Source organism: Haemaphysalis longicornis, unplaced genomic scaffold, assembly GCF_048455015.1.
Source record: "Haemaphysalis longicornis isolate Haplotype H1 unplaced genomic scaffold, Haemaphysalis longicornis Haplotype H1 scaffold_13, whole genome shotgun sequence".
In the NCBI taxonomy this organism is placed as follows: Eukaryota; Metazoa; Arthropoda; class Arachnida; order Ixodida; family Ixodidae; genus Haemaphysalis; species Haemaphysalis longicornis.
In genome coordinates this window covers 88,621,730-88,693,818 of record NW_027526233.1, presented here as the reverse complement: position 1 = coordinate 88,693,818, position 72,089 = coordinate 88,621,730, and the positions used below count along the sequence as shown (strand labels likewise).

General features: G+C 47.2%; 1 long non-coding RNA gene across 2 annotated transcripts; it reads left to right on the top strand.

The window, feature by feature from the left end:
• Positions 1-20,663: 20,663 nt before the first annotated feature.
• Positions 20,664-44,301, top strand: LOC144164134 (uncharacterized). 2 transcript variants are annotated; one of them, XR_013321071.1, is made up of 2 exons: positions 20,664-20,763; positions 43,899-44,301. It is a non-coding gene; the product is annotated as an uncharacterized LOC144164134 (long non-coding RNA). The 2 variants fall into 2 exon arrangements; XR_013321070.1 differs by lacking the exon at positions 20,664-20,763 and adding an exon at positions 43,585-43,658.
• Positions 44,302-72,089: the final 27,788 nt, after the last annotated feature.

Here is a 72,089-nt window from a genome sequence, read left to right as displayed (position 1 = left end):
CGATGATTTCTCTGATTGTGCGCATCCTACTGTCGCTTCGTCACAAAGTTCGCGCACAATGCACTGCCAATCCCAACCTTGACGAGAGATGTCCTCCCCTTTCAGCTGCGAAAACGCCCAAGAGGAAGCATTCTGCGAGCTGCAACAACACCTGCAAAGCCCACCTATGCTCGCTAATTTGGACAAAGCGCCGTAACAGAAATGCATTCGGACGCCAGAGCTGTAAGCTTATGTGCCGTCCTCGTCCAAAAGCAAAGTGGTTACGGAAAGGTAATAGCCTGTGCGAGCCGTGGTCTGCCGTAGGAGGATATAACCTACTCTGCGCCCGAGAAAGAGTGCCTCGCTATTAAAAGGGCCATTTCAAAATTCAGCCTATACATGTATGGTAGACCGGTCAAGGTTGTGACAGACCACCACGGGCTGTGTTGGCTGGACAAATTTAAAGAACCCTCTGGCCATCTTGGGAGATAGGGCTTGTGCCTACAAGAATTCGACGTCACAGTCGTCTATAAAACCGGCAGGAAACACTTCGACGCCAACTGTCTCTCCCGCGCCCCCGTCGACCCACCACCTCAACATTACGATGAAAACAGCGCGTTCCTTGGAGTCGGGACGGAAACCGTCGTAGCACAAAGGACGTAACTTCGCCGTGCCCTTGGCCTTCAAACGCATCTTACGAGCATTCAGTCTAAAAAACTCCGTGCTCGTGAAGAAAAATTTCAACCCCGGAAAGTGAAAGAATTATCTTTTAGTAAGACCTGCCGGCCTTCGTCAAGAAATTTTCTAAGGCTGCCCCAACGACCTATCATCCCGTCATCTAGGCACTCCACGCACAATGGAAAAAAATCAAAGCTATATACTACTGGCCCCGCCTTACAACCGAGATGTCCCACTTCGCCGGGAGCTGCTGTGACAGCCAGCGACGAAAAACGCCGGCGACGAGACCCACCGGACTTGTGCAGCCGATTGCTTCTCCCATTGAGGAGCTTTCAACCATTTGGAATGGACCTTTTCTACCTGTTCTCTGCGCCACGATTCGAGAACAAGTGGATTGTGGTACCGACAGACTACATGACGCGCTATGCAAAGACCACCGCTCTTTCGAGGGGGACTCCAAATAAAGTCGCGAATTCCCTCCCTTAAGGCGAGACACACCAATCTGTCCGTGGAATTGGTAATAGAACCGGTTGTCTCTTTCCAATTTTGACTTGTCTTCGTCCATCTCACAGCAAAAGTCTGCCGCGGCAAGTTGCCTTGCTTTGTGGTCACTTAGTGTATGTGGATACTTCATCTCCAGGACGCCTTAGAAACATTCTACGGGATCGAACACGATATGGTAGGGTGAAGGCCCCAGCCAGGGAAACGACGGGTTCGCAAGGAGCCCGCAGCTGCTCACAACTACGCCGTGGTTGAGGTTGTTCAGCACCTTCTCGTAGCGCTGGGCAGCAAGAGGCTCATGCCATGTCTGAAACAAACACAACCACACAATATGTAAAGCAATGTCACCCGAATAACTGCAATTACAAATCAGCTTAGAGGGACAACGGGCTTACTGTGCTAGTATTGCACAGTGATGCTGAGGAGAAACACAGCCTGGATAAAGCTATGGAAGGTTTTTCTTAGGCTGAATGTCAGTATAAGTGATATTGCTACAAGTACTGCATCTTAAGATGTTTGAATTGTTACTCATAAATGTATGAGGAAAAATTCAATCGTATTTACTTGATTGAGGGAACCCTTGAGAGATCCCTCGGTGTTGTCAGGATGTGCAGCCCTTTCGTCGACCCGACCTTCCGAGTCAGCACAGTGCCAGGCTTCGATGACGCCAAACGCAGGCGTCTCTCGTTCTGCCACGTGGTACTTGTCGACTACTTCCGTGTGCCCCTTTCAATATCTTGTGCTGTTTCATGTCACACTTGTATGGTCTGGGCAAAGAAAAGACAGAACGGCATGTCCCCAAACGTAGGAGGAGCACTGAGCAGACGTAAGGACACTATATTTGCTAAGCAAAAACTAAGTCGAAGATACAGTGAAACAAAATATCACAAGACAGAACTGGCAAAGCAGAACTTTCAGAAATAGCTGCGCAATGCCACAAACTTTGAATACTGAAAACACTAGCATGGTTAAAGTTAGTAGGCCTTCTAAAAATAAATTGAAACGTACAAGTGAATTTTTTACCTGCAAAATGTCATCTCTAAAAAGATAGGGTGGCGGAACCCATGGTCAGCTTGACGCGAAGAAAGGTAGTGTTGGTAAGCTTTGTGCTGGTCTTTGACTACGCAATGATATTCCAGATAATTTGACGTTAAATCTATGATGCAAGTGTTACTGCTGATAGCTCAATGGTGCTAAAATAGATGCAGGGCCATATTGTGTCTCCCGGTGCTGCTGTGACTGTATCGAGAGCAGTGCCGTTGCGAAGACATTCTTTGGGTCCAGCGCAAGCAATCCTCTTGGCAGTTGGTGTTTGGCATGTTGCTGCTGCTGTATGCTTCGTTGAAAAGCAGGGAGCTCTTTGGGGCGGGCCAGCTTCGTTGGTGCCGAGCCGCCGTCTCTCATTCGTCTCCACTTGGGCGATTGAATTGAGCGGCTCTTGATTTGGTTGCCGCGGGGTACTCGCCACTGCGGGGGAAGATCTGTGCAAGACAGCTTGTCAGGGGTTCTGAAACGCCATTTGATTGCAGGTGCATGACGGTTATGATGATAGCCATGACATGGTTGCACGCGACTTTTCCTGCAGGACAATCGCAGATGCCGTCGGCGATATTTTATCTGTCTGAGGCAAACACTACCAAATAAGGTTGCACACTCTTCTTTTTGCTCCGAAAGCAAGCTAGTTTCACGTACAGAAGACCATTCCTGCAAGGACGTGAAAATGGCAGTCAGATGCTATTCATGGCACACTGCACTAATTCGTGTACACAGTAAAATAATCCATGGCCAGGAATACGTCATAGCCAAACTGACCAATCAAATTTTAACATTAAGCATCATTACAAATTCATCATGTGACCTTGTTTTTTATATCAATGAGTCGGTTACGATCAAATTCGATTCCTGGCCTTCAGATTGCCGTAAAACGTCCAACGGAAGCCTGTTTACAATCAGGCGCACGAATCGCAGTTGATGTCAGCCTAATGTATGATTGTTGTATATAACACATTTCACCAAGGGTAGGCACCCGCGAAGAAGTAACACGTCGTAGAATATTTACCGCTCCGTCAAACGACGACGATGGTTTCACCCCAAGCTTTCCCGCGACAGATTCTTTGGTTGCCGTCTGAGCTTGGACTGAGTTTCGCATAACGCGAGTGACCAAGTTTCGATACCGGCCGCGGGAAGCGTCTTTTTTTTTCACTCCACCTTTTTAGCCTTACAAATTCCGTCAGTGAAAAGTCTTAAGCTTGGCTTTAAAAACAAACGGAAGCCAGTGGCCATTGCCAACGATTATGCAACTTTTACGTAGGCAGCCGCGCTGATAAACCAATGTAAACATACCAGCGCACTAACAATATGAGGAGGACGACCAAGTCTAGGCACGCAGTAATTAACCCATAGGCATGTAGTACAAAACAAACTGCGCCTTACCTTAGCTGCTTGCTGTTCGTCTGCAGCGACGCTGTCGGAACATACGGCTCATCGTGAAAGTTGCTCCTCTTCAAGCTGTGTGCGGTGCCAGTCATTCACGCATAAAAGTCTTTCCCGCACTTCCCTTTCAGCGTCGGCATTGCGGACAGGTTGGATTCCCAGCCCACGAGAGGGAAAATAATTCTATCAGGAGCGTCTGACATATTATTGGCAGAGCACATACCTTTATCTTAAAAGCCATGGTTCTGCTGCCACATGCGTTACAACGTGAAGCCGCGGCGACGTTATAATCAAACATGGCGGTGGGCGCACAGTGTTTCCAACGTGGTCGCTCACCCTCGGGAATTTTGAAGATTGTCTATACGTGTATATCATCAGACAAAACCTGGACCAAACTATGGAAACGTTTTGAAAGGAAAGTTATAGTGAAATATTATGCAGAAGACAGATTGACGCTATTTTTATAGAAGGTTCATTGAAGGTAGTTTTGTCATTTTATCTCAAGGGGAAAAGAAAATTAAGAAAATCGTCGCCGCTTTCAACAAAGCTCCCAAGAACATTTTGTTCTACCATTCATGTTCCACATTTACCATTAACTATCTCTATGTTTCCTTAAGCATATCGAAAAACAACAGTTTGCCCACACTGTAGACCAAGCCAATCGACTGACATCAATACTTGAGTTTTTAAGGTAGCTGCGTAAAATAGTGTACACTCGGCATACCATACAGTCAATCTCTGCGTTTTAAAAGCATATTCCCCAACCCGGCTTATTTTCCTTCTGTCAACCGCCAAGTAATGACCTCATGCGACAACCATATCCACCGTATGTCATCAACGATGCTATTAAGAAGTCCAGAAAACACTGCTACCGCGACCTGATAACATGCAGGCAAAATTCTTGAACACAACTCGAATCTTTTCTAACCTATTTCGTCCCGTCTATTACGTAAACGGCACCATAAATTACGCCTCAACCATTTTATTCAAAGTGGCAGATTTGGAAGTGTTTTCCTAAATATCCCCGCGTGGGTTACCGACGTGCGAGGAGCATTAAAAATATTGTAACCTCGACTAAGGTCAACATCCCCAGGGTCACAAGCGGCAGACACTTCAATAAGCCTAGGTGCAAACTGTGCCCTCTGATGACTAGGGCCTCTGTCACCAGCAACACTCCGTCTTCGTTCCCTTTCCAGATACAAGGAAACTTTGACTGGGACAGCGAAAACATTGCCCCCCTTCCTGAACGCAGCATATGCCTCGGACAGTGCGTTGGTCAAATTGATAATCCATTTATTCTGTGAATTAACAGCAGCCCAGCACATAAAGAACCTACTTCACCTTCCTCTCTCTAAACATTTAAATAATCTAGGCCACCACTTCCACGATTTCAAACCCATTATACTTGAGTCTATCTTGAAAACATGACCTCCGTGAAGCGCGTGAATCGTGCCTCACCTATAAGTCTTAAGAAGCAAAAATACACCACAGGCCGATTGTCTTCTTTGTCCAGTCATCATGCATATGAAAATGTTGATGCAGCGAGCAACTGAGTGTCTTTGTTCTAAAGAAAAAAATGTTATTGTTTTTTTTTTGTATAGTTGCTGAACCCTGCACCTATAAATTCAAATGAGATTCGCACTTCGAGCTTGTAAGGCCGAACAAAATTGTCTCAAAAGTAAAGTGCACTTTAGGTGTGTAGTTCTCGTGTTCTACCGGTAGAAATGTAAATAAAATTTACCAATGTACCCATTTTGGTCATGTTGGATTGGACAATTGCGAGCTTGTAGTTTTACACCATTACTTCTCCCCGTGTCGCGTTTTTTACATTCCCCCTTCCTTTTACTCTCTATTTTGTCTTTTATTTTTTTAAAGACGATAGCCTTTCTTGGTCTACTTAAACCTAAAAATTTTGGTCGGTCCGTCTCTCTGTCTGTGACTCGATTCAGGCACCCGACCAAAGCAAAACAATGCCTGCGCAATAGTGTTTAATAGCCACAGCTAAATCTGCCCGTCTATATCCGGCGTAATGTTCATACTTGTCAACATTGTTGAAGAAGAACAAGACAATACGCAAATATGAGACAACAAATCAATACAGAAGTGATATTTGCCATGTTCCTTTATAAAAAAATCAAACATGCTTGACTTTTGCGAAATTAAATACTTCATCAACTGCAGAAAAAGAATTCACTCTGCCGTCGCCTGCTGTCGCCCGCGCCACTAACGCTTATGGCGCCATTTTAAGAAATCTACCGGCAAAATTTAGGCCAGGTTCCACTAGATAGGATCACGTTCTGCTTGCAACGCAAGTGGAATAGGGAAACACGGTTCTATAAACGTTGAAGTAGGGCGCCTCAATAACCGCGCGTCTTCGCCGTACGGCAGCGTTCGCATCGAGACACCCGGTATGGAGCAGTGAAACGCGGGAAACTTAAAATGATTTAAGCAAACCTTTGGCGTCTTTACCTTGGGAGGACCGCGACGCAAGAGGAACAACATGAGAGGTGAGCGGGAAAGCGAAGAGAGGCATTGACTTGACAAAAGCCCATAAAGACCATCGTCTTTTGACGGCGTTTGCAACGAAAGGAGCAGACACGCGGCCAATTTTTTTTAATTCTTGATGTATGAAAACGCATATGATCTTCCGTGAATGCTCTTCGAGAGCGTCATATGGCACTTTTCATCTTGTTTTTTGTATATCTGTCTAAGCTATATAACCATTGATTTCTTTCTATTTATGAACCCGGCCTAAATTACCGTTACATTGCATCGCATTTCCCTTCTACATCCGCCTCATGGGCACCTGTTGCTTGAACACACAAAATTGTCTTCACTGTGTAACTTAATGCAAAACGATGGGCTATTTGAGACCCTACTCGAACATGTTTCATCCCTGGAAATTCCGGCGGCGTTTCCTGCACTTTTCGTGCTCCACACCCCCCCCCCCCCCGTCGTAGCCCTTCTTTCCCTCTAATAATTTTCCCCCTGCCATTTTACCCTTGGTGTGCGTGATTTACGGTAAACCCAACCCTCCCCCATTGATTTCTCATATCCGCTCAGTTTACATCTCACACTTAGTAAATTTCCGTATTGAAACTTTGGTGCCTCGCCAATTGAGAGTGGCCGCAATGTTTTCCAAAAAATAGTATCTGGTGATCGTACCAGGCGGTCCCCACCGGAAGCACGCCCGCGTAAAAAATAATCACCTCCTCATGGGCACACGTTTCTGCTTTCACCTGGTGACACCAGTGGCAGGGACCACATTCCTGTTATTTAAAACCGCGCCTCTCTTGCGTACGCCTTCTTTACCCTTGGTTTCTTGGCACGACTGCCACCTCCCTCTACTTCCTTTCTCCCAACCTCCTCGTTTTTTTGCGCTCAACTGCGATGCCAGATATGTTAAGCGCCCAAGTTTTGATTTCGGTGAAGCCGTTTAGTCGGTGCCCTTCCGGCGTTCCTTTTCGCCATGGCCGATTCCTTTTCAACGACTGTTGTAGAAAACCAGGGAGAAGAAGCAAGGAAGAAGTGAAGAAGAGAAAGATACCACCACCTGCACGTTCCAGTTGTATTCATCATCAGGCTTTTCTAGAATAAATATCTATTCGTCGCCACGTCACAGCTTACGTCGAGACATATGAGTTTGCCACTTTTGTGAGTAATTAGGCGAGACATCAGAAGCCTATGGAGAGCGTAAAGAATAAAGAATTTCCACCAGCAAGTTCGTTTCAGGCAAACAGATTCTAGATGTACAATGTCTTCCAGTACATCAGCTTGGAATCGTTCCTTCACGAGCACCGCAACCCCACCACCCGTTGACTGTGCTTCTTTAGGGAAGATCTTATATCATCGTGGAAATACAAAGACGTCCGTAATATCCTTGTGCAGCCATATTTCCGTCAGAATTGTGATATGTGGGTATGCACGCGTGTAATTTAGAGCTGCTAGGTTTGATTAACCCTGCTTGTGCGTTATATTTAAAATTCTAAGCCGTTTCGTTTTTCTGCGAGGCAGAGTTCGAAGTCCTAAGCTATTTGTGAGGCCTGAAAGTTCTTAATTTAGGAAAACGCTTACGACGGTGTCAAATGCGCGTGCATACTCGTCGTGGCCGGCCTTCAGTTGCCGAGTCGCTTGGTTCGTTTTTTTAAAGAACTCTTTTGCTCCGTCATTCGTCCAAAACGCAAGCGTTTTTGAAAATGTACAACGTGGTGAAGGAACGGGAGGCCTTTCCCTTTCTTCCATCATAAAGTTTCGCTCTGTCGAAGAGCTTTTTTCTGATAAAGCGTACACTTTGGCGAAAATCTTGTCCGATAGGTATGGTGGTGTCTCCAGGTTTGTGAGCATTCTTCCTTATACCGGCATTTATCGCAGATCAACAAGCTTGAGGAATATTGGTCTAGTTTTATTTGGTGATGGCCTCCCGAGACGATGAATGTTTTCAATAGCAACGTCGGCAATTCGAGAAGGTCTTAAAAATTGTCCTTGTTAGCAGCTGGTTTAAGAAATTGTGTAGTCTCCTCGTTGCCTTCCTGCACGCCATAAACAATTAAAATGGGCATTCCGCTATGGTTTTCGAAAGCGTCAACTTTCTTTGAAGGTATGGATTGTCTGGGTCACGGATGCGAGGTGATCCTGGTAACACGCAATCTTGCTTTATAGTGATGACAAGGTATCTCGTTTATTTTCAATGTCAGTAAGTCGTTTCTCTTTTGAATCTTGCATATTGAGTGCGATCACGCTTTGTTGTTTCTCAATCTTCGGGAAGCCAGGGCTAGATTTCGCTTCGATGTCGCCACTTAGCAACAACCATTCTCTTAACAATGCAAGCACTTGGAACACCAAAGAAGGTAGCGGTGGGCGGCGAAGCGCATGCAAAACAGGTCACTGGAGCTTACTCACCTCTTGTTTGCTCACCTACGAAAAAAGCAAGAATGTGCTTTCCGACCGCATAGTTGCGGCAGACTAGCACATTCCACGATGGGTAGTATGTACTTGAATCCCCTGGTGGTGTTTAAACGCTTTCATTTGCACTGTCAGCGCCGTATACAGTCGCCGGATATGAGTCCCTATTCGAAGGCCCATTCAGCAGCAGCGGAGCGTAAGGGCTCGTCTATTTCCGGCACCATTGGCGTGGTCAGGGAATTTGGCTGATGTGATGGTGATCGGCAGAAGCAAAGCTGGCATATCTGCGGAAAACGGAAGAATGTACTACGTGACCTCATCGTTGCGGTGCCGCCGCGACCTGTCTAAACAAGATCTAAACAAGATTCGGAATTCTAAAGAAGATTTAAAGATCTGATAGTCTGGATTCGAAGAGCTCTTACAGCGCGTCAAAAGTGCGTCTTTTTCTTCATAGCTTGCGGAATTTCAATTGTTCTCCTAGGGGTGTGCATACTTCATTTCTTTACTAGCACGAAATTTGTTGCCTTTTATTAAGTCCTTCAAGTATTTCTAAGTACTTTTATCACACGTATTGAAAGGTAGCCCTCTGCAGAAAATTAGCACTTTTCCACTCCGTGGAGAAAGATCATCTGCGAAGCTGTATGCAGTTCCCCGAGTGTATGAAACAAAGTACGTTTGCATGTAATTGGCTTTTGCGCATACTTGCACGCCACCTAGCTGAGTGCACGCTGAAAGTACCAGCTTTTCTCTAGAGGACAAACATAGAGCTGTCTGGTTCCTTACCGCGTCTTAGGCATCTTAAGTTTGTGTAACACACCAGCCCAATCAGCTCAACCACACAGGAATTGTACAGGTGGAATTGGACCGTTTGACGTTCTCGTTTGAACCTCCCGCCAGCATAACGGACATGTGATCAGTAAGGGAATGAAAACTATAGCTGTATATGCCCTCTCCCTCCCTTCTCTTTCGACTTGAAACCCGTGCAAACTCCTGACTTGGCCACTTTGGTGGTGCAAGTCGGCTTGTGTATGAGTGGTGCTTGATATGCACCTCCACGGCACGGACGTCCGAGATATGGCGAGAGAGGTACTGCAGGGTTCCTTGCACGTCGATGGGAACGTTCGGTACCTGGCCTCGAATGCCGTACTGACGACCGCTGTGAGACAGGCGCCGTATTCACATAAAGGGCAAACGAGGCGGGCTGAGGCGCTCCTCTACCGCGTTCCCGGGAGGGAGATGAGACGGGCGCAGCAGGTATACGTTGCTGACGCTGGTCGCGTACTTGGGCACGGCACTATCTATTAGGGGCTTCTTGCACGTTCCACACACCATGAAGTCGTCAACATTGGAAGCACTTTGCGGGACATTTGCGGCCAGAACCCGCAGCGCGGTCTTCGGTCCGTCCAAATCTTGGACGTTTCCGATTTTGCGGACGTCGTTTTCGAACCTGAGTCTATCGCACACTCCGCAACGGACACCAAAATCGCGATCGGAAAAATTTTGTTAGAAGTTTAAGTGGACACCTTTGAAGGCGTTGTCTTGCCTGGCGGCGTGGTAACGGCGCATTCTCGCGGTGTCGTCGGTGTTGTATCGTTGAGCGTCGCCTTAACAGTTCAAACTTCGGCGCTTTGCCTCAGCTTCCGGTTCTTGGTCAGCTCGTAATTCTCTGCAGCGATGGTGATCGTCCATTCGCCGTTCGCGGGCTTGTTTATAGAATGCTCTCTTATCTCTCTTACTTCAGGGAGCGGACGACTCGCGCCCATCCCAAGCTCTCAGGTTCCGCAGACCATAAACTATTCTACGATGGAGGCATTTCGCGGCAGCTGTTTGAACCGAACCTGAAGCGCCGCCTCCATTCTGTCCGAATCATTAGCATTTCCGACTTTATCTAAATCATTATGGAACCAGAGTGTGTCGCACACTTCGAAACTGACGCCGAAATGGCGTTCGACGAAAGAGCGTTTAAAAGCAATTCAATCAGGATTTGTGTTGTTCTTGTGCTAATTCGCAGAACTGCGCGTGCCGATGCTCCTGAAATCGCCACAAATATTCCTGCGAGCGGACGACATACATCGGTCCCAAAGCGAGTAAAAAGTGCGTTGTCGAAAACAATGCTCGCTCAATTATGAGCCGATTGGGAAAATTTGGGAACACTCATCGGTGGTGGAGAGGGGTATAACAGTTGTGAAATACGGGTTGGCGGTGTCGAGGGGGAACAGTGCAGAGGCGTGGACTAAATCGACTTCACAGCAATAAAAACTAGGACATTTAATTTCCACTGCTTCGCACTAAATACCTTGTTGACAATAGTCAGGGGCCATTTATCATATTGAACTATAAGATTTGAATCGAAATGGCCACATAAAGATGCGGCCTGTTGGCCTCTGGAAGGAAAACACAAGTGCAAAACACGTTTTGCTTGATAACCGGCAGTGTCATCAGATATGGGGCCTATTTACTGTTCACATGGTCAAGACATGACGATACAAATTTGCCACCAAGGTACTCTTACCTTGCGAATGCAGAAATGGTAGGTTGAATGGCTCATTCGTGGAAAATAAAATATTCGCCCACAATCAGTCTCGAGAATGAAAAAGTGCCAAGATTCACATCGCTGACAAAACAAAGAATGAAATTCACAGGAACGGATTGCATAAAGCTCTCACGTTATAGTAAAATCATTCACATTTTGTGCCGGAGGTGTGTACACTGCTAAACGCGTAATTTCAAGCAAAGCCAAATCACTGTTTGAGCTAATGCAATCCGCTGCACTACACGCGAGCTGCAAAATGACCACAAGACTTTCTTTGCATGAAAAACGAATAAACCACCACCCGTAGCTTCTAGACGTGTAAATAAACATGAAGAATAATTGTTTACTTCAAGGAGCGAAAGAATTAGTTGTAAGACTGGATTATCACCCACTCCATTCATTAGCCCGTTAGCCAGGAGGAAAACACGACGCGCACATAGCCATAGTTTATCCCCATTCTTTGCCCGAACAAATACCTTTAGGTTTTCATATTTTCCACGCACGGTAGATGACTGGAATAAAATGCCAGAAAGAATTTTTAGTGGAAATTTCACGAAAGCCTACACGATCATTTTAGCAACTTTTAATTATTGACCTTAGGGTTTTTAGCGACGCTTCTCAGAGTTGTCGTGATTACCTCATTTCCTAGTTTTATTTAGATTGCAAACCCTGTTTTGTTTGTTTTCACCATGTCCTGTTTATTTCGTAGTCTCCAAGTGAATTTTGAGTTGATGTTACCCCATTGTTTGTATTGCATTGTATGTGCGTGTACATTCTTTTAAATGCACAGCATTTCAGTAACTCACGATGTCACCCGCGTTGACGTCCGTCGTAGTCCGCACCATCGTTGTCCGCAGCCCTCCCACTACACTATATAAAAAATACTATCCGGCGCCTGGTTTCGATCCCTCGACCCTGCGGGCAGAACGCAATGTACATGGTGCTCTACCCACTGCGCCACAGAGCCGACACAGAATGGGAGGCTACGAACACGCCTTATATCCTTGACTCATTCAAACTACGTCAAGAAGCTGCTGATACAACGCATTCACTACCACCAACTCCCCAAACACAAAACGTTAACGCAATACACCCACCCCTATTCGACGCATTTACTCGAGTCCCCCTCGCGGAGAGATGGGACCACCAAAAACAATGCGTTGTGGACTGCGCAGTAAGGTGCAGGCACGTGCGAGAACCGCTCGCGCTGTTTGTTCCAGGCAGGGGTGCGCGAGCACTGCGAAGTGGGGAAATTTCAACTGCTTTGGACAAACCTCCGTTCAATTCATCAAGAGAGAAGTGAGACAGGGAGGTGAAGAGTGTGATGGGTAGTAGCAGTAAGCGGATAACGGTGCCACAGGCCGTTATGGCGAACCCCTGCTCTGCATTTACGACAGCTTTCAGGTTGAGTGGAACGGCTTTAATTTTTATTCTGCCCATCCTGCTTGGACCATTTACGTGGTCTGCAGTATTGTGTTTATTAATAAATAAATAAATAAAGTCTGAGTGTATACTTATTTCTGTTAGCACTATTACATCTAGGACACAACAGGTGTTTTCCACAGTCCTTACAAGCAACACGGAAAGTCGGTGTACACTCGTTTGAGCTGATAAGCTACAAATTCCTCAGTGTTAGTGCACTGGAAGAAAGAGCAATTCATATTTAAGTAGGGCTGTCCAGTTCGAGGCTACTGTGGATGTGAAGAGGGCAAGCGGTTTCGCATTTCGTCCCGAATGTTTTTCCGTGCCTCACCTAGAGATATTAGTCGTTTTTACTGTGAAGCAGGATACGTGTGAGCCCCGCTTATGTAGTTTTGATTCCGATGGAGCAGGTTTATTCGGAGCTTGTCCACTGCTCCTTTTCGCCGCGGCCAATCCGCATTTCCCAACCGTTATTACCCTCTCAACCACTGATGCATCTTTCCCAAGTTACCAAATCGGTATATAATTGCGCTCGCGCAGTTATCAGCCACAGCCCCTTTAGCTTGCATAAGTGAAGTGGTGCTTCGCTCACTGCGCTGCTCTCCGTGCTATTTTCGTAGTTTCAACAGCGATTGCATTAGCCCGGCAAGAAAGTTCTCGCCGCCGGATATGCTGCCCGCGGGCGCCCCGGGGCTGACAGGTCCGCCACCTGCGCCGCTTGTCAGCGGGCCACACGGGACCGAACCTGGTGGCTTAGGCCTACCCGCCATACCTGCGGCCCCAGCAGGATACTGCTTGCCTCCACCAGCAGGCTTGTCACCACCTCTTCTGCCTGTGTCGCCTCACGTCATGCCTCCTGTAACCACTCCTGGTCCTCTACCGGCCGTACCAGCGGGCCCAGTTGGATACTCCCTCATGCCTCCTGTAACTACTACTGGCGCTCTACCGGCCGTACCCGTGGCCCCAGCTGGATACTCCCTGCAGCCGCCAGCAGGCTTGTCACCCCCTGTGCTGCCTGTGTCGGCTCACGTCATGCCTGCTGTAACTACCCCTGGCTCAGTGAGCGTTTTGCCCACGGCTGATCTCCCAACGGGATACTCCCCCCAGTGACCGGTAGGCGCACCGACTTTAGCTAACGTGTTGCAGACACCGCCCAAGGATGTTCGAGATGCCATTACCCAAGAAGATCCTATGATTGACTCTGAGTCACTGTGCTCCGACACTTCTGGAACCATTATTTATTCATACGCTGAAGGCGAAGCAATGGAAGCTGACGGGGATGGTAAATTTCAGCTCGTGAAAGGCAAGCGACGTCGACGAGCGTCGAAAGGTTCTTTGTCAACCGCGGACGACAACACCCGAGTGAACGTGCCGAGACACGGCCTTACTGTGATTCTAAAACCCAAGGATCCCGCCAAGATCATCACACGCTTCAATCCACTATCGCTAAAGGCTTCCTTTGAACTCGTAGCCCCTGATGGCGTGTTGCAGCTGCGGCCGAACTATAGGCTGAACCTCCTGGCGGTCGACACCAGAAACGTTGATGCTACAGCACGCCTGTTGAAAATCACCACTAATATGGGCATCCCTGTTGAGGCCTATGAGCCGCGTCCGGACAACTGCGCCGCTGGTGTCATCAGAGGGGTACCAGTGGAGATTTCCGACGCTGAAATAAGAGAGAACCTACTTCAGAGAACGCCCGTGAAAACAGCACGTCGTCTGGGAAAGACATCGCAAGCCATCCTCATCGTCTTCAACACTGACACAAAGCCTCAGCATGTGATCCTTGGCTATACCCGGTACACCGTGTACGACTACACTGAAAAACCAAAACAATGTTCTCGATGCCAGAGGTTCGGGCACATCGCTGGAACATGCAACCGGAAAGTCCGCTGCGCTCGCTGCGGAGGTGATCACGATCGCGCTGATTGCAAGGCTGAAGAACTTCGCTGCCCCAACTGTCGACAGACGCATGAGGCTGCTTACGCCTGTTGTCCGACTCTCCGTCAAGAGAAGAACATATATAGGTACAAAAACCTAAACAAAGTTGATTACAAGGCAGCAAAGGCGGCTGTCGTTCCTAGCAAAAGTTCCACGCACCATGGCACCAAGAAGGTCCTGGAGAAGAAACAGAATCAAACACCTAAGGTGGCTACAGTTGGTGACTTTTCCGATTTCCCATCGCTTCCATCTCAGCTACCGGACACCAGTGGAGCCGCAATCACATCATCTGCCTCTAGTTCAGATCCTGCTTCGCCGGCCTCAACACCACCAAGAATGGCGTGGAGAGGTCCTCGCCGAGCCCAAGCGAGCCAGCAGCAACAGCTGCCCACTCATACCTCAAGCTCTTCATGGCAAGTGCTACTAGACGCTGTGCGGTCGTTCCTGGCTCCTTTCACGTCTCCCGTGGTCCGTGCGATCATAACATTACTCGATGTGGTTGCTCCCCTCATACAACACTGGCATTGAGCACCGGCACGACATTGCGCCTACAAAATATCCGGAATCAGGCGACCATACTTCAGTGGAATGCCTGTGGACTTCACCCACGATTATCTGACCTCCGACAATTCGTCAGCAAGCACCGTTTCCCTATAATCGCCATTTCGGAATCTAACCTGCGCTCCAAGGTTAGAATTTCTGGCTATTCGCTCTTGGAGTCCACAACCGACATTAACCGAAGCAGGGTACTACTAGCAATTCGCAATGACCTCTCATTTGTTGTCCACAGTGTACCCCAAGACTCTTCTAATGAGTACGTCGCGGCTACGGTGCATCACAAGGCCGTAAAATTGACCGTCATCAACGGCTACATACCTCCTCGAGCGCGATTCGACACCAATCGTCTGCATTCAATTCTTGCCAACACGCCATCACCTCATGTGCTGACGGGTGACTTCAATGCGCATCACCCGGCTTGGGGCAGCCGAAGCACATCATCTCGAAGAAACCGCCTTCTAAACGTCGCTACCAACGCGGGATTGCACGTCTTAAATACGGGTAGCGCCACATTTGTTCGTGGAAAAACATCGAGTGTCTTGGATGTGACGCTGCTATCTTGCTATCTACATCCTTGCTGTTATCTGCGTCGTGGTTTGCTGACGTAGAAAGCTTTGGAAGTGACCATTTGCCCACATATACAATCATCAAGGGAATCTGTGGAGGTCCACAAAAACTCGCCGTGCACGGCACAAATTGGCAGAAGTTCAGAGATTTTTTGGAGGACAGCAGTACCACTCTTAACACGCTCGAGAAGTTTGTTGACGCTGTTTCGAGCGCGAGAGCTGCATCTGAAAGACACTGTTTGCTCCCCCAGGAGGCATCAGCAGTGGACATCGAGTACGAGCGACTTCGTGCAATTCGGAGGAGAGCAGAGCGGCGAGCACGAAAAACGGCGTCTCCGGATGATATTCGACATGCTAGACGGGCGCAGAAACACGTCCAAAAACACATTCGCAAGCTCGCTAAACAGCGCTGGAGTCAGTTCTGCTCTCGACTGGATCCACGCAAACCACTCACGCGTATCTGGCAAACGTTTCGCGCCTTGAGAACTCCACCAAACCCACTTCACCCGTTCTCAGCCGTGGCTCTACAGAAGGGCGTCAGTGAAGTGAACGTTGCTGAGAAATTCTGCACTAAAATCACCACTCCGGTCAGCAACGTGGTAATTTCGGAGGTGTCCCCGTTCTGCTACTCTACCGCGAACGCAACGCTGATGGATGAACCCTTCACCATCGAAGAGCTTACCACGGCGTTGGAAAATCTCAACTTGTCTTCCTCTCCTGGCGCTGATGGAATCACGTATTTAGCTTTACGCCACTTGGGTACCAAGGCTCTCCGGCAGTTGCTGTCCCTCTACAACCAGTCCTGGCAGATCGGGTGTCTTGAGGCCTCCTGGAAGATTGCCCGGATCGTGGCGATTCTCAAACCAGGCAAACCGGCAACAGATATGGACTCTTATCGGCCAATTGCACTACTAAGTTGTATTGGCAAGGTAATGGAGAAGATGGTGCTGGAACGGATTGTTTGGGACCTGGAGAATCGAGACATTTATCCATTGCAAATGTCTGGGTTCAGGAGAGAACGTAGCAGCGTAGACAACATCCTCTCCTTGGTGTCAGATATTACCCGGCAGAAATCAGCCGGAAACATCACTATTACTGTCTTCTTTGACATCAAAGCGGCATTCGACTGCGTCGCGCACGAAGCCATCCGAAGAGAGATGGCATGCATAGGGCTTCGAGGACGCATGTTCCAGTGGCTATGTGACTACTTGCAAGACCGGTACGTCTACATGGCCACTAGTGATGGCGAAACGGCCAAACATCCCGTCACGCAAGGAGTTCCTCAAGGTGGCGTCTTGAGCCCGACGCTTTTTAGCATGTGTCTCATACGCCTCCTAACAGTCCTGCCCAAAGGTGGCAACATTTCACTGTATCTGGGCTTCAGGCAGGAACCGTCGAAACATTCGCGCCACACTCCAGAAGGCAATTCTGAAGATGAGAAAATCTCTCAGATGCTGCGGTCTCATATTTTCCCCGGAGAAGTGTGCTGCGATAGCATTCACGCGGCGCGATGTTTCACGTTATACGCTCACCGTAGAGGGCACTCCAATACCATATGTCAAGTCGTACAAGTTTCTCGGTGTCACGTTTGACCGCTCAATGTCATGGGCCCCACATATTCGGCGACTGAAGGAGCGGCTTCTGTGCTTTGTGCGCATTCTGCTTATGCTCGGTGGGAGTTCGTGGGGCTGCCCTGTATCCTCACTCTTTTGCCTATATAAAGCCCTTTTTGTCGGCCTCTTGCGTTACAGCCTGCCGGCCCTACATCAGCTATCGCCTACAAGCCTGAAGGTAATAGACTCAGTGCTGGCAAAAGCTATGCGCACCTGCCTGGGTCTACCTAAATGCACATCGACGGTTGGAACCCTTTGCGAAGCTCGGTGCTTTTGCGCCACAGTGCTAAAACGCCAAGAGGTGCTTCGAACGTCTTTGCGCCATTTGACTCGGTGTCATACGCATCCTTTGGCAGACCTCTCCGCACAGTATGCAAGACACTTGCTATCATCGAAAGTCGATAGTAGCCCCGTGGGTACTGGCACCATGGAAAATTTGCACGACTATACCCGGAATTAGCAAAAAGTCTGCCATGCATGCGGCCGCGCTCAAGTTCTTCACACTCGAGTATATTTCCAGCACTTACAAAGGCTACACACATGTTTATGCGGATGGCTCGGTTCGCCCGGGCTCATCCGCCATCGGCGTGTGGATCCCATCAGCCCGGTGCACTATCGAAAGAAAACTTAGCCATGAAACATCCTCGACTGCTACCGAGCTGGCAGCTGTGAGGGCTGCACTCCATTACATCAGCGGCCATCATGCCCAGCAATGGGTAATATTCCTCGACTCGCGCAGTGCCTTACAAGCGCTCCGAAAGCTTAACAACAACCGCAGTAAGCTTGTATGTGAAATTGCCGAAATTCACACAATGGCAGTGCGCGAAGGCCATAAAATCACTCTTCAGTGGGTACCTGGTCACTCGGACATACAAGGCAATATTAGATCCGACGCAGCCGCCAGCGCAGGCCACTTGCTGAGCAACACAACCCAGCTTCCTTTCTCCCGAGAGGACAGCAACGCCCTTATCCTCGCAAGTGGATGGGCTGCACAAAGGTCGTAGTGGCAGGATCCTCACCGCAGGTATCTGCCACTGCACGCTATTGACCCGCATTGTGACTTCCGTTTTCCACGCGGCCTCAACAAGCGGTGTGAAGGAGTTCTGCACCGACTGCGCCTGAATGTGGCGTTTACTCGGAGTTTTACGTTTAGGATTGGTTGGCAAGATTCCCCCCTGTGCCGGACTTGCGGTGTGCGCGAGACTGTAAATCACTTGCTCTGCGTCTGCTCTTGATACGCTGCTGCGCGAAAAACTGCAGCGAGCTCCCTCTCTCGTGTACGTCATGGAGGCAGCCTCGAACTTTTTCATTTTCTTGGGCCTTGGGCCAATAGTGCTGACAGTACCTTAGGTACAAAAGTACTGCTCCAGTTTCTACGAGAGACTGAACTGGACAAATCTCTCTAGATCAGAGACAGAGCAAGTGTGTCACGATATCTTCCCTTTCGCACTGTGGCGTTCATTTATTTATTTTTCTTGGGTTGGTGTTGTTACTTTTTTTCCCGTCGTTTACTTTTCATTTTGTTTAAGCGTTTCCATTAACTATTTTCTTTTCAATTGTATTTTTTTTTGTCCGGACTCTGTTAGAAGCAATCTCTTGTTTTTCTTGTCATTTTTTTCATTTTTTAACGCTTCATGTTTGTCTTCTTCCTACTGTAACCCTGATGTCTGATATGCACCACTCATCAACGTAGTCACCCCCCATCTGGTGTAGCAAGCCTTGTCCCTAGCAGGGCTGACCTCACCAGATCACATTAAAGAGCATTCTCTCTCTCTGGGACGGATGCGTGTCATTCGCTGGGAGGAATAATATTGGCGATTAAGGGAGAATCGGCACGCACAGTAGCTCCAATGAACGCAAAAAAACAACACAAAAGCGCTTCCCCAGCATATTCAGCGCAATTTACTTGATTTATTCGGGATTTCATCGATCGATATTTCTGCGCCAGTTTCGTATTTTGCGATACACCCTAGTTCTATAACGACGTAATAAAAATCGGAAACGCCAAAGATTCGGGCGAAAAGGAGGCGGCGCTTCGGGTTCTGGTCAAACGGTTGCCGCAAAGTGTTTCCATCGTTGAATAGTTCATGGTCTTCGGAACCTGCGAGGTTTGGACGCCCACAAGTCGTTCACTCCGTAAAGTAAAAGAAATAAGAGATGATTCTACGAACAAGGGCGCGAACACCGAACGGAGAATCACCGTCGCCGCAGAGAATTACGAACTGACCGGGAACGGGAAGCGGAAACAACGTCACGAAGGTTGAACCGTCAAGGGGAGGCACGACCACACATTACTGGAAATTCCGCAAGAATGAGCCCTCAACATGCCACAAGGCAGGACAACGCATTCAAAGGTGCCCAATCAAATTTCGAAAACTATTTTTTAGCGGCGATTTAGGGGTCAGGGCGACGTATGCGATAGGCTGTAGTTCGTCAAAGACGTGCGGAACTTAGAAACGTTATATATTCGGACGGGAAGGATGCCGCGCTCCGGGTTCTGGCCGTAAACGTCCTGCAAAGGGCTTATAATGATAAGGAGTTCATGTTGCGCGGATCGTGCAAGAAGTCCCTACTAAACAGTGTCATGTCCAAGTACGCGACCGCCTTCACCTACGTATACCCGTTGCGCCCCTGTCATCTGCATGGCTTTTATGTGAATAAGGCGTCGCTTTCACAGCTGCTGTCAGTACGATACCCGAGACCAGATAATGAATGTTCCTATCGATGTACAAGAAACGCTGCAGTTTTTAGCTAGCCACATGGGGGACAACAGACCACGGAGATGCATATCAAGCGCCGACTCATGCACAAGCCGACTTGCAAGACCCAAGTGGCCATGTGAGGAGTTTGCACGGGTTCGGAGTGGAAAGAGGATGACGGGGGCGCACACACGCAGCTATGGCTTTCATGCCCTTACTAGTGACAGGTTGTCAGAAGTCTCAATGCGACCTGTATACGGTGTCTTCAGTGGTCTGGTAGAGCGACTGCTCCGGTTAAGCGGTGGTGCAGGGTTGGAATGCTTGACCAGGACAAATTTTTCTTCAACTGCGAAGTTTCTGAGCAATCTTTGCAGTCATCCTTTGTAGCCGTTTGGTTGCATTCAGGTGTCTGTCAAACTTTCCTTGAAAGAAACTTATTCCACCTTGTGGATTTCTCGTAAAATCTGGTCCACTATGAGACTGTATGCAGAAAACGTTGTTGTATACCCCAGTAATCAAGCCCCGCAACGATCAATGTGAAAATAAACACTGAACTAGATGAAATAAGGCCACGGTTCAATATCTGGCGGATATCCGTCAATTATAAAAATGCCATTAGGTCGGCTACTAACAAAAAGCACCGTTTTTCTTTTCACTCCACCGCCTATCGTAATACATTACACTAGGGTGAAAGAGTACAAATACCTCGGTCTTATTATAACCGAGGACCTCCATTGGGACACAAATATCGATCATATATCCACAAAGGCCTGTTTAAACTTTACTCTATAAAACGGTTGTTACGAAGTGCTTCAAGTTTCACTAAACTGCTGGCATACAAAAGCCTTATTCTAACAATTCTGGACTATTCAAGTATTATCTGGGATCTCTGCACCGCTGTTAATCTTCGCAAAGTAGAAAGGGTAAAATATAAGGAGGTAAGGTTATCTTCAAGTGGTATGGAATAACATCGGTACCTGAGTTAGTTGCAAGGGCAGGTAAAAAAATTCTCCGAAATCGTAATTGTCGCTTGCTTTTCACGTTCAAAGGGGTTAAAAGGCGGTTGCGCTGCAGAACATCTGATAATGTTCAGTTTTCCTCAGGGTACGCTTGAAGGCAACGACACCGTTTCAGTCTAGTACCATTTAACATCCGAAACGTGGTATTTATATACTCCTTCATTCCTCGGTCTATAATTGACTGGAATGATGTAGATGCGCACGGGGTTGCAGATGAGGACATGAAAAAATTTAAACCCATATTAAAATTCGAATGTGCTTTCTTTATTTGTATTTGTGTTTCCATTTTGTGTTATTGGTTTGTAGATAACTGTGCATGTCTACTTTATGAGACAATCTGAAATCTTTCATTCTATCCATGTTTCTCGTGTTCCTCGATCACCCGAGCCAGTACTCGGGCGATCGATGTATTGTTGGAACTGAAGGACTCTGATGTTGTTTGGATGCTTCCTAACCCAAACTTGTACATACGTATTCTATCTATTACGACTCTGCTAAAACACTCTCCATTGGGGTTAGTAGTGTAACTAAATAAATAAACAGAACTAGATGCCGTGCTACCATCGCGCGGTCGTTTTTAAGACGGTGGCATATATGAGTAGTTTTTATAATTTTTAACAAGAATCTGTGACGTCATAAAATAACAATGCAAAAAGGCTGGGAAGCTTTTACTCTTCATCAATAAACTATGCACTATAAATATGAAGTTGCCTTAAAATTGCCATGATTGTTATTTGTACAACGAAGTAATTTAGCAAACATGCATTTTGCCTCGATGGCTCCTTTAGCAGGACCCATGATTGGCTGAATCTTTTGAAATTGTTCGCATTCATGGGTCAATTGAGTTAATTGTAGCTAATCACCAACCACGTGTACGGAGGCTGCAAAAAAAAACAGAACAAGAAAGACCTACGGAATCCTTCACATTGCTTTGTTTGCGCACGCGTAAAATTTGCAGACGAGGCTGGGACGCTGAACAGCTAGCGTTCGCGGCTTCTCTATGTGCACATGTAAGCTCATTAACCCGATACCCAGTGATTGACTTAGGGGTGGAATTTGATTATTTGAATTATTTTATAATACAGCTTGTTGCTTATCGGAAGCTATTAGAGGAGGTATAAAATGTACGCAAATTTTAACGGCTTCCTAAATGGCCTTCGACACTGATAGGTCCAGTTCTGTCTCGCTTAACCCTTACTGCTTAAGATATTGAAAGCCGTGAGTAGAAAATTATCTTGTTCACAGAGTAAGTTTGGGAACTATTATATTTCGACACTGTCGTCATAAATATCAGATAAACATGGTTTTCTTATGGCTCCCTTAGCGACAACAGATCGTAGAGGTTCATATTGTGCGACAACGTATTCGCAACAGTGTGCTCCCCGCACGGGGCACCTTGAGCAATGTTGGTGACGGTAGTGGCGATACCGCGGACCCCGAGCCCCCATACTCTAGCTCTAATCTACCGTGGCTACGAGTTTTAAGGTGAAGGGCAGAAACCACAAACGGTGGCCGTCGGAGCCCAGGTCAAGCTGCGGCGGATGGGCTCCCTGTCTGTTTACCAGGCAGGGAGCTCCGGGACCTCTCTCGCTATGAGAATAACCCGAGCGAAGGAAGTACCCCCGTCACCTGCTTTTATACATGCTGTATGGTTTTTCCTAAATTTCCCAAACCCAATCATCGGCCCCCTAAAAGGGGCGCACCGAAGTATCCTATGTACCCCTTCCGACCATGACAACCACAAAACCTGACGACCCACATTTCTTGGTAATTGAATCTCTTGAAGCAACAAGGCCTATTGCTTCACAGTCCGTGTTCCTCATTTCGAAGTTCTTAGAACGTATTAGAGAAGAATCTTACAGCAAGGCAAAGAACCGGCAAAGAACCGGCGAGATCTTGGTCATCATCGTCATCATTATCATCATCATCAGCCTATCTACGCCCACTGCAAGGCAAAGGCATCTGCCATTATTCTCCAATTACCTCGGTCCTGGCCGATCTGTGACCAATTCGCGCAAACGTCTTGATCCCATCTGCCCATCTAACTTTCTGCCGCCCACTGCAACGCTTGCCTCCTCTAGGGATCCACTCTGTTACCCTTATTGACCAGTGGTTATCTTGCCTTCGCATTACATGCCCTGCCCACGTCCATTTCGTTTTCTTAATCTCTACTAATATGTCCTGAACACGTGTTTGTTCCCTGGCCCAGTCCGCTCTCTTTTTGTCCCTTAATGTTACACCTATCATTTTCCGCTCCATTGCACGCTGAGTCGTTCTCAATTTAAGTTGAACCCTCTAAGTGAGCCTCCAGGTTTCTGCCCCGTAGGTGAGTACCGGTAAGATGCAGCTGTCATCCCTTTCTTCTTCAGCGACAATGGTAGGCTGCTATTCATTATCTGAGAATGTCTGCCATATGCACCCCACCCCATTCTGATCCTTCTAATTATTTCTGCCTCTAGGTTGGGATCTGGGGTCACAACTTCGCCTAAGCAGATATTGTAGAGATCTTGGTAGAGGTACACAATCAACAGCAGTCCACGAAACTCCTGAAGCAGACACGAATTGCCGATCTCGAAGTCAAGGTCACGCCCCACCGCAGCCTCAACAGCTCCCAGGGCGTGATCTCGGAGCCAGATCTAGCAAACGAGACAGAGGCCGATCTTCTGGAAGGCCTGAAACGTCAAGGTGTGACGGCTGTCAGGCGCATAACCATAACAAGAGACGATAACGTAATACCCACAAAACATATCATCCTCATATTTGATCGTTCTCTCCTTCTAGACCACATCAATGCTGGTTTCATCCGGAGCTCCGTCCGAGCGTACATCCCGAACCCGCGGCGCTGTTTCAAGTGCCAGCGGTTCGGGCATGGTACTAACTCGGGGCCAAATAACCTGTGCCAAGTACACCCAACATGACCATCCCTAAGATAATTGTAGTTCCCAACAACTCCTCTGCATTAACTGTGAGGGCCCACACGTGGCGTACTCCAGAAAATGCGAGAGGTTCTAGCTAGAAAAGGACATAATAAACATCAAGGTCGCTGAGAACATCCCCTTCCCAGAGGCGCGAAAGAGGTTCGCCTCTTTCCCCCTGGGGATTTACGCCGGCGCTGCTCGCCGGGGGGTGGAGCGACGTCTGGTTTCGGCGGGGACCCAGTACCGCGAGTCGGACTTGGTCCCGCTCCAGCCCCCCCCCCAGGGTTGCACCGGGCAGCCCTACCAGCCTCTGCACTGCTCGCTCACACAGCAGCGGCTGTGGTGGCAACAACCCCTGTTGGGGATGGGGATGCCGCTGCAACCACTGCTTCCTCTCCACCAGCCCAACGCACACGCAAGGGCACGGTGGAGATGGAGGCAGTCGCAGCGACCCTCTCCACCACCTCACTGCCTGTGCCATCTGTGGTGCTCCCCACGCCTTCGGCACTGTCAGCGGAGGCAAAGAACTCCCGAGAGGGTACGACGTCAAGGGGGCCCAGTCCGCTGGGCACCCCCTTGCCTTCAGATTATGACATGGACGTCGAGCCCTTCAAGCTTTCATCGCAATGAAAGGAACGAGATGCGACATCCACGTCAGTATAGAAGGTAAAACAACCCCTTCCAAGAGTGCAAGCCCCGAAAGACCCTACATAAATAGTCACACTCCGGTAGCTCTGAACACATATTAATGGGAAGAGAAAATATTGTTCAGTGGAACTGCAGAGGCCTTCTGAATAATCTTGACGATGTGCATGAGATTCTGCATGCCAATAAGCCAGGGTGTCGAACCGGTAATGAAACCGAACCGAAAACCGGAACCAAACCAGAATTTCGCCCGAAACCGCAACTGAACCAGTACAGTATTCTTTCCGCCATTTTGGAACTGAACCCGAACCGGAACGATTTAGAGGAACCGTTCCGAAACCGGTTCCGGGGCCTCAAAAATATGATTTCTACTTTTTTTATTTCGGTATCCTACCTTTGCCACTCGCCAGACAGAACCATGAAATATTTTGCATTGTCTGCAGTTCCCAAGGCCCATCATGTTCTCTTCTTACTATGGCCCTCAATTTAATGTAAAGGTGTCCGTATATACTATCAGTTTAAGTTAAGTACTTTACCTTTTACATTTAGCATAACCTAAGTTAGAACGCATATTCCGAGGCAACATATCATGGAATATTCTTCATGGTTTCTATCTCCATCGTATTTAAAATCGTGTAAGGTTTTTAATGTGTTGTTAAATCACATGCGTCCATGTGCGCTTGTGAAGGTCTTCGGGGACACCATCAACAATAATTCTCTATATTCCACTTATCTTAGTTTGAATGGGCAGTTATATACAAACAGCACTGAGACACAAACACTCGTTCTTCTCAAAATTACCGTCACTTCTTCTTGTATACAGTGCCATTGTGTAATTTGGTTACTGCTCTAAGAGCCGGTTAGCGGGTCGACTGGGGTGTATTAGTTAAGTGAGTGAATGAGCTAATGTGAATTAGTTGGACTGGTGTGTTGAATAATTTCGATTACAGGAATTAGCGAGTCAGTTAAGGCAGATTAGACGGTGGGACCACACATGATATTGTTACGGGGAAAATGGTATATTGCAGGGGTAATTAAATATGCCACACGGTGGGGGACACAGTAGCACACAGTCTCAAGTGGGTGCAGCCAGAGAGCGAGATCGTTCGTCCTCTTCCTCCTCGTCGGTGAACCGTCCACCGCACCAGCTGTCCGGGCTGGGCCCAATCCCTCGGTGTCCATATTCCTTTCAGAGGGCACATGCCCAACCCGTGACATAACCCCCGCCGGTAGAAGCACCGTCTCGGTGCTCATGAGCCTGGTGCGGAAGTTGGGCGATAGGGCTTGAGACGGGAGACATGCACGACGTCCGTAAGGATGTGGCGCGACGTGTCAAGTTTAACTGGGGCGATTTCGTATGTTACGGGGGTAACCTCACGGATTACACGATAAGGCCCAGAATACCGGACAAGAGTTTTTCGCAAAGTCCCACACGGCGTGAGGGGGACCAGAGAAGTACTAGTGATCCCGGTGCAAAGTGGCGATCTTGGTGCCGGCTGTCATAATGTGTTTTCTGAGACTGTTGAGATGAGGAGAGGCGGATACGAGCAACTTGGCGGGCGTGATCAGCGCGAGCTATGGCGGTGCGGGCATAGTCGGATGTGTGTACAGTAGATGGCAATAATGTGTCCAGTGGCAATGCTGGTTCGCGGCCGAAGAGCAGATAGAAAGGGGAATAGCCAGCAGTGTCATGACGCGACGAATTGTACGCAAAAGTAATGTAGGGCAAAGCCACGTCCCAGTCGCGGTGGTCTGCGGAGACGTACATGGACAGCATGTCGGTAATTGTTCGGTTAAGTCGTTCGGTCAGGCCATTAGTTTGAGGATGGTAGGCGGTGGTGATCTTGTGATGGGTGCTGCAGGAGCGAAGAATATCGGCAATAACTTGCGACAGAAAGGAGCGGCCACGATCGGTAAGGAGCTGTCGAGGGGCCCCGTGAAGAAGGATAATGTCACGAAGCAGAAAATCGGCAACGTCAGTAGCGCAGCTCGTAGGAAGGGCCCGTGTTATTGCATAACGCGTGGCATAGTCGGTGGCGACGGCTATCCATTTATTGCCGGATGTGGACTGGGGAAATGGACCGAGCAAGTCTAACCCAACGCGGAAGAATGGTTCACTTGGTATGTCCAATGGTTGAAGAAGCCCAGCTGGAGGAGAATTGGGAGTTTTCCGCCGCTGGCAGAGGTCGCAGGAGCGCACATACTGCCGGACAGATCGGTAAAGGCCGGGCCAGAAGAAGCGGCGTCTGATGCGATCGTAGGTGCGGGAAACACCGAGGTGGCCAGCAGTTGGGAGGTCATGAAGTTGTTGGAGAACGTCCAGACGAAGGTGCTCAGGAATGGCAAGTAATAATTCAGGGCCGTCAGGGCGAAGGTTCCGACGATACAGAATTCCGTCTTTCAGTTCGAACATGCGAACTGAAGGCGTCGAAGGCGCAGAAATAAGGCTCTCGATAAGGGAGCGCAGACGAGGATCCCGTCGTTGTTCGCCGCCGATGTTGGTGAGGGTCGAAAGAGACATGATGGCGGGCGCAGCCGGAGCTGGGTCAGGCGGATCTACGGGGTACCGCGATAAGCAGTCAGCATCTTGATGCAGGCGGCCGGACTTGTATATGACAGTATAGGAGAACTCCTGAAGGCGCAAAGCCCAGCGACCCAGGCGTCCCGTTGGGTCTTTGAGCGAAGACAACCAGCACAGAGCGTGATGGTCAGTAATTACTGAGAAGTTGCGGCCATACAAGTAGGGACGAAACTTAGCCACGGCCCATACTAGAGCAAGGCATTCTCTCTCAGTGATGGAGTAATTGCGTTCAGACGGGGAAAGAAGGCGACTCGCGTATCCAATGACGCGATCGCATCCGGCTTGTCTTTGGCTGAGAATGGCTCCAATGCCATGCCCACTGGCGTCAGTGCGAACCTCGGTGGGAGCGGTGACGTCAAAGTGGGCTAACACCGGGGCAGATGTCAGCCGGGAGATTAATGCGTCGAATGCCTCAGCTTGCTCAATGGCCCACGAAAACGTGGCGTCCTTCTTCAGTAGATCAGTGAGAGGTTTCGCGATGTTGGCAAAGCCTTTTATGAACCTACGGAAGTAGGAACAAAGGCCAACAAAGCTGCGAACGTCGGCCGTAGAGCGAGGCACAGGAAACTGCTTCCCGGCTTTGATTTTATCAGGGTCAGGCTGAACACCTTGGGCGTCAACAAGATGCCCGAGAATGTTTATGCGGCGCTGGCCGAAGTGACATTTGCCAGAGTTTAACTGAAGACCTGCTTGGCGGAAAAGCGCGAGTATATCAGACAGGTGGGTAAGATGGGAAGCAAAGGAGGGCGAAAAGACTATAACGTCGTCCAGGTAGCATAAACAGGTAGACCATTTGAATCCTCGAAGAAGAGAGTCCATCATTCGTTCGAATGTTGCAGGCGCATTGCATAAACCGAAAGGCATTACCTTGAACTGGTATAGGCCATCAGGGGTGACAAAAGCGGTTTTTTCCTTGTCCAAGTCATCTACAGAAATCTGCCAATAACCGGAACGGAGGTCAATGGAAGAAAAGTATTGGGCACCATGGAGGCAGTCAAGGGCATCATCGATGCGGGGCAGGGGATATACATCCTTCTTGGTGATTTTGTTCAGGTGGTGGTAGTCGACGCAAAAGCGCCAAGTGCCATCTTTTTTGTTCACTAACACCACCGGTGAGGCCCATGGTCTGCAGGATGGTTCAATTATGTCCTTTTTCAACATTTTATCGACTTCGCTTTGGATGACGGCGCGCTCGGCATGCGACACGCGGTATGGTCGTCGGTGAATGGGACTAGAGTCACCAGTGTCGATACGGTGCTTTACGGCCGTCATTCGTCCCAAAGGACGATCGGGGAAGTCAAAAATTTCGGAGTAATTAAGCAGCAGGCGGCGAAGATCATGGGCTTGCTCTTGTGAGAGGTCCGGGCTCATCATGGTCATCACCTTGTCAGTGGACGCAGGGGCAGCTGTATGAGTAAAGTCACAGTCAGGGGTAGTGGTGGCCAAAGTTGAGACTTCGTGGTCGTGTAAGGGGCACACTGACGCAAGCGTGATTCCTTCCGGTAATACCTGTGCATGAAAACCGAAGTTCAGGATAGGTAGAGACAGTCTGCTGCCAGTGATGGAGGCGACTGAGTGAGGCAGCGTTACATTTCGCGTCAGCAGAACGTCAGTCATTGGAGTAATAACATACTCGCCATCAGCAAGAGTGCCGGGGACTGCCAACGAAACATACGTGATGGCCTGAGGCAGGAGACGGATGTGCGTTGTTGAACACAGGCGGGTCGGATGAGTGTTATCGGCCACCGGCAGACTAGGTAGCTCCAGACTCAGGAATCCTCTGGCACAGTCGATGAGCGCTGAATGGTCGGCTAAGAAGTCAAGGCCTAAGATCACGTCATGTGCGCAGTTTTCTAATACGGCAAACAAAACAGGAACAGTACGGCCAGCAATCGTAACACGAGCAGTACACATTCCAGCTATTATGGGCGTTCCACCATCAGCTAGTCGGACATGAGATAGGGCAGGCGTCAGGACCTTATGTAGGCGAGAGCGTAGATTTGAGCTAATCCCCGATATTGTCGCCCCAGTGTCAATAAGCGCACGAACAGGAATGCCGTCAACTTCAACTTCTAGTAAATTGTCTGGGGTAGGAAGGGTCAGAAGAGGATTTGCGGGCCAAGTCGAGAATGCAGCTTCACCTCCGGGAGCTGCATCCTTTAGTTTTCCGGCGAGTAGCGGTTGGAAGTGGTCGGAGATGATGGTCTCCGAGACTGCGGCGAGCGAGACTGACGTCGGTGCGGTGAGGGCGAGCGGGCGAATCGGGTCGTCGAAGTGGCGGCAGAGTCGTCTGGCTGCTGTTGGTTACGAGATGTGAAGCGGCGGGGCGTACTGTCGAAGCGGTCAGGGGAGAAGTTATCACGAGGAAACTGGAACCAGCGGCGCTGACAGTAGCGAGCAACATGTCCCACACGCCTGCAGTTGAAGCAGATGGGCCGGTCGTCTGGTGTTCTCCACTCAGCTGGATTGCGAGACCGGGAAGAAACATAGTCGCTGCGGAAAACGGCTCGTGGAGGTGCTTGTCGCAGCGTGTGGTGGCTCACCGAACAGACTGGATGGATGCCCATGTTAGCAAATTCCTCCCGAACAACCGCTTGAATAAGGGAAACAGTGGGAAAGTTGCTCTCCGTCATGCGCGGTGGAACGGCCGCTGGAGCCATGGCTTCAAGTTCGCGGCGTACAATCCTGGTCACCACATTGTCAGAAGGCCCAGTATCCATGCTGCGTGTCACCGGGGGTGGAGGCGATGGCAAAAATGCTGCTTCGCAGGTTGAAGTAGCCGCGGTATTCGGAAGCCGTGTGAACTGGGTCGTGATACGACGGCTTTTGGCTAGTTCAAAGCGCCGGCATTCCTTAATTATCGCGTCGACCGTGTTGCAATCCTTGCAAACCAGCAGATTGAATGCATCATCAGCGATCCCTTTCAGTACGTGGCCGACTTTTTCTTCTTCATTCATTCCGTCGTCTGCGCGCTGGCACAGGGACAGAACATCCTGTATATAGGCCACATACGGCTCGGTCGACGTCTGAGCGCGAGTCGCGAGTTCCTTTTTCGCAGCAAGCTGGCGGCACTCTTTCTTTCCAAATACCTCACAGAGCCCTGCTTTGACGGCGTCCCAACTAGTAAGGTCTGCTCCGTTCGTTTCATACCATGTGAGTGCTGCTCCCTTCAGGATGAAAGGAACATTTGCGAGCATTATAGTTGGGTCCCAGCGGTTGAAGGCACTTACTCGTTCGACAAGTTTGATCCAGTCTTCAAGGTCGGTGTCATCGGTACCGGAGAATTTTCCAGGCTCACGGGGCTGCGCCATGACTACGAACGGGGCTGCGGCGGTGCCCCCGGTACCCGAGGTGTTGGCAGTCATCACGGTTGAGCCGATGCGACGCCCGCTTCGGAGATCCGTGGCGATGAGACGTTACCCCGCACCTCCACCAAAAGATGTTACGGGGAAAATGGTATATTGCAGGGGTAATTAAATATGCCACACGGTGGGGGACACAGTAGCACACAGTCTCAAGTGGGTGCAGCCAGAGAGCGAGATCGTTCGTCCTCTTCCTCCTCGTCGGTGAACCGTCCACCGCACCAGCTGTCCGGGCTGGGCCCAATCCCTCGGTGTCCGTATTCCTTTCAGAGTGTACATGCCCAACCCGTGACAATATCTTTGGGGTCCTTGGGATTTGTAATTTTTGCAGCATTCTCCTTCTCGACCAATCACGAAATTTTGTCAAGCACAAAGTAGCCACAAAGTTATGTGACGACCACATGAGTGCTATAAATGTTCTTTCTTTATGCACGTATTGCGCTGTTCTGTTGTTTCTATAGTAAAATTACAAATCTCGCACTAAAGTTAATAACTGATTGCCTAATGCATATTTTATATTTATCAAAGGGTTCTCAAAAATTGTATATATATGAGATGCGACAGTTGGAAAGAAACTAAACTGAAAGAAAAAAAAGGAGGAACGATCAACGGGTTTGATGCAAGAGACGCCCGATAGAATATTTCAATACCTTCTCTTTCTTTGTGCTACCGTTCTGCAGCCTCCCACAGGTTCAGCATCTCAACCCCCGAACACAGCCCCCTTCAAGCTGAGGAAGCGGCGCCAAAACTCGCATAACAGACTCTTAGCAGGCGTGGCCCAACTTTACCAACGATCGATTGCATCTTACAGCACTTCCAATGATCAATCGGAGACAACCAACGAGACAGTCAGGATTGTATGGGCACCAGCTCATACTGGCATTTCCGGCAAACAAGATCACCAACCTCGTGGCTCGAGATTTGACCCGCTTAGCCAGCGTTGATGAAGCCGGGCCCGAGTGCATGCATCTTGCAGTCACAGACCAGGAAGTTAATCAGCACTATAGCCTCTTCCGTAGAACGTATTCCTCCCAGCACAAATCGCTACCGATTGACCAGAAAAGATTACGCCGCGCCCGGCGGGCACACACCTTCCCACACACCACCAGACTCCACCTCTTTGACGGGACACAACTCTCTACATTTCGTCGCTTCTGAGGAGAGCCTTGGATCCTCATACACATAGTAGGCGGCGGTGACAAGTGTACCGTAGATCCACCCAACCTCCACGTTTCCACAGAGATTTGGGAGACAGCCATGGCCAGCTCCGGCCTTCAAGATCAGTTGCTCTTGATGGAAACGGCTTTCATTTCGGCCCCCTCGAATGAGGACGCCTCTCTGAACCTTGCCTCGATTTTATTAAAATTCATTCGCTCTCTCTCTCTACAAGTGATCATTACTGCTGCTTGTGACTTCACTTGGCTATCATCTTTCCTAGAGCCCAATCACTGTCAACGGTCGCTGAAGGGCCATTAGAAAGTTCCTATCTCTGGTGGTTCCCTATCCAATGCCGTCCTATACAGGCCGTCCGATGAGCCTTTATAACCGTTCTTTCTTTCCAACAGCTCTGTTAGCAGATAAAACATGAGCAGAAAGAAATTGCTCTAAATGCCACCTGCCACGCTTGGCAGTCGGAAATTAACGCCGACGCGGGAGTGTTTTCAACTTCTAGCACTGCTAATTATTTCGTGTTAAAGCTAAAGCGCCGTTGAAACTTGGGGTAGATGAAAAGCGTGGGAGACCAACTGATTTATTTACAATGCATATTTTTGCCTCATTGTGCGAAAAGAGTGGTGCGTGCGTGGGTGTGTAGCATTTGATCGATCCAAAAAAAGATGGCGGGCGGATACGATCTCCTGCCCGCCAAAGAGACCGACCGCTTGCCAATAAACTACCTGCCCGCCTGCCCCCCTCCCTGCCTGCCTGCCAGGCAGAACATTCTGGTGAGGATGCATGATTTGGGGACGTGGGGCGGTCCGTCACGAGCTGCCGGGGGGGGGAGAATAGGGGAGACGCAAAATGCCCCACCACGGCGACACTCAAGGGTACCAAAAACGATTTGGACGGACGGGTCGTCTGTTTAGTAGGTGGAGGCAAAAGGTAGCCTGCAGGGAGGCTGCCCATTGCCAGAAGACTCTGGTTAGGATGCACCGATGGGGGAGGTGCTGGAGGCACCGGGGCGCTGCCCGCTGGCCAGGAGGGTACATGTTCGCCTTCGAGAAGACTGTGGTGAGGACGCATTATTTGGAGACGATGTGCGGCCAGTCACCGTTCGGCGAAGGGAGTGGATCACAGGGCTGCACAGCGGTGGCTATGAAGAGCCATGCTTTAGAGCGCAGCCCTTAAGCGCCAGCTCCTGTGGTTTAGCGTAGTTTCTCAGCGTCAGCCTCGTTGTAACCGAGAGAACGAAGACGCCACCGAAGATAAAGCGAGCAGGAAAGCGGAGGACGAAAGTATGGGGAAAGTGGGAGGACAGGGCGAAAACGCCTTGCGAGATAACGACAGAGTATACCACATGCCGTCGTGCATTTGTTGAGGACGCGATCACACAGCAGCTATGCGCCGTCGCCGAGAAGACTACAGTTCGCGCTGCGCTCAAATTTCGCATTAGTGACTACCGTAATCGTCTGCCATATTTTTTTGTTTCCTCAAGAAAACGACTGTGGTGTATAAAATTGCAGTGGTATAAGCCAAGTATAAAATAAAACTAAATCATGAAAATGAACGAACTTAAATTATTAGCGGTAAACTTGCAGCCACAAAGAGTAATGCTTTCACATTCTTACAAATAGGCAGCCTTAAGTTTCCCAACGAACATTTTGTTTAGCTTGAGTTATTGTTGTAATCGTTGACCTATCTGTCACGATTTGGCCCGCATTCGTGAACATGGGAGGGTCGTAGTACCCTCCACCCGAGTGACGACCCGCAGCGTGCTGGTGGTGACGGTGACTGACCGCGAGCAGCTGTGCTCGTCGGTGTTTATTCCCCAGCCATGCACAATGTTTCACACCGAGCCTGGCAGGGCCACCGAACTGGCAGGGCCACCGAACTGGCAGAGCCACCTGGCAGGGCCACCGAACAGGGGCCGCCACATACTCGTCACATTACCATAGAAAACGTTTTGATGTAGCTTGTACAGTTAAAGGAGCTATTGAAGACTTTAGATGAACTCGCCGCGGTGGCTAAGGCGTTGCGCGGCTGAGCACACAGACGCGGGTTAGATTCCCGGCCGCGGCGGCCGCTTTTCTGATGGACGCGAAAATCGAAAACGTCCGTGTGTACGAAATTTCGGCGGACGTTAAAGATCCACAGGTGGTCTAAATTAATCCGGAGCCCTCAACTACGGCGCGCCTCATCGTCTGCGTTGCGTCGGCGCGTTAACCCCAACAATAAATAAATAAATAAATAAATAAATAAATAAATAAATAAATAAATAAATAAATAAATAAACACTTTCGATAAACGCTTTCACTCTTCTGCGCATCTGGAAGCACTGCGACAAGTATAGCAATTGCCAGCAAAGAGCAACCGTGCATGATTTGCTCGTCACTCCGGATGGAGCTTCCGTTTCTGCTTCGGTTTTGTGGCTTTCTTTATAAACTGGCTATGAAATGCGTACTATTCTGCAACTTAAGGAAAGCCGGTAAATGGCCGCTACACCGCTGTAATGATGTCATTCAGCGGTCGAAGAACGCCAAGACCGGAAAAGAGAGAAAAATATTTCAAGCAAATTTTGAAGTTATCTGATGAGGAGAGAGCAGTAATGTTTGGTTTAGGCACTTTGCGACCCCCTAATCAAATTCCAGGATGTGTTGGTTGACTACATTCTGCAAGCATCTAGAAAAAAAGTTGAAAAACGTGTTGCAAGGTCGCTTTAGTTTGGCCAAGGCAAAATATTTATACAAAGAAACATTAATTATGACTTTGTTTTTATGCCGCCTTGATAAGGAAATGAAAAACGAGCACAAAAAAATGGGAAAGAAACACGCCTGCTTTTTTTTTGAACCTGTTCGAAGTCGTTTGAACCGGTTCGAACCGGTTCGAACCGGAATAGAATAGTGCTCTGGAACCGAACCCGAACCGAACCCAAAAAGCTTGAACCCCAACCCGAACCGAACCCAAAAAAAGTCCGGTTCGACACCCTGCAATCAGCGAAGTTTAATGTGTGTCGAGAAAACACATCTGAATTCCAAACACAAATTTCTTGAATAGTTACCTGGTATACAGGAAAGACAGGGATGTATGCACACACAATTCTGGCGGTGTGGCCATAATCACCCGGAAATCCTTAGCATGCCACCCTATCACCTTGAACACCAATCTTGAGGCTGTAGCCATCCGCACAATAATATTTAATAGTTTGATAACGGCATGCTCCATATACATTCCCCCTGATGTTGCACTTACGAGCTCTGGCTTCGAGGCGCTGGTTGACCAGCTGCCCGAACCACACAACCTTACAGGTGACCTTAATGCTCACAACTCTCTTTGGGGCTCTTCTCGAACGGATGCCCGAGGTCACCTGATAGAGAAATTCCTTACATCTTCAGGAACATGCCTTTTCAACAATAAAGAGATACATACAATAACATACGTCAAAACATATAGTGACATCCTGACTTGGCTATTGGTTCTGCAATTCTCTTGCCATGTCTCGAGTGGGGTGTGGGCATGCACCCATATGGTAGTGACCATTTCCCACTTCATTAATGTATATAGGTACAGGCCCGAGCAGTCCATCTTCCCATGAAAGGTTTAATGAAGCAAGAGCTAACTGGAATACATTTACAGAGACATCCAAACTACACCACACATTCATAGGACACCTACACGTTGAAGAAGCTACCGAACTGCTTACGGAGCACATCCTCGACGCCGCCGGAAATTCCATTCCCCACGCCTCTGGTGCATCGCGCAATTAGAGGAGGCCGTGGTGGAATCAGGAATGTAGGCGGGCGCGAGAGGCCCAGAACAAGGCGTGGGGTATCCTTCGTCGGTACCGCACGTCGGGTAACCTCATTTTGTTCAAACGGGCCAAGGCGTTAGGAAAACATGTGTGCCGTGAGGCAAAACGAGGGAGTTGGCGTTCCTTCATAACATAAAAAACCTCCTACACAGACACACGGAAAGCATGGACAAGAATACGCTAACTCAAAGGACAACAAACACAAAGCCTGCCTCTGGTCAGCACAACAGGGGACACACTCGAAGACCAGAACACTTCCAACACGTGTCCAGTTCAGCACACTAAACAAACACTTTCATGAAACACAAACAAACAGCCGAAAAGAAGCCTATACTAGATAACAATAGGTCAACATCTTCTTATAACTCGGAGTTTTCACTGCATGAGCTGAGGGCTGGTTTGAGCACGTGTAAATCCTCTGCTCCAGGCCCAGACAACATCACATATACAATGATACAACACCTACACGCAGACACACTTCAAGCACTTCTAAATCTATATAATAAAATATGGATTTCGGGGCACATCCTACACTCTTGGAGGGAGGCCATAGTAGTGGCTTTCTTGAAGGAGGGAAACGACCCGTCGTCCCCCTCAAGTTGCCGTCCTATAGCCTTGAAGAGCTGCCTGTGCAAGCTTCTTGAGAAGATGATAAATCGCAGGGTCATGTACTTTCTTGAGTACAACGGTGTTCTCGAGAGCTGCCAGGCAGGCTTCAGGGCGGGGCGATCCACGAATGATCAACTCGTAGCTCTTGAATCGTATATTAAGGATGCCTTCGCGCATAAACTGTATTGCGTAACTGTGTTTTTCGACCTCGAGAAGGCCTACGACACTGCTTGGCGCTACAGGATGCTTAGTGACCTCAAGTCACTCGGTGTCGCGGGTAACATGATAAACACCATTGTTAGTTACCTGTCGGAAAGAACGTTTCGAGTAAGGGTTTGTTGTGCACTCCCAAAAGGTTTACGTGCAAGAAAATGGCATACCGCAAGGCGGTGTGTTGAGCTGTACCCTCTTCATATTTAAGATGAACTCCCTTTGAAAGATACTGCCACCTACAATCTCTTATTCCATGTATGTTGATGACGTGCTGATATCTTTGAAATCATGTAATATGTCAATATGCGAACGTCAAGTCCAGCTCGGCGTCAAGAAACTTGCCGGCTGGGCAGACAAGAATGGTTTTAAATTGAATCCTATAAAATGCTCTTGCGTTGTGTTCTCCAGGAAGCGCGGCGTCCATATGGACCCAGACATTACTCCTAATGGCGTGTCGCTTCCTAAGAACAAGGAGCACAAGTATTAAGTGCGAATGCACTTTATAAGCGACCCTGAATTCCGTTGACCGCCGTCCGTCCACATAGCAACAGCTGCGGGTGCGCGCGCTCCTCGTCTTCCTTGGCAACGGGGGTAGATGGGCGCGCGCTGCCTGGCCGCTGACATGGCACATACCCACGTCGGGGATTGGCCAGGAATCTCCTCGTCTTCCTTGGCAACGGGGGGAGATTGGCGCGCGCTGCCTGGCCGCTGAAATGGCACATACCCATGTGGGGGATTGGCCAGGAATCGGGCGTGAGAAGGGCTAATGCACCCGCTTAAAGGAGTACTGACACGAAATTTCAAAGCTGAGATCCGCTCTAGCAACCAAGTACAACGACCACACAAATAGGTGTCTGTGAATAAATGCATCTTTCTTTCTTTGTAGTTGTGTGTGTGTGTGTGATCTCTCTTTCGCGAACATTACCGAACCGGGCAAATTCAACTCCTGCATTCAAACTTTCACATTCTTCCCCTCGGGGAAATGCGGGGAAATTTTTTTTAGGTGTGGTGTTTGACCACAAACTCGCATTCATCCCACATACAAAAAACTTAAGCATAAATGTATGAAAACAATGAATATTCTTAAGGTACTGTCAAACCAATCCTATGGGGCTGACAAAGAACTCCTGCTACGGCTCTTTACTGCTTTGGTTGGTTCTCGTTTAGACTATGGCAGTGTGGTATATGGGTCAGCGACTAAAGCAGCATTGCGAATGCTTGACCCAGTGCTGCACTTTGGGCTACGGCTTGCGTCGGGTGCTTTTCGCACTAGCCCTGTCGAGAGTCTGTGTGTCGAGTGTAATAAGTGGAGCCTTGAGAACTAACGGGCGTACAAAGACTTACTTGATACTTTCAAGATTTCATCGCTGAATAAACATCCATTTTTTCCTGTCTTTAACAACAGTTCCACATCTGTGCTGTTCGTAAATCGCCCATTTGTTCCTCTTCCCTTTCACTTCGAGTGAGAGAGCGAGCCTCGGATCTTAGCGCTTCTTTTTAAGATGTGTACAGGTCACCCTTTTTAAACATTGTACTGCCTTGGCAAGTTCACCCTGTGTCCTGTGACCTTTCTTTTATCAAACTTGACAAAAATCGGGTACCGCGAGCTGCAATACTGCAGCACATTCTGTCTCTGCAGTTTAAACACCCATTTGCAGAATTCTACAGTGACGCTGATAAAACCTCCACTATGGTCTCGTGCGCGGCTCATGGGGGAAATTTTAATGCAGGCAGAACCTTGAGGATACACACAATCACTTTTTCAGCATAAGCGTATGGAATTTTTCTTATTGTACAACACATACTTGAAAATCAAATTCCAAAGTCTATCATCTACAAAGATTCCTCGAGTGTTGTTCGCGCACTGTCATCGCAGAAGCCCCCAAAAAACTACATAGTTAATCTTGTATTTAACAGTATCATGTCTGTGTATGCGGAAAAGCATGAGCTGCTCCTGTGCTGGGTCCCAGGACACGCTGGGATTGCTGGGAACGAGTTGGCAGAAGAGAGGGCTGCTGCTACTGCACTCAGGAACACTGTAGATATTACAACGATACCCTACACGTACGTCAAGCCACACATAAGACAACACTTGCGCAGAACATGGAAAACACACTGGAATGAACAGACAGACAACAAACTACATGTAATAAAGCCACACTTGGCACGGTACACATCTGACTCACATAACAGACGCCTGGAATTCGCCTTGGGTAGGCTGCGGAAGGGCACACCCATGCAACGCACTCGTATCTGCTGACGGGATAGTGCACATACTAATCACATGCAAGGCACTTAACACAACACGACACAAACACTTCTGAGAACTCTACAGACAACATATTTCCCTACATCCATCGTGTTTTCTAAGTGACGATGCCATGGTGTCCGTGAAACGTGTGTTTGAGCATTTGTCAGATGTCAAGTTTTTAAACCTCATTTCCTATCACGCCTAATGAAATCTGGCCCTTTACACCAGCCATCACCATTTTCTTTGTTTGATTTTACTATGTTCGGTTTACACGTTTTTATACGTACCCTTGTGAGGTAGTCACTACTGTTCATTAGATAACCTGTTCTCTGGCGCTCTTTGCCCTCGTTGGCCTTGCGCCAATAAACACTAACCATCATCATCATCAACTGTGAAATCTTATAACTACTTTTCTCAAAATCTTATAACTACTTTTATGTTTACGGTTTACATTAAACGGGGCTCGTTAGCAAGTAAAGCTTTAAAATACGTTTTTCTCCACAAAAGTGTCAGCAATATACCTTTTCGTAGCGGCCCCGGTTTCTTCGAATGTAAGGCAAAACGGAGATGCACTTTAAGCTTAAGGTTTGAGGCCAGGCTCAGCGGTGAATCTGCATTTCAAACGCAAAAAAGACAAATTTTTAGCACCAACTCGCCTGGCGGTATTGTGAGATAGTGATTAAGAAAACAATGTATAATTCCAAAATTGGTTTCCTAAATTACATTGCTATGTATTTAAAATGCCTCCTTTACCTATTGCCTCCACAAGTATAAGGAATACATGTTTATTTGTGGGGAGATTGGGAAATCGTTGTCAATCATCCCGGACCCCGGATGCCAGGGTCCGAAATGCCAGTGGCAGCTGGAGGTCGAACGGGCCGGGTGCAAGGCTGCGCTAATTTTTCAGAAACTAGGCTAGTAAAGATGACCTCCGACTGCTCCAGTGTCGGTTCCAGGACCTTTGGTAGCTGTGCAAGGCATTAAACTATACCCATACAATGTGGTACAGGATGTTGCGTGTCCCGCAACAGGATCTGCAGTGTTTGATGAAGAGCCTGTAGCGTATAAGGTGCAGCTGTATGGCGTGCGGCACTATGTTCGTTAGTAGCCATCTGAATTGCCTGGCTTGTTTTCAGAGCATAGCATGGGTTGGTTGGTCTTCCGTACATATTAGTGCTAGCGCCTGTTCGATTGGCCTTGTGCTACGGATTTTGTTCTCCATTATCATCAAGGAACTCATGCCTCGCTGTCCACACAGTGCAAATATTTATTCAGTTTGGTCCCCCTTGAGACGTCGAAAATAGGAGTGCAACTTCAGTTGCGGAAATATGAAGCGTTGGAACATCCATTTGGCCGCTTGCCGGTTGGTAAAGAGGATGAAGCTTTGCCTCCCGAGTCTTGGCGGTGCGAGCGCCCGTGCAGCCTCCTACATGCAGAGTCAGTGCATCCTGTCCTGACCTTTTCCGAGCATAAATTATACCTTTATTTTTTTTTCGCGCTGACCGCGTGCGCTACTCGGCTCTTGGGGAGTATTTAGCAGCGTCCTTCTATCCTGTTTCGCCTTCGCTATTGTTGGCTTTCGTGAGACCATTGACACAGGCTTCCCTTTTCCCCGTCCGGAAAAGTGGGTGCATGTTTGGAGGAATATCTGCAACCTGCATGTGTTGCATAGCTGCGTGGAGGATGCGTAACTTTTGGTTTTTGGCTTGCAAGTTATAGTCGTACCTGAGGCAGTGCAAGAAAATCCGGCCGGCCTGAGTCAGTTTGAGGCGCTCAGTTTGGTGAGTGCGCCTCACCGAATTCCTCCCGCGTGCTGGGCTCTCACAAAAAACGAATCTTTTCGGTCGAGATAATGAATGGGAGTCCGACTCCTAATTTATAGGTGTATTTATTTCACGTTTTGTCTTATATATATGCGACACATTGATAAACACGCTTTTACCGGTGCGTTTTAGATTCTCTATTACATCGCCGCGAGCAAGATAAAACAGTTATCACCCCTTACAAAAAAAATTGAGTAAGTGAAAGTGCGTACAACCTTCGCTGAAAGTTTGTCCAAGCGATAGTCAAAGCTTCACACACCCAAATCGCAAAAAAGATGCAACCCATGCTACGATTTTTCGCGCATTAAGTAAACGCGTCTCTGAACAATCTAACTGTATACCCGCATGTTCTTTATGGCACAAAGATATACCATTTTGCTTCCTTCAACATCAATGCGTATATTATTTTATCTAGAACCAATGAAATACCGGTTTCAGACGCGCGCCATGTGTCCACATATTTTATAAAAGATATTCGGTCGACCAACCAGTTTATGGGGAAACGCCTTAGTTTTTCGAGAAGACGACATTGGTACAACTAAGAAAGTTTCGCTTGACGTGGGTATAGTGACGTGAGTATAGTTCACCAGGTTCAAGGCAGGTAGTCGTTGATGAACCTTTCCTCTCCTGCCCCTTTTCTCTCGACCCTTTCCACTCCCGTCCACCGGCCTCTTTGCTTTCGTAGTTCAAATAGCCCTTTGGCCGCCCTCCACATGGCGCCACCACCTCTCTTTCACACCCTGTATGCCCATTGTTGAATCTCTGGTTACCCCAACGGCGGGGCGATGATGAGAGAGCGTAGCGACACGTCGTCATAGGATGATGTTTTATAATGGAACGCTTAAGAAACGGGGCCAGCCGGCTCTGCCACTCGAGCGTGCGACAGCAGGTGAAGAGCTCAATTCAAATGATGACGATTAGTCATGTCCCCTCATGGGGGGAGAAAAATGAAGTATCAACACCCATTGTTTCCTTGCCTTGTTGACACCCTAAAGCGAGAATGCTGTCAGGCAATTGCAACAAGCGCCAAAAACAGTTAATATTCTGCTCTCATCATATACCTGAACAGCGAACCTGTATAACAAAAATAAAATGCCTGCAGCAAATACTTGCTAAGCGCAGTTTCAAAAGAAAAAGACAGTATTTGTTTAAAAGCGTACTGACCGGGACTCCGTAGCCCTCAGCGCAAAAAACAAAACACGACTGTTTACTTTTGGGATGAAGCATTATCCAGAATCACTCAGCTTAATGCCACCAAACAGACCGTTGGGGATGCGCTCCATGACTTCTTTGTTGTGCATCTACAGTGGCTCAGGTGTAGCGCTCTAAGTTATTTGTATAAAAGTGTGAATTACGGTAATACGCAGAACTTGCTAAAATAAAACAATTTATGGCAATGCATTAGTTAAGGCAGCGCAACGTCATATCAATTGCTTCGGTAAAGATCCATTAAAGACAAGTTAAAACTTTTTCTGTAAGCGTTCCCAGTAGAAGCTACCCGATTAAAATAACGAAATGTCTATTGCTCTACGGTGAATGAACTGAGCCAGCGTAACGATAGATTTGCATAGGGGCCAATGCACCTATGATTTTTTTTTCAACTATATCCCCATCGAATTGAACCCCCAAAGCCTTCGCCATAATGTTGGCCGTCCCACAAAGCGAATGTTTCAAGTAAATGCTTCATAGAGAGCGTACCTAAATTTGTTCAAAGTGCATGAAGCAAAAGACCTCGTTACTCAGTGGCTAAAAAGCATTGAACCTCAGAACAAACTTAACGAACTTTAATAACAAAGCCGGCCGACCACGGGGCTACGAGCACATTGCATGTTTGACAAATAAATCATTGTATTGGGAGGCTACTAACATGTTTAATCTGTAAATTTTGTTTAGTTGCGTGATTCTGCGTGTCAGAAAAGGGTAATTAAAACAGCAAATTAAAAACGGGTACAAAACTACGATGGCGGCGGAGGGAGACGGGGCAATCGCAGCGCTGCACTAGTTCTCTTTCCGTCTTGTCTTTGTCATCTCTAGGAGCACAGTATTTATTTATTGGCAGTCACGAACCCACTAGCCAGCAACCAAGTCCCATTACGTAAAATTCCGAACATCGTGACGTAGGAATATATGGAGTAAACCATGTTCATTCAACGTGATAATGTGCCGAAGTCACTGAGGTTGAAAGGGAGACGGTATAATACCAGAGGGAAAGGCTAGGTCAATCTACGTTTTATTAACTTGCGTCTTCGCTGCAGCTAAACGGGGGTTGCTTGAAACTTGCAGCTGTCGCAGAGCTGATCGCCAACCGATGGCACCGCCAGGTCTTTAAAGAACAAAATCAGTGCTCCAGAGAGTTCGGTGGCTTGATCCAGATGCTTGAGAAGCGGACTGGCACTTGTCCGGAGAGAAGGACACGGTCCCCGTAATATGGGGGCCAGGTAACGAAGCCTAGGTGGGGTGTAGGGAGGGCCCTCCAAACACAGGGGGCCGATATAAGCACGGCACTTGCACGTGGAGCAGATGCCAATTACAGGTGGTAATGTGTCACCCTTTTGAAAACAGTTCACTACTGCACAGATTGCCTTGTACTCCGCAGAAACGGGTATTGACGAAGTATAGACGCTTTTGGCATATTGTCGCTTCTTTTTCTTCGTGTCTCCTTGTTGCCCTATTTCCTCCTCTCAGGAGTCGTTCGATTCCCTGCTGGACTTATTACAACGTGACATGTGACCTTTACCGAACCAGGAGTAGAATGAACGGTGCGGCACACTTCGTTTGTGACTTCATTCTCTTACCTCCGGTTGGGCCCATGAAGGAGTCAATAGGACACTCCAGTGTTGCTAAAATTCGAAAACGTCGATCTGTTTGTATGTTTGTTCCTCGATTCAGCTGCATGGTAAAAAGTTAGAAGTCTCGAGCAACACACTGATATGGGAAAATATTTGCAAACTTCTACATCTTGTGTCACTGTTCGTACTTCTCAACAGTCGTGAGCCAAACGAAAACGTTAGGTAGATTTGAAACAAGCAATGAATGCATCAGAAATATTTCTATTGTTTTTTTAATTATCTATAAATCGTTGCTTGATGTGGGCAATAGCCAATAAAGAAAATAGGCATTGAATAAAATGTTTTCCCCAAGAAACAAATGCAAGTATTTTATTACTTTTTGCTCTGCTTTCGACACAATTTCCATTGTTCAACATAATGTGCAAGAAGCAAGAAAAAACAAGTTATGAAGCATCCTTTCTGCAGAAACACAAATCCAGTAGTTGTGCTTTTCTGGTAACATTGCCGAAAGAGGCGTTTCACCTCCGTCCAAGGGGGTTACATAAGAAGATACCTTTTCCGTTTTGTAAGGAGCTTTCTAGAGAAGCGCTCTAATGTGGAGATGGGAAGAAGAACGCCCTTACGCTCTATTTCAAGGCGGCGCTGCCTAAATGGGTGGTATGAGGTTTTGGAGACAGCATCATGAGGGCGAGGAACAGCGGCCCATAGCGCCACTGTGAAATTGCAAGGCGTTAGAGCAATAATATATCAGTAGTTAGGAATTTCTCCTTAGGGCTTTCAGTATTTTCAACTTAGTTGCTGTTAAAAACATTATTCGAAAAACATTAGCGGCAATCCGCGAAGTCAAATTATAGTAATATCCTGTCTTCAACTCGTCCCTTTTCTTGGCTTTTGCAGTTCTTCTGGCCCTAGCCCTGACAAACGTAGTGACAAGTGCCTGATCTAGCTGACAGTATGGAGGCGGCAGCTACGGTGGCGGTCACAGGGGTGGATTCGGAGGAAACTACGGAGGTGGCCATGGAGGAGGTTACGCAGGAGGTTTCGGTGGAGGCTACGCAGGAGGGTACGGCGGACGCTACGGAGGACGACGTGGTGGCCACTATGCTGACGTCTCCGAAGGTGGCTACGGTAGTGGCTACGGCTGCGGATACGGAAACGCATGGCAGATACGGCGTCCACGACTACGGGAGCTACGGAGGTGGTCATGAAAGCACCTACTAATGGAGGTGGCTGTGTTAAAATGAGACGGTGTGGTGCACTAGGAATAAAGTACCCCCTTTAGTTTCGTTTTAGGCAAATAAAATTGTTTGTTACACTTTGTGGCACCGCTTGGTGGTTTATTTGGAATGTGTGAATTCTTCTAGAAGCAGGCAACCTTTGTGGGGTATACCGGAACTTGCGCGACCAAGTTCCCTTACCAATGTCACCATACAAAGAAACAATGAATTTCCAAAACGTTGGTGATAAACCCTTTACGTCATGACGCTACTTTGGCATATGTTGACGGAAACGACAGTGCTCATACGTGGTCGAATTGACGCGACAGTGACTTCCACAGGTATCGTTGTTCTCTGTTTTTATGTATGAAAAAAGAAAAGGTGTACCAATTACTGCTTGAAAAATCTGTTTGCTTTCCTTACAAACAGTACCATAAAAAGGAGGATTCTTGGGGTGACAACAATATTACAAATTTTAAATATTTAAAAATACGTGTGTTGTGTGGTGTATGGTTTCCTTCAGAGGAGTATCAAAAATAGAATATTTGTTCACCCGAACAGCAAGCGAGCCTCGTTATTTTCAAATTACCAGATCGACAAAAGTGTCGGTAAAATGACGTTATCAAATTAATAGGTAAAAAATGTCAGATAGGAATCCCCTCTCTTAAATTAAGGGGAATTCTTGAAAGAAAAAGTTGCAAGAAGTAGAGGCAAAGTTACTCTATGTAGCGGCGTGAGGCTTATGATATCGTTACGGTGCAGCCTTCCGTGGCGAAGTGGGGAAGCCACTGCGATGGAGAGAAATCTCCCTGCACACCATGAGACCGATCGTGGAGAACAAAAAGAATGACGATAGGTGTGGCGCCCGCCAGGAGCTAGAGCGGTCATATGCTGTGTCTCTGATTTTCACCCTTTTGTAAATAGCGTAAATATATCTAATTCCAACCCCGTCTACTACTTCTTATCTTGGTGGAGGTGCTACAACAACCTCGTGAGGCGACGGAGCTTTGGAGTGGACGCCAGCTCTCTAAGGACACCTTGCCTACCGATTCTGGGCAGCGCCATCAACCGACCATGCCACCGTCGATTGTGGTGACCAACCACCGGGATCCTGGATTTTTCTACGGCACAGGCGACGTCGACGTTTTACGACTGGCTCGCCATGTATGAGCGTGTAAGTCACCATAACAACTTGGATCCCACGGTTATGCTGCAAACATCGTGTTATATCTCAAGGGGACGGCCCTCACATTGTATGATACCTTTGAACATGAGCTCTCTAGCTGGGATATCTGCAAAGAGCGGCTGGAGGGGGTGTTTGGGAAGGCCCTCGGACATTAGCTCGCTGCCAAGCAAGAGCTTTCCACGTGTGCTCAGACGGCCAAGGAGCCGATATAGCAAACTATCAAGATGTCCTTTCCCTTTGGGCCAACGTCGACTCCGCAATGTCTGAGTCCGAAAAAGTCAGCCACATCCCGAAAGGCATTGCCGACGATGCCTTTAACTTACTTGTCATCAAGAACTTACTTGTCATCTTACTTGTTAACTTACTTGTCATCAAGTCCTTGCTGAGTGACGACCCTTCGAGGAAGCAAAATGCCGCCGCATTTTGCAAAAGTTTACTCTGCGCCCCAACACAGCAGCAACGTCATCCAGCGAGAGCTCACCACCTCCTCCGCATGACTCTTCTTCGCCCGAAAATGTCGTACGCATTGTACGACGAGAGTTGGAAGCAATGGCTCCGCCAACTTTCATTTCCCCACCAGACCACGCAACACCCACGCTATCCCTGATCCATATTCTAGTATGCCAGGAATTTGATAATCGCGGCCCCGGTTCGTTGTGCTCCCTAAGTCACCCTTGCACACATGATCTTCTCCGCCAGTGCTCTCTGTGCCCCGTACATGCCTCCTTGATATCGCAACCCGGATGAAAGGTGCACACCTGATGACACCCAATTTGTTTCACCTGTCACCGCATCGGTCATGTTTCTCGCTACCGTCCAAGCTGCTGGCCACCACGACCGCGTTCCAGTTTGTAGTGCTACCCACGCCCAATGACGACCCGACCTTTTGTCCCTCGCCGAACCCAGGACCACCCGGATTTCCGCTCACCTGTCGAACAACCTATTGGCCGCCACAGTCGTTCACCATACTCTCGTGGTCACCAATCGCCGTCACCCCAGCCTCGCCGTTTTTATTCTCCCCCTATCCTGAACGCCCCAGTAAGGAAAACTAAACGATGCAGCCCTTAGAGGTGACGCTGCATTGACGACCCCGCCCGAAAATTCTCTGTTGACTGTTTCGCCCCGTCCTAAACTTCTAGAGATCACTTTCGGTGGTGTTGGTGTTCAGTCGTTGGTGGACTCTGGTGCGCAAATCTGTAATAAGTTCGGACGTTTGCTAAGGGCTAAGAAACGTTCACACTGCTTCCCTTCCTGTGTAGTGCGAGTCGCCGATAGGGCATGTCACCCATTGTTAGCACGTGCACCGCTCGTGTCACCATCGCAAACCACCTCATCCCTGTAATTTTTTATGTCCGACCGCACTACCCTCACGATATCCTCCTTAGACTCGACTTCCTTACAGGAACTTTTTCGCTCATCGACTGCTCCACGGGTGAAGTTCGACTTGGACTGCCGGTTTCTCCCCATATCACTTACGAAGTAAAATGTCGCCTTCGTTCGGAGAAGTTCACCCGTTTGCAACCAAAAACTGCCACATACGTTAATTTTTTTACTCCTGCCGTACGGAATGGTGGAGGTCCTCCCCCCGATCACTGACGTTCTGCTGTTACGACAGGTGACTCAATCGCGCCAACAATCACGCCACTCTTCCGTTTTGAAGTTTTATTGTTCCCCACAAGTCGTATACGGAGAAATGTCCTTGGCGAACTTGCGTTCTCTTGACCACTGCCACATTCTGACCTTAACGACTCATGGGCATTCCCATTTTCGGAATGATACGCCGAACCGCGAGGCCAATTGTGAAGAATTTGTTAACAAGATTGGCCCTGATATAAAACAGATAAAATTAATGACCTTTGGACCCTTTTGAGCTCCTTTCGAGATATTTGTGAATTCGACGACCGCCTTTTAGGCCAAACCACCATGGTGAAACACCGAAAAAACACCGGTGAGGTGAGCCCCCTCCATCGGCGGCCATATCTTTTTTCCGCCGCTGAACGCCAGGTCATTCAAAACGACGTCGATAAGATGCTTCAAAAAGACATGATCGAGCCTTCGTCCAGCCCTTGGGCATACCCGGTGGTCCTGGTCAAGAAGAAAGACACCTTGAGATTTTGTGTCGACTAGCATCATCTCAACAACATTACTAAGAAAGACGTTTACCCATTACCCCGAATAGAAGATTACCTCGACTGTCTCCAGGGTGCCAAATACTTCTCCTCTACCGACCTTCGCTCAGGCTACTGGCAAATCGCCGTCGACGACATGGACAGAGAAAAAACTGCTTTCATTACACCGGATGGACTTTACCAGTTTAAAGTAATGCCGCTCGGCCTTTTCAATGCGCCAGCGACATTCCATCTCATGGCGGACTCACTCCTCGACAGCTTCAAGTGGTCCACCTGCCTTTGTGACCTTTACGATTTGATCGTTTTCTCCCCTACTTTTGCGGCTCATCTTTCTCGTCGATCGGCCATCCTTGCCGTTTTCCGCAAAGCCTGTTTCCAGCTGAGCTCCTGCAAGTGCCACTTCGGACTCAAAGAAATTACCATACTCTCTATCGTGTCGACGCTTGGGGTGTACAACGTGACCCAGAAAAGATGAAGGCAGTTCAAAGCTTTCCTGTCCCTACTTGTGCCAAAGACGTACGCAGCCTTCTTGGGTTATGCTCATACTTTCGTCGATTTATTCAAGGTTTTGCCGACATCGCACGCACTTTGACACAGCTTCTTAAGAAGAATGTGCCTTTTACCTGGGGTCCTGATCAAGAACATGCCTTTTCTACCTTAAAAACTCGATTGACAACACCTCCCATCCTAGGCCATTTTGATTCTACCACCACCTACAGATGTTTGCACGGATGCGAGTGGCCATGGGATTGGAGCGGTTTTGGCGACCCGCCAACACGGTCAAGATCACGTGATCGCTTATGCAAGCCGTCTCTTGTCCCCAGCCGAACGGAACTACTCAATTACTGAACGTTAGTGCTTGCCAGTCGTATGGGCAGTCACCAAGTTTCGACCGTATCTTTATGGACGGCCCTTCTCTTTGGTCACACACCACAGTGCCCTTTGCTGGTTCATATCCCTGGAAGGCTCGGCCGCTGGGCTCTTCGGCTTCAAGAATACTCATTTACTGTTGTCCATAAGTCCGGACGGTTGCATCAGGACGCCAACTCCTTGTCGTGCTATCCCGTCGACAGCCCAAATGGAAATGAGATTGAAGACCACGTCTGTCCAATCTCATGCCTGCTCAACATTCGGGTTGAACAACGACGTGGTGAATGCTTGCGGCACATCATCGAACGCCTACACTCTCCCCAGCAGGATGCTTCCCTTCGTCTCTATCTTCTCAAGGACGGGACTTCATACCGTCGAAGTCTTCGTACAGATAACCCCGATCTTTTGCTCGTCGTTCCTGAACACTTGCGACTGTCCGTCCTTCAGCAACTTCGTGACGGACCAACTGCAGGCCACTTAGGCATTGCGCGGACCTACGACCGCGTTCGCCGCTGGTTCTTTTGGCCGAACATGCACCGATCGGTGAAGCGCTATGTAACATCCTGTGATCCCTGCCAACGACGGAAGACCCCTACCGTTGCCCCAGCCGTCCTCGTGCAGCCCATCGACGTCCCCATTGAGCTCTTTTACTGTGTCGGCCTAGATTTGCTCGGACGTTTTCCCACTTCCACTTTGGGAATCAAATGGGTTGCCGTTGCCATTGGCTATGCAACTCGCTTTGCAATCACCAGGGCCCTTCCAACCCCTTGTGCTACCGAAGTTGCGGACTTCCTTTTCCATGACGTTTCACATGACCAATTTCACACCGATAGAGGAAGGTCCTTTTTACTCCAAGTTATCGAAGAAATACTCCGTTCATGCGGCACTAAGCACAAGTTCTCTACTGCGTATCATCCACGAATGAATGGGCTCACTGAACGCCTTAATTGTACGATTAACAACATGATAGCCATCTATGTTTTACCAGACTATTGCTACTAGGATTTAACGCTACCGTTTGTGACATTTGCTTACACCTCGTCATGGCAGGACACCGCCACATATACCCCTTTTTTCGTTTTGTACAGAAGAGAACATTCCTTGCCGCTGGATACCTTACTTTCTTCGTCCAAGGTTTCTGTGACAGAATACGCGACTGATGCCATCGCTCGCGCTACTGCTTACGCCCAACACATTGCCCGTACCCGCATAAACCAGTACTAAGCCCACGAAAAGGCTGCTTACGACAAGCGCCCCCTTCATTCAGAGCATGCCTAGGATCCCTCGTCCTTCTGTGGTCTCCTCGCGCCCACGTGGGTCTTTCTTCAAAACTACTTTCATGCTACACCGGCCCTTACAAGGTGTTACGCCGGCGTATTAAAGCGCAGCAAAGACGAGGACCGGAACACAGACGACGACCTACAGGGCGCTACGCCGGGTTACCAACATGACTTACGAGATCACCCCGATTTAGCCGTCCTCTTCCGTCCCTACGACAGACATTGTCCATGTCGCTCGGCTCAAACCCTACACCTCTGCTACGTCGGCTCCTTCGTAGAACACGCCGGGACGCGTTTCCGCTGCCGGGGGTTATGTTACGGTGCAGCCATCCTTCGTGAAGTGGTGAAGCCACTGCTATGGAGAGAAATCTCGCTGCACGCCAGTAAACCAATCGTGGAGGACGAAAATGACGACGATTGGTGTCGCGCCCGTCCGCAGCTAGAGTGGGAATCTGCTGTGTCTCTTATTTTCCCCTGTTGTAAATAGCGTAAATACATCCAATTCTAACCACGTATACCCCGTCTCAATATTATTACACTTTCACAATGGCCACTCCGCTAACAAAACGTTTCTTTTAGAGCTCTCTTTTCGTCATGTATCGCCTTGTGTCAGTCATGATCTGTAGACCACCACGTGTCCGTTGCAGCGTCAGCGTAGTGATCTGTCACCGTATGGGCATTGCCTGGTGACCGTCACCTTTCGCCACCCCTCAAAAAAAAACACTTTTCCCGGAACGAAAGTTCGTGAGATCAAGTCCAGGATGTTGAGCTACTGAAACAGAATTGCACTTCAATGGTTGCAAATCGTAGCAACAGCGCCATACTTACAGCACGGTTTCACGTATAGCGCTGGAGCTATGCGTTGGCGTTCCTTTTGTTCTCGCTGAGATGTCTACATTTTCCAAGCTTGCCCTTTTAGTAAATCTCGAGATTTGGTTTCGGCTGGTTAGTGTTGGTGATTCAAGACATCGTGTAACGCGAAAACGGACAAGCACAGAAAGATGTGACGGACACAACCGCTTCTGCCCGTCACTATTTTCTGTGGTCTTTCGTTCTTTCCCCTATACAAAGTAATTGATTAGCACAGGTTATTTAACCTTTGCGGGAGGATCTGTTCATTATGATCTCAGAAATATTATGTCTTACGGGGGTTATATTATCATCCGTTCATTAAGGAAGTTGAGGTTAGTTTATTGATTGATTGATTGATTGATTGATTGATTGATTGATTGATTGATTGATTGATTGATTGATTGATTGATTGATTCTTGTGTTTAACTCACCGATGCCACGCAGGCGATGAGACCTGCCGTAAGGGCGGCCTCCGGATTAATTTTGACCACCTTGGGATCTCTACGTGCGCCGAAATCTCGTACACACGGGCGTTTTTGCTTTTCCCCTTCATCAGAAAAGCGGCCGCCGCGGTCGGTAATAGAACCCATGACCTCGTGCTCAGCAGCGCAACACCTTAGCCCCTGAGCCACCGCGGCGGGTTAAGGAAGTTGGGAGAAGTGCGAAAGCTTTGCGAAAAGTGCGCTCAACAGAGCGTCAATCATACGGTGACACAAATCGGAAACCAAAACACAAATCAATGCGACAATTTTTCCGCAACAAGAAAACGCATTTATTAACAATCGAAATGTATACCAATGCGTGGTGTTTAATACAAAAGTATGCTATTGCGCCCATTCTTTATGATCGATTACTGCGTTGTCTTATCTAGAACTGTTGCGTCTGATGCCATCGCTCGCGCTACTGCTTACGCCCAACACATTGCCCGTACCCGCATAAACCAGTACTAAGCCCACGAAAAGGCTGCTTACGACAAGCGCCCCCTTCATTCAGAGCATGCCTAGGATCCCTCGTCCTTCTGTGGTCTCCTCGCGCCCACGTGGGTCTTTCTTCAAAACTACTTTCATGCTACACCGGCCCTTACAAGGTGTTACGCCGGCGTATTAAAGCGCAGCAAAGACGAGGACCGGAACACAGACGACGACCTACAGGGCGCTACGCCGGGTTACCAACATGACTTACGAGATCACCCCGATTTAGCCGTCCTCTTCCGTCCCTACGACAGACATTGTCCATGTCGCTCGGCTCAAACCCTACACCTCTGCTACGTCGGCTCCTTCGTAGAACACGCCGGGACGCGTTTCCGCTGCCGGGGGTTATGTTACGGTGCAGCCATCCTTCGTGAAGTGGTGAAGCCACTGCTATGGAGAGAAATCTCGCTGCACGCCAGTAAACCAATCGTGGAGGACGAAAATGACGACGATTGGTGTCGCGCCCGTCCGCAGCTAGAGTGGGAATCTGCTGTGTCTCTTATTTTCCCCTGTTGTAAATGGCGTAAATACATCCAATTCTAACCACGTATACCCCGTCTCAATATTATTACACTTTCACAATGGCCACTCCGCTAACAAAACGTTTCTTTTAGAGCTCTCTTTTCGTCATGTATCGCCTTGTGTCAGTCATGATCTGTAGACCACCACGTGTCCGTTGCAGCGTCAGCGTAGTGATCTGTCACCGTATGGGCATTGCCTGGTGACCGTCACCTTTCGCCACCCCTCAAAAAAAAAACACTTTTCCCGGAACGAAAGTTCGTGAGATCAAGTCCAGGATGTTGAGCTACTGAAACAGAATTGCACTTCAATGGTTGCAAATCGTAGCAACAGCGCCATACTTACAGCACGGTTTCACGTATAGCGCTGGAGCTATGCGTTGGCGTTCCTTTTGTTCTCGCTGAGATGTCTACATTTTCCAAGCTTGCCCTTTTAGTAAATCTCGAGATTTGGTTTCGGCTGGTTAGTGTTGGTGATTCAAGACATCGTGTAACGCGAAAACGGACAAGCACAGAAAGATGTGACGGACACAACCGCTTCTGCCCGTCACTATTTTCTGTGGTCTTTCGTTCTTTCCCCTATACAAAGTAATTGATTAGCACAGGTTATTTAACCTTTGCGGGATGATCTGTTCATTATGATCTCAGAAATATTATGTCTTACGGGGGTTATATTATCATCCGTTCATTAAGGAAGTTGAGGTTAGTTTATTGATTGATTGATTGATTGATTGATTGATTGATTGATTGATTGATTGATTGATTGATTGATTGATTGATTGATTGATTGATTGATTGATTCTGGTGTTTAACTCACCGATGCCACGCAGGCGATGAGACCTGCCGTAAGGGCGGCCTCCGGATTAATTTTGACCACCTTGGGATCTCTACGTGCGCCGAAATCTCGTACACACGGGCGTTTTTGCTTTTCCCCTTCATCAGAAAAGCGGCCGCCGCGGTCGGTAATAGAACCCATGACCTCGTGCTCAGCAGCGCAACACCTTAGCCCCTGAGCCACCGCGGCGGGTTAAGGAAGTTGGGAGAAGTGCGAAAGCTTTGCGAAAAGTGCGCTCAACAGAGCGTCAATCATACGGTGACACAAATCGGAAACCAAAACACAAATCAATGCGACAATTTTTCCGCAACAAGAAAACGCATTTATTAACAATCGAAATGTATACCAATGCGTGGTGTTTAATACAAAAGTATGCTATTGCGCCCATTCTTTATGATCGATTACTGCGTTGTCTTATCTAGAACTGTTGCGTCTTCGCGATAAAGCCCGGTATCAGGCACTCGTCGTGTCTGCAGAGATCTTATGAGGGCTTTTCGTACGACTAAATGGGCATTACAAAACTGCATTGACAAGATCGGTAATACTAAGAAAGCTTCGTTTTAAAAAGGCGGTGTGGGGAACATCTGATAGCTGGAAAGTCGACGTGCCGAACGCCGCCAAATAAACCAGAAACCACTGGAAAAACTGCGAATCAACTGCGGATGTGTGGTGACGTGCATGCGACTAAACTCCTGTTGTACATCCACGTCAGAGGAAATGTAGATTTCATCACAAGTGATTATGAGCATAAGGGAGCCACAATAACAACAACAACGAAAATGGGGCGCACAACCCTCGTTGCTCCAAGGCACGTAATGGAAAAGGGTCGAAGCGGCGAAAAAAAAACACAAATCTAGCGCGCTCCATTTGCCGCTCTATACAGCACCGCGACATTCCGTTTCTGAGACAGTGCAGCATGGGTACTTCAAGTGCAATGCTCAAATTCAATTAGGCACTGTGTAATGCTCATCGTCACACCAAAACGTGCCTAAAAGGTAATATAAAATATCCGTATTTAGGCAAACAGGTTGTAGAACTGACACAAAGAAGCGTTTTTTCAGTTAAAAATCCTGGATATAACATAAAAGGTGAAACTGCTGCAGCTCGCACCGACAACTCATGTGCTATGAGCGGCTTGTCTTCTCTCTTGGCTACAAAGGACGCACAGCCACTTCATTTTAGCCATTGATGAATACGATTGCGGCAGTACTAAACTAGTTGACGGCGCTAGATGTAGCGAGAAGTACAAGGCCTGCACTGACTATGAATGTTGCTGCGGCACCAGAGGACACCGGAATGGTTTCGCATTGAAAGCACGGAAGCAGAATAGAGTGTTCCTAGAAATTTCGGTGCCTCAATGGGTGGTTGCATCAGCGGCGTTCAAATGTAATATGTTCCAATATGACCACAAAATAACACGTATGGGGTGTACAGGACTCAGTTCTGTGAATAACTCGCATAGTCGCGGAATAGCATCGACAAGGCAATCGGACATTTTAACACACACAAAAAATACGTGCTTGTATACAGCAGCCAAATCTCAAAAGACCACGCTATACCTCAAAAGACCACGCGAAAATTCGTTTTGTCAATGTGATTAATTTTGAGCAATGCTACACATGCGTCCAGAAATGTTGAGGAAGAATTGCGGGGTTGAAGTGCGCTAGCCCAATTTTCATATCAACACATGAGAGAGTGTAAATTGATTGCTTTGATTGACTGTAGTGTTTAACGTGCCAACGCAATGCAGATGATGAGGCCCGCCGTATTGGAGGGCTCCGGATTGACATGAGAGAGTGTTATGGCCTTTTGATGAGATGTTTGCAGTACTTTTGCTTGAGCTGACAGGTAACATAGAAACCGTGTTCGCTGTAAGGCAACAGGGCATTTGTTTTTGACAAAGCATTGTGCTCTCCAATTCTCACTTGAAAATACTTTTTATATTAGAGATTCAAATTGGAAAGCAACCACTTTACAGCAAACTCACACTCCTTGCTGACGTAGGACCTGCGTTTTGTTACAACACATTTTCTCAAAATTTGGGCATAACTTGAAATTCTTCTGAGTCCTTGTGAAAGGGCAGGTACAATACTCGTAAGAAATAGCAGCCATGAGGAACCAAATGACATATTACGCTATTTAGCGAGTTTGATAACTTACAAATAAGAAATTTGCTCAAACCGTTTTTATCGTATTTGGGGCCGCTATCCACAGCCTCGTATAACGTCGGCTCAACCAAAGCGCTGTTGTATATGGGCTGTTTGGACTTGGGCGGGGCAATTCAGGAAAGGGCTGTAATAATGAAAACAACAAAACTGAACCTCGAACTGTGTATTTCTCTTAAACCCCTTATGGAAGAATGAGAAGCGGAGCTGTACAAGGCAAGGGGCAAAACATTTGACAAAGACCACGATCCGGTTATAGATTTGGCTATATAAGATTGGTGCTTTTTTAATTTCTGTACGTAGTCAACTGCGCAAGCTATCTCTTCCCGTGCGTCTACTCAAAGATGTCGTTCTTAATACAGGAATGATATTAAAGAGACTCGATAGGAAACAACAGCCTCATACGGATGGCGTTATTAGAGATTCCCTCACACGTGTAGCCCTTTTGGGCAATAATTACGTTTTCCTGCCCCCCTGAAATTACCAACTGAAGTTTTCGTAATGAGTCGTTTCCCAGAAAAGAAAAGCAGGTATACCAGCGCGCGTATACTCTTCTCTGGTCCCCAATTCAGCCGTAAACTGCACTTGGACGGTTCGATATTTACAGGCACATGAAAACCGTTTTTCGCAGCTTCCCAAAAAAGGAGTGTGATTCACCCTTACTAAGTTTCTTCATGGTAGAGCGAGGAGCAATTGCTTCCAAACATTGAAAAAATAAAAGAATATTGTCGGAAAAGCAATGGCGGGTTTCACTGGTAACTGTGGAATGTTTTCGCTGTAGTCAACCAACACTGAAACTTATAAGATCCGCATGCACGAAGACAAACTTTGGTTCCCTGTGTAGTCATGTAACTACTGGCTGTAGTCTACAACCAGTAGGTATTGCCTTTCTTGCCAAAATGAGAATAAAAGCCTAAATAATTAATTAACATAAATATTTGTGAATCGTACGAGACATTATGCATCGTGAAAAAGAATTAGCTTAGGTGGTGGCTGCGTGGCGGACGCGTCGTGCTGCTGAGGTCAAAGACACTGGGGGCAATCATAGCTGCAGTGGGTGCTTCTCTGATGGAAGCAAAACGCTAAAACAACTTGCATGTCGAGATGCCGGCGCACGTAAAGATATCCAACCAGTCAAAAATATTGTGCAGCTCTTCAATACGGCACGAATGGGGGCCAAAGTGTTGCTTCGGCTTGTTAAGCACTACAATGAATCAATTATGTGCGCATATTTTCTGCATGCCGCCAAACCTCAAAATGGAAAGTTATTCTGGTACCCCAGCACTTGCTACCTTTAATTTTCAGTTGATAAACAACCCAAAGAAGGAACGGCCATATCTAAACGACTGAGCATACGGGTTGTTGTACTGCACGTAGGCCCTCTAGGAGATCCTATCGACAAGATCGCTTCTTCAAAAGAGACCAATCAAAATGCGAGCGAAGCAATTTGAATAAAAATGCCTGCGGAACGATTAGCCTTCCCATTTTAGGGTTGCGTCACCGTGACACGTTCATGACGTCTTCCCGGCTGTTGGCACATCTACTATAGCTGCGGCCTCACTACCCCCTTCGGTCGACTGCGCTTCCCCCTGTTTTTGGGTGGCAGAATGACTCCGGTTTCGTTCGGTCATTGCCTTTCGGGGGCGGCCGAGACCTGCTTAAGGGCCTACACTTGGACCTCCAGATCGTAGCAACGCGTTCCGTCTTCAAACCACGGCGGGATTGTTGTCGCGTGCGGGTTCTTGCCCCAGTCTAAAGGATGTGAGCCGCAGTGGCTCTCTCCTTTCGCTCAAAACAATATCACTCACATAAACACTCGCACATACTTGTATCACCAGCCCCAAGGTTAGTCAGTATCCTGCCTAGAGTTGTCGATATATCACCGCTTCCTCACTGGTCAAGTCTAGGTGAGGTGGCAGCGTACTCCTTCTCTCAAGTTCACTTCACGATATCGTTGTAAGAGGTCATTCTGTCCTTTGATTTCACACCACCACGTTGGGTCGACCGCAGTAACAGTGGCGTGGTTTGATAGTCCTGGCACCGCCGCGTCTGCCGTCTCGTCGTGGATTGCGTTGACGTGATCCGACACATCACTGCCCATGTGCGCTGAAATCCATTGCTCACAACACACCGACTTTCACTCACGAGATCAACCACAGCCAACACACGTGCGGCTTCACCGCACCCTACTCCTCTGTGTAGTTTTTCTCTGGCGTCATAAAATCACAGTGCTTTCGGGGTCGGCGATGGCTAGGGCAATGGCCACATCGTCTGCGCGATGCGCCAATCGAGTGCACATACTCGCCGCCGTCCATGTTAGACCGGTCGATGTCCGTACGACTGCTGCGGCGAATGCCTTTCTGCAATCTGGATACTCTGCCGCGTCCACAATTACAGCACCGCTGTCTTGGGCATGAATATCGATGAGCGCCTTGACCTCTCCCTCCCGCCGCTGCTTGCTGAACTCGGGTTGTTTCGTTTTTCCGGGGACGGGACAAGCCCATAACCATCTGCTGATTTGTTCCACGTACTCATTCCACGTACAACGTCTCTCTCTCTCTTTATTTCCTCTCCACTCTAACACCCCCGCCCCCTCGAATAAAATTACACCATCTTCCCGTAAGGAAACCCTGAGTAGTATGCGAAACAGCCATAGGGTCAACGGAATTTCCCATTTCTTAGGTCCAGTAAGTGAAAAGTGTGATAGTTACCATGGAAACAAAAGGTTAAATATAACGGTAGCTACGTACCTCAACCTCACGGAAACAACGAACTGAAAACTAATCGGCCCTTGAATCGACCTTATGCCTGCATGGCATACTACGCAGGGTTCCCCTACGAGAAGATGGTGTAATTTTTTTTCGGTTCCCCTTTCCTTTGGCCCCTGGCCTCGGTCACTCAGTACTTGCTGCCCCTTCTTGTTTCCAATAGCAGCACGAGCTGGCAAGTCGTCTGCACGTCGGAGATTTCTTCTAAGGTGTTATGCACTCCCAGGGACAGGAAGATTTCCGCGAAAATAAAAAAAAAACTGCGTGCAAGAACATATCCAATGAAAATGTATTTAACAATAAAAAGACAACATATGCGACAGCGGGCCTGAGCTGAGATGCCCAGCACCAGCTAAGTATGTTAATGCACGTGAGGCCCTCAATTCTTATCAATTTTGAAGTGCAAAGAGGGTCAGCACGTTTTTTTTTTAATAGCCTAAGTAGCAAAAGAAGCGTACACAATAGTTTTCGGCGCACGTTAGTTATACAAGTTGGCCTAAGCTATTCTTGGGTATCCAGCATGGTGTGCCTCATTCCCCAGGTGGTGATTTTTCTTGTGAAACCCGATTTGGTGGCGCGCATTGATTTGTTTTTTTGACCCGTTGTAACCTTTATACCTTTTAGAGCTCAAAAATGTAGAACCTGGTTAAGGTCTCCACGCGGCCCCAAATTCGGGCTATGACACCACTTTCCATAGTGCTGGCGTGTTATGTGTCTTCACCACCCGAATTTCGAATTCAGCTGGGTATACGTCACATTTTGTTAAAACATAATAAAGAAGTTTTGGAATAAATATCCTTCGACAAAGTGGCTTTTTTCTAGGCCCAGTACCAAGCTTCATTTGCTGCACTTGCTCTATTAACAGTCCAGATCGAACCCGCCTTTTTTAATTCAAGGTGTGCATCAAAGTCCGCATAATTTCGCTTATCTAGCGATGTCCATTACGCATACAAGTTATCCGTTATGCCTTGCGTATGTATTGATGAAAACTGCAGAGTTCGTGTAAATAAATGTCAGGCGGAAGCCATGGACCTTTATGCGTCCTTGAACGGGGAGGCGGGGGAAATGTTGGGCAGTACCCAGTACTGCTGAGGAAATAGGAGGCCGAGGCACTACACGGGGAGCGGGTGCTACGAAAAAGCACCAGAATCACGGCAGAAGAGCCGAAGAGGGGCTCTAATAAAGTCAACACACATGGTGCCATGCACGGTAAACAGCTGTTCTAGAGTAGAGTAAGCCACCACTAAGGGCGAAACAGGGCCGCCTTAAGATGGGCATGTATCGGCTATGGTAAACATACGCCTCTGACTGTGGTGAGCGAAAAGACTGACCTTCAAATAGTTCTGTCCTTTCAAACAGTGACCGGCGTGGCCTCCAACCTCCTTCAGCAGTTAGTCCAATACCAGATCAAGAGAACGTGGAATTAGGCCTTCCTTTTTCATTTATTGATTGCTTCTCTGGGTTTAGCGCACCGACGCTAAACAGTAGAAGCGACGTGCCATAGTGAAGTGCTCCGCCTTAATTTTGACCACCTGGGGATCTTTAACTTCCGCGGAAATCTTGAACCCACGGGTGTTTTCGCTTTTCGCCTTCAGTAGAAAGATCTGCATAGATTGTTTCACAATTTTGATTTGCGAATATTTGTTACTATAGTTTCTTAATCAAATGTGGGGTATAGCAAGCCCATTGCAACTTTTGGGCCAATGTACGGCACGCACATGTATTCCGGTGAGGTGGTTACAGGCCCAAAACTGGATCATATATTTACATGGCGGAAGCACACAGGCCACAAACAATGGGGAAGGTGAACAATTGAATTGCCGAATATGTACAACGTGGGAATGACAAAGCCCGGGCAGCCTGTCTTGTCTTGTCGGGCATGGGTCACAAGCATGCTGAACGGTCACATCCTTAGCACCTCAGGACCTGGGTTGGGATGGCGTGATTGAACACTTAGGTGACCGATTCAAGAACGGAGACGGTGCTAATCTGGGGAATGGAGGGGGGTGGGGGGGCGGAGTGGCTTAGATAGAGATGAACACCGCACCTCCCCGAAAGTGTGACGTGGCGGCAGGATAGAAGACATAAACTATGAAATATGTAAACGATGTATTTGCAGGATTTTACATGGCGGGCATGAAAGAGTCCGCACAGGCCGCGCGCCACGCAGAGCTTCTTGGTCGTTGGTGGCTGGGACTACAGAGCTATATTCTACTCCCCACTTCATTGTCATCGAGGAACAATATATGCAATAAAGTTCGGAAGTTCTGTTTTCACGGAATAGCTTTTTATTTAAAGGCCTGTTTAAGAGAGTTGTTATTGCAAAAAAATGTTTTTGAGGATTTACAAACTTCGATTTTGTATCATATTTTGCGGCAATTCTTATTTATAATTAAAACAATTTGCTCCTGCTCACCACACTCATCGAAAGGTTGTGAAAGTTTCTCCTCTTGTAGCCGAAAACATGGGTCTCGGTATAATTCTTGATCGAAGACAGCGGAAACCCTACGCGCTTGCCGGTGAAAGGCGCTACCGTTCTTTCAAATAGATTTGATATTGAGAACGTTCTCGAACAATTCCTTGCTGCCTTTCTTAGAAGAAACTAAGTGAGTACGGATAATATGCTTAGATCTGAGCGACGGGAAAGCACGTATTTTGTGGTAATGTGCGCCATGAATATTTCCAGTGCTGTTTTTACCTGTAATGCAGCACCGACAGCTTTGGAAGCACGCTTCGCATACGTGATTTCTGATTCTTAGAAGCCCGCAGATCTTGGGTATTCCATCACCTCGTTCGGTACTAACTGAATCCATGATTCCGTAAGACACGAATGTGTGCAGATCGCCGCAAAGGGCTACACAGGTGAGCGACATTTTTTTAAAAGTGTCCTAATGAAAGTTTGCTTTTCTGTCAGAGAATTATGTTCGTGTTTTTGGTGACGGCTTCTCATTCATATAGGAGACGCACACAAGAACATAGGTTGAAAATATGATTAAGAATGCCAATTTCGCAAAAATCGGCGATGATAGGATCAGAACAGTCCGGAAAAACAGTTGTGAATCTGTTCTGTTTTCTCACAATATATCTTAAACTACTTTTATTCCCCCAATTAATGATCGGTTTCTTCCCAATCTTGGCTCTGTGAGGTATTTTATGGGCACTTGATGTTGCAATATTTAACGTGGTAATACGGGGTTGAGCAGCAATGATTAATCGGTGCTGCACTTACAGACGGGAAATTAGGTTACGGCAGAAATTGCTTGAAGGCGTATATGACTATGTTCTAGTTAACTAAACTGTACGACATTTTACAATAATGTGGTAGATCTGTTGGATAGCGAAATTGCGCTGCCTATTTCGAAACCAGTAATCGTTGTATTTTTGCAATCGTTGGTATACCCCAAGTATAATACCTTTTAGTAGTCACGAAAGGGATTTATGACACCTTTGTGCACGGAATTGGGATTTTACGTAGTTTCCATGTTTTAGTTCTCTTTGGGCTAGTGATTTTGTATGTTTTGGATGCTTTGCCTCATTTATGTTGTTTTCAGCAAGTTTTCTCTTTTATTTGGAGCGTGATTGCATACATGTTGGGCGTGTTTGGGTTCCGATACTTGTTTAAGTACGTTCGGTTCGACTTCACGCAGCAAGTGAAACAACAGAGACGATTACGTGTCAATAAAAAAACACAGGAGCAGCGAACGTTGCTTCTGGGTGACCTGCTACAGTGCTATACTGTTGCATTCCTCCAGTGTCGAAGCTTACTTTCCTGCAAGGCAATAAATATCGCTGTCTTCTGTATTGAGAATTTTAAGTAAAAGTCGAGAAATGTGATGGTAACCTATCCACTCTCTTACGCTTTGATAATGACACAACACAGCTCCAGATAAAGCGCAGTGCAATGCAGTGCGCAGGAGTAACCTACCTATTAACTCAGAGGGGATTGGTGCCAAGGAGTTGCGGATCTGCAAAGTTGCAGCGTTGCAGAGTTGGCGCCGCGGAGTTAGGTGTAGATAATTCACTACTGCGCAATTTTCCTAGCCTTCCTCCTAATACGGACCATCTCGTAATGAACACTATACTCATTGCTAAACCGAGAAAATGGTAAATGGTTCAAAACGAGAGCTTGTCATTGAAACCTGTAGGACCCCTATAACTTCTACAGACAATGGACAGAGTTTTATGAGCCCATAATTATCGAAATCATCATATTCTCCCATCTCCTTATATCCAGTGTACGATCAAGCCTTCTCTCATGGGCTTGAAAATGCTTCGGTGCTTGATCGCATGAATCCTGGCTTCCATTCTAAATTTTGTGATCTCACTCGTTTATTGAGTTACTGGCAGTAATATCTCGGAAAAAAATACTGCAGTGAGTAATATAAATTCCCTGTGGTAGTAACTACATGCTAGCCCTCGCCCTATAGTAGACCTAAATATGCTGTTGATGGAAAAGATAATTTATATAATCTACGTTGCTATTATTTCTCCTGTGGTATCCCTTTTCTGGCAACCATTGTTTGCTTGCCTGGAAACAAACAACCGACGTAGTGGCACACAACCTCGTCAATTGCAATCTTTGAAGATTTTTCTTTTGTGTTCTGTAGATCTGTAGTGGAACCGCTGTTGAATAAAGAGTGATTGATTCAGTGATGCATTGAATGATAGATGGACTGACTGACTGATTTACGAATGGACTGACTGACTGACTGATTGACTGATTGATTGATTGACTGATTGATTGATTGATTGATCGGTATTCTCCTATTATTAGTCCCCTTAATGAGCAGCCATTTCGTTACTATGATTGTAGGTTTCCTGTGGAATTATGTCCACCTGTCTCACGCCCTGGGAAGTTTAGAGTTGCCCCTGTTCCTAATAATTGCTATCGCAAAGCACCAATCACACACGCAGTGAGAATACAAATTTTTATACAGTATGAGTCATAGCTATGCCTTTAAATCTCCCTCTTTTCTCAAAGCTTTTATCACTGCAGGCATTTCTGCGCAATGCAAAGCTTTTGAGTTTTGTGGGAATGCCTTATAAAGAGGTTTATTTTACTCTCTTCCAGTACTTGTGGCAGGATTGTGCGCGTACGCTGCAATTTGCAAACCCTGAAAACGCTATAAATGATAAGGCAAACTACGTTCTTATATCTTTCGATTTGAATTAATCGAGATTTTGAACTTGGGAGCTTCCTAGTTTTCCCTCGCTGCAAGTATTTAACTGTATAATATATGTTGTCTCACTCTTGCATCAGCTAAGGTATAATAAAAACATAAATGTTGTATGTCACGCAAAAAGGTCACGCCCGCATTGCGGTTATTAGTGCAAAAACCTAATAACCATCATAAACACCGTCACCTCATGTATCTTAGAAGCATCATGACGGCTTCACCTGATGACCCCAAAAGTTCCGGTCTTTGGGTTTTAAGGTCTATGTGCATGTTCGAGGTGCGAACAAAAACCGCCTTTGGATTTATTCATGTCTGCTTACCCTGCTAAACAGACACCCGAATGCCACATACTCACCCTGTATAGCGTAGTTAACAAAAAACTGTTTATTGCGAAAATATGTATCACACGAACGTTACGCCGACGTTATTAAACCTGAGTGCACGCGCATTGCCAAAGACGTCATGCGGACACCGTGTTTAGTGAGGCCTACGACACGTAACAAAGCGTAGGTATACGTGCAGTCACAGGGTGTCACATATATAACCATATGCTGCATAAACGGTATCGACATCCTGCCACATAATTCATGGTGTTTTAAAGTGTAGTTAGCAAAAAGGATACCAAGACAATGCATTTTATGACAAACGTTAAAGTAGAATCATGCCGAATATAAGTTTCCGCTCTTTTTTCTCCTACAACACACTATGCTCATCGAACGTTTCTTTACACTGGAGAAGTGCTAATATTACTAAAGGCTGCTAGACCGCACCTCCCAAGTTCTTTCTCTGCACCCATGACCACAGATGGCTACGCACAGCGGTTTGAAAGGGATCCTTCTTTTCTTGAACTGATCGTCGAGTCGGCATTATCTAATATTCTGTAGAAACTGGTGTAATGGTCTGCAGAGACTCCCCTAACGACGGCCCCAACTCCTCTACAAAAGCATTGCTAAGTTGCCAATATTTACCTTTTATTTGAAGTCGTGAATATCTTATGGTTCTACCTTTCTTTACCACTTCATTTTTCTCCCAGGGTCACAGTGATTCCTTTCCAATGATAATGTTATTACTGCCATGTTTTGAACAAAGCCACTTTAATAAAACATATAAGTGTCGACACAAAGAAGTATTCCGCAATGTCAGCTCGTTGGAGCTGATACTTGCAGTTGGGTTTGTCTCACGTTTCCTTGACATTTTTAGTGCGTGAGCAGAAGAAATGTTACCGTCCGGGTTAAAGCACCCTGCATGAGCAGAGTTTTGACATAAGCAACATCATTAAGCTTACGAGGAGTAATTTCAAACACTGAGAACATAGACGTTTATGGTTTGAGCGGGTCTGTAAGTTTTCAGACCGGTGTCATTGAGTAATATGTTGCTTCCGTGCAAAGCGGCAAATTTCTTGTGGGCATTCTGCGGTCTTGTTAGCTGTTGTGTAAAAGAACCTAAAGTTTCATTGAGTTTAAGAAAGTGTTGTGGGGACTTGTAAGTCGCAACTCAGAAGACGTAGTGCCCTTGCGAAACAGTCATAGGTATCCTAAGTCGTTGATTAATAAGAAATAGTTTAGGTAGAGGTTCATGTTTTTTCAGATCATTATGGCAGACAAAGCAAGGCATCATAGCACTCAACAGTATATTGTTTAGCCAACGTTATTGAACTGTCGCATCTTTCTTGATTGCATGTTCCGTGAACTAGAGCAATGTTCAAAATTCATCTCATGAACATCGCCGAAATTAACGTTGATATTTTTAATTGAAGACCTAAATTGGCCGCTGTTTTCTCCTGCAATAAATTTTGTATTGCATGGTCGGCCTAGTTCGCGATAACGCCATGTAGGGACAGTACTGAGTCATTTATGCCCCACCTATGTTATTATGTAAGCCCTGCAACCAAAAGGATGAAAATTAAGCGTTGTCGTCCAATATATGGGTTTATTGGTTACTAAAAAATTCAATTTTCGGTAAACTATAAACGCACTTTCTACTGATACCCAGCTTTACATGGTGACGCCAACCAAAATTAGGTGTGCTCTTTTGTTAATTGCACCCAACAAGGAAGAAGATACTTAAAACACATTCAAATTTGCGAAATACTGGGCTATATCGATTAAACGAATGCGCTCTTTGAAGTGGCTCTTTCAGTACCAAGATTGTCTTCATTCATTTTAAAGCACTTAAAACCTTCACTGGTTTAATAATTATGTCAGGTGTGACCAGGACAGTGGGTTTGTTCATTTTCACGCAGATCAACGTGTCGTCATCAAATTTCCCCCTAATTAAGAATATACTGATTGTTATGTCCAAATGATGATCGTGAGTACTATCGTTTTATTCAGTGCGATTTATTCAGCACGAATCTCCGAAGGATCACTGTTTCCGACGCCAAGGGGTAAGATGAATTTTTTTCCTGCTCAATTACGGGGCTGTACCAATAAGTAAAATATATCCTCAGTTTTCTGCTGAAAAAGATAATTTGAAAATATAAATGGTAAAATGTGGTTTTTAAAAGCGTCGGCTTGCGTAATCGCGAGCGAAATTGCGTTAACGAGAAATCAGACATAGTAAATGTGTAAATCACGCAGAATTATAAGTGAAGTATAGAGGGTAAAAATCTCACTTGCACTGTTTTTAATTTAAAATAACCCCGATGCAAAAGTTGCTCTTGGTACATACGTAATCTCTGCCATGTCGTTATGAGGTTGGCGGTGCCATGGGCTTGATGGAACGTACTGCTGTTGTAGCGTTTAAGAATTTTGCGTATTTTGTAGCAAGTTACAATAAAAGTGAAATTCCCAATAAAAGTAACGCTTACATGGGCACGATGACACCAATATATTTTGTATATCACTGTCACATAGTTTCTCAGCGAGGAGAATAAAATAAAAATTTTAGGTACTGGTGTCATGCACACAACAAATTCATAGCACACCAGAAAACAACGATGATGAAACTCAAAACACCACCAAAGCCCAACTAACAAGCAATCGAATACCTGTTTATTGATAACAGAGGCTAAGCACAAAACCCTCAACTAATATTTAGAGTTCACATCTAAATCACAATTTTAATATTATTGCCGCAAAAATTCTCACGCCATGGTCCTTAGTGTCTCAGTCTATGCGCACTGTTTTGTGAAGTGGTATTGATCAGATGTGGCGGGACGAACGCGAACTGTCGGCAAATTGGTGCGGTAGTTCTCGTAGTTGGGGCAGAGTAGCTAGGCCCCCCGGTAGTTATGAACCACAGGAGCAACTCCTGAAACAAAAGCGTCGCTTTGGGGGGCCGTCTACACGCAAGTCAACGGTGCGGTTGCGCTATAAAAGGCACTTGCCAATCACTGCTCTGGCCGCCAAAGTGTACGTGCGTGGTGCGTTGAAGAGGATTTACCAGTGTGCCAACGGCCATTGGCAGCACAATCAGGCGTTGCAACGCAGATGTCCCGGCAGCGTCCCACCTAAATTCCCGAATCTGGACCTAGTCGTCTTCTCCATCGCTCTTTTCAAATTTTCTCCTCTGTGCCACCTTGAGCTCCTAACTTAACTTTTTTTTACATATGAGGCATTATGTGTCTGAGCAATCTTCACTTCGTTGACACGTCCCTATTAGATTTTGTGCTGCTGCCAGATTCGCCTGCGGGATCTCCTTACCTCTGCCATTTTGGGGAGATAAATTTAAATTCCACCACTTTTGTCCCATGCACCGCTCTTACGCGATATATTCATCGGGGATTGGCTTTGACTCACTATAGACGCTGTTATCGTCTTTATTACCGTCAGTTTTTTCCTGCCCACTGGGTGAAAAAATATTCTCTAATTGATGGGGATAATTCTGAAAAACCGCATGATAAAGTGACCACTTCTAAGTGTCTGGGAGTTCTGTAGTTCTCGTTAGAGTAAGGGGTGGGAAGATTTTCATAAAAAACACTACAAATATGTTGATATAAAGACGACGGTCCCAGAGTCAACAGGCTGTAAGGAGACTATCGAATATGAATGCACAAACAAATGCGTAAAAGCAGCAAATGGACGTGAGAGCTCATCATAAAATCAAAGCAGTATAAAAGACGAGTGAAGTAAATCTATAATGTACCTATACTCAAAAGTAAGCTTAAAATAAATACCAAAGGTTATACAAACAATTTGAAGATAACACGAAGGAAATAAAAGCATAAGACAACATAAGAGAACACGAATCATAAATACGAACAAAACAGGATCATAATTAAATAAAACAAAACCTCTAAGATTTTTTAAAGCACGTAATATATGACGATGATTTGACCGTGACAGGCAAATTATTCCACAATGTGACTGCTGCGAAAAAAGGTGTTCTATTACCGCAGTTAGTGCGAACTGTTAATAATAATAATTTATTTTCATTTGGAAATTTATTGAAGCATTTGCTTACTAAACTAACAAGATCAATGGAATCATGTGAATGGTGACAGTGCAATAAATTGTAAAAAAATATTCCCCATGTTGTAATGAAATAATGCACTAATTGATAGTATGTTATTCTGACATTGTATACCTGAGGTAGAGGAGCGACGTGAACTAAACGTTATAATGCGAATACATTGATTTTGAATCTGTTGAACCGATGAAACGTGAGAAGAGCAAGCGTTGCCCCATGAAATAATGCCATAATGAAAGTGACTGTGAACAAAAGCAAAATAAAAAGACAGCAAAGCATGCTGAGGGAAAAAGCGGTGAGCCTTGCTTAAAGCTGGACTAACGAAAGCGGTTTTTTGCTTGAGATTGGAAAAGTTAGATTTATATGTAAGGTCAGGGTCGAGATGAATGCCAAGGAATGTAACAGGGTCACATAATGACATTAAATGAGGCCCAAGTTTTATTTCCGGAAAAATGCTGATAGTTTTCTGAAGATCCTTTAGTTTTGCTGTTCCTGTCTAGTTTACCATAAGCAGCATCCGGTGGTCTCTCTATCAGGCGAGATTACTTTTCCTGGTGCATACAAGCCAGGGATTTCATTTGCGCCTCCACCGCCACATGCTGATTCGCTTGCAGCACTCATCGTATTTCTTTGAAGAATTGCAAGGCACGTTCAACATATTGACAGCTTCACATGTTTTGTGTACATCTAATGGCTAATTTGCTAGAGTAAACCCGGGTCAACTTTGCCTTTCTCTGTAAAAGATAAAGTGACCGAAGTTTTTTTTTAGTTCGAATGTGTGTATACTTATGTTTGTATATATGTATGTATTTATGTATGTTTGTACATAAGTATGCATGTATGTACGTACGTATGCATGAAAGTATGCATGTATATGTGTGGACATATGCATGTGTGTATGTATGTATGTATGTATGTATGTATGTATGTATGTATGTATGTATGTATGTATGTATGTATGTACGTATGTATGTATGTATGTATATATGTATGTATGTATGTATTTATCTAGGTGTGTATGTGTTTATGTATGTAAGTATTTATGTATGTATGTCTATATGTGGTGATGTTCCCATATTCAGCAATCTGGCAAAGCGGTGAAAGCATATTTGGTGTAGACGTTTAAAATTCAAAACTTTTCCGAACCACTTAATCCACAAACAGGCATAATACTTGTTAAACTGTTGCACAAAAAGAAACAATAAGTCATGTCTGAAGAAAAACATCGACGTCCTCGTTGCTAGACAAGCGCAAATTTTGGCCTGAATAGCCTTGGGGCTGACACATGGGTTTGTGGGCGAACGACCCGGATTTAGCCCAAATAGGGCAAATATATCGTGTGAAGAACCTTTACGTTTTTACTCTCACATGTTCTCTTAGATGTCTGGTAAGCCTTTTTGTGTATGAGGGTGGTTTCGCAGAATTAGGACAATTTGAAAACGTTTATTTACGTTGTGCATCGCACCAAAATAGCATGGCTTATACCAATGTTTGAACATAATGTCGCTTCTATTAGACCAGGAGTGGCTGATCAACTGTGGGTCGTATCTGTAGAAAATTTTTAAGCTAATCAGGAAGAGAGTAAATGTAAAATTTCACCCCGCTAGCTGGCGCATGTTCATGTATAACCTTCTATTTTTGAAGGAATTTTTATCACAAAATATTTCAACCATTATTGATAGAATCCTGGTGCACATTCCAAGCTCAAGTCAAAACAGAGCAGAAGTGTTTCAAAATATTGTGTTAAAAGTTTATGTAAACAACGAGACCAACACCTTCGCATATTTTGTGTAAACCTAATGGGCCAGATCAAGTTTAGCCTTGTCTGTAAAAGCTGAATTGTCCGATGTTTTTATTCAGTACGAAAGCGTGTATGCGTATGTATGTATGTATGTATGTATGTATGTATGTATGTATGTATGTATGTATGTATGTAAGTACGTACGTACGTATGTATGTATGTATGTATGCATGCATATATATATATGTATGTATGTATCTATGTATATATGTCTGTATGTATGAATAAATCTATGCATGTATATGTGTGTGCATGTATGCATTGATGCATGCCTGTATGTATATTGTCACGAAGGCAGTGACGACGCAGTTGTCTTGAAAAAAAACACGTTTATTGGTGCGAACTCGTGCTCCCTTAACAACTCCAAGAATACACAGGCGGCGAAGCAGCAGTCAACAAAGTGACGTGTGGGAGCGACCGTCGACGATCGGAATGCCGTGGCGTCTGCTCTGCAGGCTTTTATCTTTCGGCGCGAGTGTTTCAGGAACCGTCGATTTACATCGAGAACATTGTATATCACAGAAGATTATTCTGGGCTAGTGACGTTAAGACGAAACAGTCTGCTTATCTGAATGAGATAGCCCATGCGGCATAAAAATAAAGAATACAAGACGCGCTTCGCTTGACCCAGATAACAGGGCCGGGCGTGGCTGACCAGTAAAAACATACAATAAATAACCAATCAAACGCATACATGGTTTGCGGCATTACCCCCCTCTAAGAGTGCATCGACACGATGCTGAAACAAAAGACAGTCCGAACAAACAACGAAAAAGTCCGTCATCTTGCATAGGGAGGTTTCAAGCCAACTACGTGGACGACTTCTGGCCGCGTGCGTCGTCGTGATGTTCCGGTATCACCATCGGGGATCACCTCGTAGGTAGGTTGGCCGACACGTTGTAGAATCTGGTAGGGTCCGAAATACCGTCGCAGAAGCTCGTCACTGAGTTCGCGTCTTCGGATGGGGGTCCGAACCCACACACAATCCCCAGGGTGGTACTCGGCATTTCGGCGTCGAAGATTATAGCATCCGGCATCCACCAGCTGCTGGTGCATTATATGAACTCGAGCGAGCTGGCGGGCCTACACCGCACGTTGAACGTGTCCTTGGACGTCGGCGTTGAGGTCGTCGTTTTCTACGTGCGGAAGCATGGCGTCGAGCATCGTAGTCGGCCGTTTTCCGTAGACAAGGTCAAGCAGTGTCATCTGCGTAGTTTCCTGCGTCGCTCTATTGTATGCAAACGTGACATACGGGAGGACATCGTCCCAAGTCTAATGCTAAACGTGGACGTACATGAACAGCATATCCGCAATCGTCTTGTTCAGACGTTCCGTTAGTCCGTTCGTTTGGGGGTGGTACGCCGTTGTTCTTCGGTGATCCGTGTTGCTGTAGTGTAGGATCCCTTGCATCAGCTCCGGTAAAGGCCGTTCCAAGGTCCGTGAATTGGACTTCAGGGGCCGCATGTCACAGCACAACTTGGTTTGTGCGACTTCTTGTGCAGTCCCCCTCGGAAGAGCGGTGGTCTCTGCGTAGCGCGTCATGTAGTCTGTGGCTACGACAATCCACTTGTTCTCTGATCGTGACGTAGGGAACGGGCCTAGAAGGTGTATTCCAGTATGTTGAAAGGGCCTCAACGGGACGGCGATCGGTTGCAGAAATCTGGCGGGTCTTGTCGGCGGCTTTTGTTGTCGCTGGCAGTCACGGCAACTCCGAACATAGTGAGTGACGTCGGATGTAAGGCTGCGCCAGAAGTACTTCGCCTTAATATTATCAATAGTGCGAGCTGTGCCCAGATGTCCGGAAGACGGGTCGTCGTGGCACGCTTCCAAAATTTCGTCACAAAGGTCTGCGGGCATGGCAATTAGATAATTCGTTTTCATTCCAGGGATGAAATTCTTCACGAGGACGAAGTTTCTGAGGCTGAATGCTGGTAAGCTGTGCTTGAACGCCCTAGGCACGACGACGTTGCGTCCTTCGAGGTAGTCGATCATGACGCGCAAGTCGGGGTCGGCAAGCTGCTGGGCAACTAGGTCGCTCTCCGTAACGACTCCGAAGAACGCGCTGCCTTCATTGCAGTCTTGTGGTGGTGGGTCAACGGGGGCGCGGGACAGGAAGTCGGCGTCGGAGTGTTTCCGGCCGGATTTGCAGACGATTGTAACGTCGAACTCTTGCAGGCGGAACCTCCATCGCCCAAAACGGTGGCCAGAGGAGTCCTACAAATTGGCGAGCCAACAGAGCACGTGGTGGTCTGTCACAACCTTGAACGGTCTACCATACGCGTGTTGGCGAAATATTGCAAAGGCCCATATGATAGCCAGGAACTCTTTTCAGAGGCAGAGTAGTTTTTCTCCTCCTTCGACAGACAACGGCTTGCATAGGCGCAGGCCCGTAGCCAGGGGGGGGGGGGGGGGGGGCCTACGGGCCTGCCCCCCCCCCTTGAAATTTTTATGAGGGGAGTGCGTAGGGTATTCTTCAGCAGCAGGGCTTTCGGCACCCCGCCGCATCAAGAAATTTGTCTACTGCACGTGGCCATGTGCAAAACTGAGCATATCTTTCCGTGCCCGTCTCATACGCTGCGCAAGCAACCCGGAGCTTCAGAAAAGAGTACAGGAAGCCGCATGCGACAGTCGGCGCCTGAAAAACAGAGTAGGGCGGCTGCGATACCGACATTGCTGCCACTGCGGCTCCCTCGCTCGGACCACCCACACCATTATTTCACCCATAAACATGCCCAGCCTACGGCGGCCTCGACGAGCACTTCACTCTCTGTGCGAGGGCGCAGCAGACCCCTTCCCTCCCAATCCATCTGGCAGCAGGCGCTGCGCGACCTGGAGGCATCAAGCCAGGTCTAGGTGATGTCGCGATAGCCGTCTTCGCCGTCCTGGGGTCGACCACCCAAGCCTGCCAT